Raw genomic sequence first — 72,089 nt, 5'->3', positions numbered from 1 at the left:
AACATACCAAGGACTAAGAATATTTTTTCAAAAGCATTGCCACCATGTCAACACTAAAAAGTTAAATCCAAAGCAGCTATATTTCCAGTATTTTACTTGGGGATGCAAAAAAGAATGTAAGGAAAATATATGTAAACATTTACATAATTAATGTAATTGAACTGCAATTTAAACAACGATTTCATATCTCTACCACTATGGGAGGTTTATGACACAAGCGACATTTCATTGCAGGTGAATCCTCAAGCTACTAATCTATAAGCTTGATAATAATTTTTATTTTGATATTTATTCCTCCCTCCCTTTGCAACAGCTAATGAGCATACAGTACCTTATTTATTTAGCTTCATGTCCTATTTTTCTTTGGAATAAACAAAGAAAAAAAAAAAAAAAAAATGGCAGAATTAAAGCGCCACCTTTTTTCATCCCGATAGAGCAGATGTTGTCCTCGCAAATATATTTATTTACTCTATAAATCATCACAATTAAACATCATAAGTAGGCCATCATAATTAATTGGTCTAGTGAGAGTTGGCGTGACAGGCAGGCACCGGCAGTTGGGGAAACTGAAGCGGCTTCATGGCTCCATCCATCTCCACACACTGTGCCGCAGCTAAAGACAATGACACAGAAAGCAGCCAGCGAGTGGAGGAAACGGACCGCCTGCCACCACAAGTACTGAACCGCTTTCAGGAACCATCATCTCTAAAACAGCACAATCCATATTGTCACATTGAAATGTCTAGTGACATAGCATAGGGAAAATAGAAATGGAAAGCAATGAATCTTTCCTTTTGATTAGCCTGGGAAATTAGTGCATTCACCAACGGGCATGACTGCTCTGGAATGTGATGATTATGCAAAAATACTCCGGCATTACAATAGGTTTAATCACTTGCTAATAGCTTGCCAATAGCTTTACGCCATTTACTGTTGTTATTCAGACTATATATATATATATTCTGTAAAACCAAATGTTCAGAATGTAAAAAAATTGTTGTGCTCATATCAAATACAGAGGAAATATAAATAAAAAAAAAAAATAAAAAAAAAATAAGATGCTGCATAACAGATATTTACATATATTCAAAGACAAAAAAAAAAATCTGTTCAAACATTTACATACCATTGGTTATTAATAATGTTTTGCCTCCTTGAACATCAATAAAATACATAACTACACTACCTTTCAAAAGTTTGGGGTCAATAAGAATGCATTAAATTGATTACAGTGCATTAAAGTGACTATTTTAAAACTAAAGTGATTATTTTAAATAAATACTATTCTTTTGATAATTTGGCAACACTTTACAATAAAGTTTCATTAGTTAAAATTAACTAAGAATTAACAATACTTCTACAGCATTTATTAATCTTAGGTGATGTTAATTTCAACATTTACTAATGCATTAATAAAATCGAAAGTTGTATTTGTTAACATTAGTTAATACACTGTGTACTAACATGAACAAACAATGATTTAGTTTTAGTTTTATTAACTAACATGAACAAAGATAAATACTGTAATAAATGTTTTGTTCATAGTTCATGCTAGTTAATACATTAAGACTTAAGTATTAACTAAAAAAGTTAACTTTAGTATTATTATTAGTTCTACTAGTATTATTAGTTATAAAAACTTAATTTAGACTTCAAATTCATGTTTTGCTGTATCCTCTGCGCTTCAGTGTTCGTCATTACGTCATGCATCTGGTCTGAGGTTACTCTTCCACCGCAAATTAATGCATACGGCCGTCTGCCGGAAGCTAGTTATTTTAGTTAATTAAGTTTTAAAAATGGATATTTTTCTTACAAAAACCCATCACTTCACTCTAGAAGGCCTTTACTAACCCCCTGGAGCCATATGGATTACTTTTATGATGGATGGATGCATTTATTTTGGCTTCAAACTTTTGAATGGTAGTGTATATAGAAATTAGATGGCAAAGCTGAATCATAAAGTAACTGTGGTAAACAACTCAAATGTGCAGAGCAAGCTGGGAAACCAAAGAAGTCACAGGACCTGGAGGTGTCACTATTAAGACAAACCAGGACCTCATGCACAACTATCACAAAAGACTACAAACAGACCCTGATGCTCATAGAAGCCAACATATTAAGAGGTGTCTTTATAGGAGCTTTTCTTAAGTTCACACACAAACAGATGGATCGCAGCTGTCCTTCAAAGGCTCCTATCTTGCCTTTCCATGTTAATGAATTCTCCGTGCTCGGTCTGTGTGTCACACGTACACACGTACACACATACACACACACACACACACACACACACACTCCAGAATACTCCATGCTACTTTCAATCTCTGGCATCTCATTGTGCCCTTATCCCTTAGATGTCCTCTCCTTCTTTCTGTCCCCTCATTGTGTCTCTGATTAAATCCTATACCTCGACACCCGCACACACACACACACCTTCCACACACTCCTCCTTTTCTCTTTTTCCTAATGATACGGGCAGCACATTGTTTCCCCATGCTTAGAAGAAGTTGCGTTTCAAGCAATAAATTTCCCGCACAGTTAGGAGAAGGTCACCAGGGCCTGGATGCAAAACATAATGAGAGTACAAGGTAAAAAGTTGTCTTTTCCTAAGAGCAAAGGTGCTTTCGGAAAAAAGCCTAACTGAGACGGTCTTTTAAAGGGAGAAAGGAGAGGTCACCTTTATCTGGAAGAATGGATGACCTGTGATATCCATCTTTTGATCGAGGGGAAACAGGTGTGATTGTGTTGTGAATTATTTAAAAGACATTCTGAGAAGCGGTGGGAAGGATCTGTTCCAGCACGAGCACTAAAGCAAACAAGACAAGAGCTTTAGAAAGCCATTTTCATTCCGCTTTGATCAAAAAACTGTTTGTACTGCATGTGCAGAACACCATTTTGCCTGCACACATGGACTATGCATGAACGATGTCCTCGAAAATGACACCAAAGTACAGCTATGGAATGACATGCTTAAAAGTTAACGTAACGTTTCACGCGAACATTCAGGAAACTCCGGCTGCATTTACATTTAGACAAGAGTCAAAATTTGCAAACGTCCTGTTTTAATGTAAGTGATGTCTACAGCCGTGGAGAGGCTGAGAGATTTATTGGCTTAATTTGCTGACCTCTAGCACATGGATCTTGAGGGCAGCGCGAGTGCGAATCGGCAGCCGCCGGTGCAAGTGGGTCTGCGAGGAGCGACGGAAGGGGGAGGGGGGTTCAAGGTCAGCTCGTTTTAGCTGGGTCAAGTTCAGCCTACTTCCACTGCCTCCCTTATGCATTCAATTACAGTCACCTGACACTAAATTAGCATGACAACCTAATTTACCTTTTCACCCCGTTCCAGTATACGCTCTTCCCTCGCTCTTCTTCTTCTATATCTTCTGGTCGAGATATACTGGAAGAGACAAACAGACAGACTAACAGACGGAAGGGGGAAAAAACGGAGAAAGGGATCGCTTGGTCAGCACAAGTTCCTCCTTAAGCCCACTGACTCAAGACCAATAATATTTTCAAAATGTCTGACTATATTAATTATTGAGGAATTGGAAAATGGCCTCAATCAGGTCCTTAAGTCCATACTCAGTCCCATTAAGCTCCATCAGCGCAGGGGCGCTGGAGGTACGGTGTTCAGTAATGAGTGGAACCTTCACGCCTGCAGGCTGACCTAATGAAGTGCTGCCTACTTAGAACAGCTCCGCACCGCCAGAGCACATGAAACAAAAGACAGGCAACCATAAAAAGCAACTGTAAAAAGGGAAATTAATCCCAGTCTGTGAAGCCTGTTCTCATCACTGACCTTGTTACCATACATGGTTGGATGTGGCCTTGTGTTGAGGTGGTGGGCCCGTGCGGGGAGTAGATGTATCATAATATGAGATGAAGGCAGCTGAACATGGAGGTTTGAGGTGCTAGACATGTAAATTCAGGGAAAGAAAATGGTAAAATATTTCAGAGCTGCAAGTAGTGTGGAACTCCACAAATGAGATCTCTCAATTATTTCTCCTAGATTAAGGGTTTTCAATTTTTCACTGCCAAAGACACTCAAATATGATGATGAAATATCAAGTGATCTATACATTTCATTAATAAAGACCTTTTAATATTGCAAAAAAATAAATTAAAAATAAAAAAAAAATAAACATTCTAATTTAAAATAAAATTAATCCATTTTAAAAAATGGTTAAAAAAAAAGAATCTGTAAAATCTTTCTAATTTCTAATTCGAAAAATATACTTTTTTTTTCATTTAAAAATAAAATTGATGATTTCTGATCAGTGTTTAGAAAAACATAATGGTAAATGTTGGTTCCGAGACCATAGTTTTAAAACTTCTGTTCAGATGACAATAAGTTTGTTTGATTATTACCTTTTTAACATCAGGATTGCATCAAGGCTATTTACAGGACACTTTGCAAACACAAGGTAAACAACACAATTCATACAATTTAAAACAAATCCATAAAATTAAAAAAAAAAAACAAAAAAAAAAAAAAAAAACAACATGCAGATGTTAGAATATGAAATATTTTGGTCACACTTTAGATTAGGGTCCAATTCTCACTATTAACCAACTATTAACTATGACTTTTGCCTCTAAATTATGACTTTTTGCTGCTTTTAATAGCAAGGTACAGTAGTTGTCATGTTCAGGTAATGGGTAGGAGTAAGGGATGTAGAATAAGATTATTCAGAATAAGGCATTAATATGTGCTTTATAAGTACTAATAAACAGACAAAATCCTAGTGATATCAGACTGTCCTCCAAAAAAAAAAAACACAACCTGATAGGTCGTTTTTTTCAAGCACCTTATTACGACCCATATTTATGTTTTAAAGCCACGGACCCTCTAGCTGGTGTAAAAATAATGAGTGTCGTGTTACGTCTGTCGTCATGAAATGAATGAAACGTCACAACGTCTATCGTTACCAATTAAAATGTGTGTTCATTTAAATGCGATGTGTGGACTTTTTACTCGGCCCCTTACCCACCATTAGTCCCATTTCCATTTAGCAAAACTCTTTTTTTTCTTTATTATTATTAACGACTACACCTACCCCAACCCTAAACCTACCCTTAGTGATTTATAGTGCATATACACTTTATGAGCACGTGTTTCCTGAGATCGAACCCACGATCGCATGATTGCATATTGTTGTATTGCAATGCTCTACCATTTGAGCTACGCAAAACCCAAAATATGACGCAAATGTAAGGGTACAATGCATTAAAATGAAAGTATCCTGTTGTCGATAGGGGCACAACTTTAGTAAACGCTCTTATGGGTCATATTTCATGCATTAAAATTAAAGTGTCCTGTTGTCGACATGGGTGCAACTTTAGTAAACGCTCCTATGGATCATATTTCAGGGACGAGACAAACGACCTAAATAGGGGCGTATTGGTTGGAGGACATGTTGAGTAATATGGATGCTAATAAGCAACTAGTTAATAGTTATAAATGGACCCTAAACTAAAGTGTTAGCAATATTTCAAAAAACAGTTTTCTGGTAGCATCATAAAAATTATGATCCAACGCCAATGAGAGTAAATGGAGAGCAAATGGAGACTTTTGCTGAAGTCTCCTGCTTCATACATTTTACTCATGAGATAAAGACTCTCAATAACTTCACACAAGTCTCTTCTAGAGTTGATACTTAAATTAAGCAGTTTTGAGAAAATAAATCTTCAAAGTTAGGAATAAGCAACCTTAGAGCAATAAAATTTTCATTTGGGCACTTACTAGAAACAAGTGACAAATTAAAAAAAAAAAAACAAATAAAAAAAAAGTGATGTCAAACCTCTGTTGAATAACTACGACACCTACTGTAGAAATGATAAACATGGGAGTAAATATGTACCAAAAGAGCTGAACAAATATGTAACGTTTAGGTCATTTGTTAAAATACACTTATTCTGTTGAGAAATATGAAATCTGCTTCCCAGAGGACAGTGTTTTTAGTACACAATGTGAACTATTTCCAGTCACAAACAGACGGCCTCTTGCCCTTCACAGTCCTTACAAGGTAACTGCACTCTCATGAGCCTAGCCGTGGCTCAGCTATATCGGGACGGTACAGTGTACATCATCCTCCGAAACCCAGCCCCACACGAAGACACAATCAATTGTGTGTTCCTCTGAGTTCTCTCCTGCGCTCTTTGTTTCAGTTGAAACTTAGTGTGCGAGCACAAACCGTCCTCCCTCATTGATCAGAAATTCAATTCAAAAGTCTATAAATAAAAATAAATGAGCAGTAGTCACCCGGTCCCTCCCAGAAGATGCCAGCTGTATGGAAATCAAATCTATAATCCTTCAACTGCCGACAGGAACGCATCCAATAATGGCCCAGGCCAAATAATTCACATGCAAGAATTGAATGTCGCAGAATTAAATGAATTCTGTAATAATGGAACGAGTGCCTTAGCTTCAAAAAGAGCTGCTCACAATTTCTCATACATGACTAGTTTAAGAAGAAAGATTTTATGAGAGAGGAATAGTCGAGAGAGCACTGGGGGGTGGGGATGTCTAAATCTAAATTAAGATGTTAGATGTGTAGTTTCCAATAGGACCTTGACATAACTGTTGACCTACTCATGACACGATCACAGTGGCGAGGATTTGGAATTCTATTAGTATTACCAATGGAAAAAAAGTCAAGGAGTCATCAGGAAAGCAAATCTATAGCCTCTACTCTACCAGACAATTACTGTTGTTAAAGTAGAATTAGATGGGTATTGACAATGAGAGGAGGAATAGGATTAGGCTGACAGGGCCACTGCACTGAGGTGAGAGAGAGATGAAGGATGTGTCATAAACTTCATCTTGCTGGTTCATGTTTTACTTTTATTATGTTTGGTTAAATTCATGGAACAACTTGTAGATTTTGCTTTCTGCATATAATGAGATCATTTCTGATTTTTACAAGGAGATACTATTTTGTAAATAGTCTGTTAAGAGTTATGCAAACCTTGTTGAGCATATATAAAGTTGTTTACTCCATGAACTACATGGGTTCCTTTGGGAATCTCTAATGGATCTGACATAGGGTCAAAATTGAAATAAATTGTATTATGTGGTTGATAAGAAAATTTTTATTGAGCATTATTCAACATATTAGAATCATTTCTGAAGGATCATGTGACACTGAAGACTAGAGTAATGGCTGCTAAAAATTCAGCTTTGCCATCATTGGAATAAATTACTTTTTTAAAATTGAGAATTTAATTGAGAATTTGTTTTTTTAAATTTCAGGAATACAAACTAAAGTAGTTCCATAAGGTTTCTTGTCAAGCAGTTTGTTATTAAACAGTTGATGTATAGTGTGCATATAGATAGTCAAATGTCCACTGAGAAAGAATAAAAAAGTTCAAGGATTATAGATGTGCAAATGTTGCAACACAGTAAAAAATAAAGACAAAAAGCAAGTGCACAGACATTATTGCACACTCTGATATTTAAATATGTTCAAACACGCATATTCAGTGACTTCAGCTGCTGATGTATTGTAAATGTTGTGTTAAAACTTGAGACAAGTTAACTCAGATTTAATAGAGAGAGAGTGAACAAGAGCAAGAGGGAGAGAGACCCACTCTGCTCATCCCGTAGATCTTTACTTCTTATTGAAAAACTAGCTGCAGTTAATATTGACACAGCAAGGTGTGAATCAATACATTGAGAATGAGCAATACATTTTAATTTCAAACTGCTCAAACTTCAGCAGCAAATCCATGCAGTTAAGCTGTTGTGGGAGTGGGTGAGAAGGGGCAAGGGAGGGGGTGGATGAGATAGAAATTTGCTGTAGATCAGATCCAGGATCAGCCTCCTCCAGCATGACATTTCCTGTCAGATGATATAGACTAGCTGAAGTGACTTTTTAACCTGCTGTTCAGCACAGAGTCACACAGTCCTGTTTAGCACCTCACTTTGTGCTGGCTGACTGCAAAAAGTCCATTATATTTAATACATATTCATAGCTAAAACTAAGCTTCTCGACTAAGATCTAGCTAAGAAAAAAAAAAAACAGTCTCAGTCTCAAGACCATTTTTTGAAGAACTTTGTCTCATCTCGGTCTCTACCACATTTGCACTCGGTCACAGACTATGAGGACTTTGGATTTTAATTCAAAACAGGTCAAGACCACAACTGCAGGGATATTACTGAATTGCCGATGCATTATCTGATTTATTTGTCAACATCATTAATGTAATTGGATGTAAAACTTACTGCTTCAAATGCAATCAATAACTTATATCCAATTTGATTTCTTTTGTTAATTTTGTGCCAGGTTTGAAATCAATGAGGGATTGTGTCAAAAATGTCACAAAATTAATACAAATTCCCACAAAATTCAAGATATGATTGCAAAAAAAGTACTTGTATGAGACCTTGTTTGTATATATTATAGCATATTATATACTTAAGCAATATCTCAAGAGATAAAGAGCTGGTTTCACAACTGGTTTGGTAAGATTTTTAAAATATTTTGAAAGACGTCTCTTATGCTCACCAGTAGACTTGTAGACAATACCACCTAAACCGAGACCAATTCAAGACCTAGACTTAGACCAGTGTGTGTTGAGACCAAGAAAAGACCAAGACTTTGAGGGGTGGAGACTAAGACAAGTCAAAGACTAAGACAAGGCAAGGCCAAGACCAAACCAGCACTCCTTAAAATCATCTGAAAGATCCACATTTACTGCCAGATAAATGTCTTATATTTAATCAATAATTACAATTAGAAGAACAAGACACTATACATCTTTAAAATTTCTAAATTGGAAATCCTTACATTGCTAAATGTACAAATATGCCCTGATTATCACATGCATTAAGCGTAAATGCCAAAACAGTAAACATCTTGTTGAAGTCATTGCCTGTAGCCACACCTCTCTGCCATTGAAGCTAAATGACATTGAGGCTGAGCGATGTGAGAAACGGCCTCACACTCACAGAATGTACACGGGCATGCGCAAAAATACACTCCAGAATGATCTATGTCTCCTCCTTGCTATCGATAACAGTTTAACTACATCACAGCAGACAGCTTGTGTCTCTTTATCAGCAGCTCCTCTCTCGCGCTCTGCATGCAGGACGTCACTGCCTCTGAGTTTCAGAATCAACCTCTATATCATTAAATTTCATTATGACGTTAAACTGTTATAGGCCTCCATGCCTGGATAAAAAACAAAACAAAAAAACAGCTGTATTGCTGAAGTTATAATATACAAAAAGGTATTTTCTTTCATTATGAATTTTACTTATAATACAACCAAATGCAGGCTGACTTAAAACATCCTCTGCTTTTATGTATCATACTAATAGCCGTACTAACACACAGAGTTGGATAATGAAATGCAGTCATTATGTGCATTATTCACAAGCAATTAGTTATGTTTATGTATCATTTATGAGCCTGTCATAAGCAACACGAAAGCGATTAAGACTTATTAGGAACTTGTGTATTGCAATTTGTTTGAAGCTCTTCTAAATTATATATTAAAGGCAGATATGCAGATGTGTATGCAAGAAAGGGCTGCAGCCCACCATGACCATGAAATCAAATATATTTCATAAGATTATATAAACTGAATATAAATAAAGAAGCAAATGTTCAAGTCTGCTGCAACAAGGCTAATTCTGTGATACGTTCAAGTTGAGTGTGCTAATGTGGTCGTGGGACTGACAGCAGGGGCCTCCAGGCAGTCACACAAGGGTCAGTGTGGCTCTCTCTGGTTTAGTAGGGCCAGGCAGAAGAGCTATGCACTTAATCACACCCAGAAGACTGGTCATTATTGCAGTCAGTCAGGGTGAATTACCATTTCAAAGGCTGACAGACAAGAGAACAGAATGATTGGCACGTTATGATGACAGCTCCTGCTGAAGGAAGTGGACAGCCCTATCAACACCAAAGAAATGGGAGAATCCACAAACGTGTTTGCCATTTGTGTAGGTATAGTAGACCTGTTGATTACAGGAAGAATACTTTTATTGTTTGATTTACTCTAAATGTATGCAGAATATAGCCATCTTTTTAACATTCTAGATGATACTGATGAGCTGATAATTGTTTTTTAAAAGTTTTTACGCCATGTTAGCATCATGGCTATTTACATGGCAAAAGAGGTCAGTATCATCCATAAAATTTACATTATATAAAGCATTTCAACTTAACATAAGACAGAAAATCTAAAATACTTTCAGGTGGTACATTTTCAAATATTCCATGCAAACATGTTTCTGAGTAAAAGCGTTTTCTAGCACCATCATAAAAATTACAATTTAACAGAATATGCTTGATAGTCAAAGGAACTTTACATGAAAGACATAGAGGAGGAACTTCGCCTATTAATAAAAACCCATGGGTAAGTCTTGAGTGCCCCAGTCTACACCTAGTAAAGACAACTTGATCATGTCTTGATTTGAAGTTATGGAAGATACTTCTTTTTATACTAGGGTTTATTTCATACAGCTTGTTATTTTTATTTTCATCCCATTCTTTCTGCCACGTATTAGTTATATATAAATTAATAACTGGTTTAAAATCAGAAGGTGGTATTTGACAGTCAGATATTTCCAGGTATGAGCTGATAATTATTTTAATTTTATGGCCAATGAGCAATAATATGGCCACTATTAAAATTCTATAGCATATTGTTGAAATAAATTGAAAATAAAACAGTAAAACGAATTAACTGTTTCAACTGCTACAAGTGTATTTCAGCATTACAACATTATAATGTACAGTTTGAAAAAATGATATTCAATTTTGAAATTTGCTAAAGATTACATTTAACAACCAGACATCAGATCTTTTGAGCTCTCCAAACATCCAGAGTCCCATCTGGGAACATTTCTGGGTTTCTCAGAAGCAGAAGTCATCATAGTTCGGTAAACTTCTATAGTGGTGAATGAGAGACTACATTAAATATATTTATTGTGTTCCTATTTGTTCAAATAGCAATAGAAAAACTTTCCAGTCGTGGAGGCGGTGTGAACATGGGACTTTACATGTTACAGTGCAAGCTGGAGGTGAGTCTTCCATCAGCTCACTTTCTGATTGGGTATTGTTTAGTTTCATCCATAATCTCCAGAGTGTGTGCGGCTGCGCACATTTGTCCTTGGGGTTCCCCCAACACAACAGAAATTCTAATTGTAGATATTCAACATGTTGAATATTTACGATTCGAGATTGGGGCGGCTCCAACGTTCTTCTGAGCAGATTCAGTCACTTTTAACACACCTCACACCACAGGAAAATCTGATAAGATATTCAGTGGAACCATCTAGATAATTGGGACTTTACCTAGGAATGTCGAAAGGGGAGAAGGCAGTCCGAAATCGGTCCAGAATCACCCCGAATATCTTGTAGTGTGTGGCAGGCTTAAGCAATGCAAATCATCATGCAGCATTAATTCTTAAATAAGGTGTTTACTTAGACAGCTTAAAAGATTTTAAAACTGAACTAAACTACTTTAAATGTTGTTTTCTGGGTAAAGCAAGAGTATGTAATTAAAGTCTTGGAAGGGGAAACATCTGTTTTCGTCCCATATAATTAGCATAATTAATTAATCCTAACAAATTATTTTTTAACACCTAAAATAAATCACAAAGCCCTGCTTCTCTCGACTGACCCTGTCTGTGTAGTATGGGTAATTGATCAAGAGTAAATTGGACAATGTGCAGCAATGAGGCGTATTGTATCCTCGTATTTGAAACACACCCAAATCATTAGTCTGAGAGCACAGATGGATTAAGGACCATCTTTTTGTAATATAAAATCTTGGCTTGAGATAGCAACTACCAAAGTCTTAGCTGGTTGTTGACAGCATCAGATGAGGTTTGCATCATATTTAAAATGACACTGCTGTGCAACATAACGCGGCCAATCAATTCATAGCCTCAGGTAAAGATCTGATGACATGGAATGGTGTAAATGATTTCTAAATATACTGAATGCAGTTATTAGGCCAGAAAAATAGTCTCTCTAGCCCACCTTTGTTAGACAAAAAGAAAACTACAATCAGAAAAGCATGTACAGGCTCACATGTGCGCACACACACAGGCCAATAAAAACTCTTTCAAAAATGTCTAGAACGGTTTATGAAAAGACAAAAAGAGGGCCTCAGGGAATACCTCCCGTGAGCAGCAACGGTATATTGCTGTCAGGTTCACTGTCGGATGGGTTAATCAAAAACTCAAGGGGAAAGGTGCTATCTTCACCGCACACTGCCATCTTTATCGATTCTATTTACAGCACCTCACCGGGATCGCACTTCTTTAACTATTCAATTGGTCCAAAATAGATTTTTCCATTTTACGCAAGAGCGACAGGGAAAACATTAGACCAGAACAAACGTGATAGAAATGTATCACAAAAGCAGATGAACAAACATTGTGGAAGATTTATGGCTGGGATTTTAATAAATTCGAGAGAGATGAATTGATTTTGGTTAGGGGTGTAAGCAGCAATTTATTGGGTGGGAAAATGCATTATTTTCCAATTGTTATCAAGCTACAGTAAAACTGATTTGTGTCCTATTGCGTTTTATGGATAAAAGGAGGAGGAACCTTCACATGATTTAGATTAAATGTATTAATCAAAACCACCCAGTGTGAACAATATATCTACAACTTGAGAAGATTTTTGACATTTAATTCTGTCGCAACATTTTGGCTCTGTACCTCTGCCTCCAAATTCAATGGCTGCCACAGCTGAGGGAACGCTCTGTTTTAATTTTATGAGGCTTAAAGTAGCTTTTAACCAGCCAAGCGGCAAATAACATAGGATTAGAAATATTTAGTGTTTTCCGACTCCTTAACAAGGATAATCCTTTAGAAACAAGTCTGACCTTTGCGGCTTAATAACTTGGCAGTAGTTAACTCTTTAAATGATAGCTGGGTAATTTAAAGAATGATTTCGTAGCAATAATGATTGGGAAAGAGATCAAGTGAGACCGGGAGAGAGAGAGAGAGAACGAAAGAGAGCGAGAGAGAGGGAGAAAGAGTTAGATATGCAGAGATAAGCAGTCAAAGAAAATTTCATGAAATTTATCTGGTGTGTCGTCGTCAATTAATTTAATATTACTGACAAGCAACTAGACTGGAGATGCACACATTAATTCAATAAAAATGCATTAACACAAAGTCAACTGTTATCCATTAATGCCACTGCAAATAGAATGTTGCATGTGGCAGAATTGCAAATTCTGATGTTCAAACCAGGTCTACAAAATGTACTAAAAGGAAACCCAATTTACAATATAAGCTAATATTCAATTATCTAAATATACAAAGACTCATTTGGGCTTTAAATAAACCACTATTCCTAAAACTGACCACAACAAACCACTCTATTATTCCAGTCCATAATAATGATAAAATGCCCACCAAGGTCTCTGAACAGAAATCCATTTTGTTCCAAGAGTGCCTGTGTCCAGCCACTGTGCTCCACTTACTCTCTTGATTTGATAGTGAAAGCAGAAAACTTTTCAGTGTCAAATAGTATTTTAAACCAACAACTTACTAAAGTCCCATGTCATCAGGCCCATGAAAACTAATCTTTCAGTAGTAATAGCTCCTATAAAAGCGGACAGAGCCATATAGAGGCAAGTAAACAGGCAACAAATCCTTTGCTTGGCTCAGGTGGGCAATGAAGCAAACAAAAAGCTAGAAATGGGATCGGGCCCTGGATGGAGCACACTGGACCATGACTAAAATAGGCCAGAGTTCATAGGTCAAGGTCTTTACGAGAGCTGCCCCCCTCCCATCCACAAGATGGATAGCTTTGTATACTACTCAGTTTAAGATTGGATTCAATTCAATTCCCAGCAATTACAAATAAGCCTGTAACAAACAATATATATATATATATATATATATTTTTTTTTTTTGAAAAAATATAAATGTATCAATTCTTATAAATGTATATAAATACACCTAAAATATATAAACTAATTGTTCTTTCTCCTTAACCCTTAACTTTATAGATACATTAGATTTTAGAATAGATTTTATGACTGTACAAAATGCAAGGTATAATCTAATATAAATCTACACAATTACAAACATTTTGAATAATTTTGCATACACTACTTTTTTTTCCTCTCACATGCTTTATTTTACAGATCTATTAGATTTGTTTTTTTTATATGATTATCTAATATCCATCTCTCTATTGACTGGGTGAGTCTTGGATCTGGATGAAACTGCTCCTCTATAGTCAGGTAGATTGAACTACGTTGCCTCAGACAGTCTCAGCCCTACAGAATTTGAAATAATCAAAACCAAAGTCACAAACAAAGTCGTCACATTTGATTACCGATCACACTACACAGACATGTTTGAATAAATGCACTGTCATGTTTTTATCATCAGAAAGATGCTCCCTGCAGGAAAGAAATGTCATTTTATGTTTCAGTGAGTGTAAGTACAGTCAGTACACTACAGACAAAAGAAAAGTGCGTACAAGGGGATTTGTATGACAATAAAATTCACAAACCCAAACAACACTGTGACAAGCAAATCACAGGAGACTTGTAGTCTTATTCACTCTCAAACCGCCGTTATTAACAACAGCACAGTAATTCTGGCACTGGTGAGCTCCAGAAATCAAAGTCTTACTTAATCTTGCCAACACAGAGCCATTCTACTTTTTGCAAATGTTTCAAGTCCTACGTTCCTCTCCTGCAAAAGGATTTTAGAGTGGAAGTAAACACCTCAGAAATACAACTACGATGTAACATTGCCCAGGAGGATTTAAATTGGGTTTTTTTTTTTCATGGCCTCTAGGCAATACCTATATGACAACAACACAACTGCCGCAAAACAAAAACAGTCTGACTCAATAGAAAGATGAAGGGGTAACCGACAGATGAATGGTAAAACGATAAAAAGAAGCAAGTTTGTGCTTACGGTGGACGTTCTCAGCCAAAGTGAGATAACAGAGAACAACATGGCTTGATTTATTTTCTCTTCAGCTCTTTTCAAAATTGGATGGCAAACACTCCCTATTCCATTAACTACAGTCCATATGATTTTTGGCAAATAAAACTGTGCGGTAGCATCTGTGCGCCTGATACAGTGGAGGAGAAACTGCAAACGCAAATGATACGTTTTATTATTTGCCGCCATCAAATAGACCCTTGCATCTGCTTCTCTGGCACCATATCCGCAAACACAGCGCCCGTGTGAGATGGGAGAGACCTCAATCAAACGTAAGCTAAGCCTTTCTTCAGGACATGAAACAGAGCACTCCTCTAGCTGATATTATGTCTGCCAGAGAAAACAGGAGAAGATGAAGAGGGAAGAAAGGAAATGCAAAACAGAAGGAGGATGGAAAATAACATGAATTACCTGATTATGAATAATAAGCAGCAGGCGTACACGCTGTACTTATAGCTTGCATGATAATCCCATCATGCATGGTAGTGTAAGTTTCTAATGAAGTCATATGGAGTTGAAGCATAATCACATTTTTAAGCTTTGTATACATGCAATGTATAAAAGATTCTTCTCAATTATATTTTGAGGGGACAAAAAAAAAAAAAAAAAAAGAGTTTGCCTTTCCATTGGTCACCCAGTCAGAAGCACTGCAGATTGTTTGGAGAGTAGAGGAACGGAGAGCTATGATGAAACTGTGAGTACGCAGGTGATATATCCTTGCACACTAGCAGTGAGGCCGGCAGCACTAAACGCCCTTCTGCATGGGGCAGAGGAGCCTCAACTTCATCAAACCCCTCGCAGGATCAGCCCCCTTCTTAATGGATTACTGCTGTCTCAGTGGAACCACACTGCAAATAATGATAGAACACCTGCAGATTAAACCATCTTACACAATACTCAATTCATTACCTTTTTCCCCAGATAAAGGCCAGCTAATAAAAATATGATTTTCTCTTGCACCGGAACAGTCACACCTTTATCCTTTAAGGGAAACAAAAGGAGAGGGGGAAGGTGATATCATCCAAAAGCAATAACGGCTATCATTGCAATTACATGGTCGCTCCATTGCAAGGAAAAAGAAAAATGTGTGGCGGTTTAGAGTGAAAATTTCAACAAAACTTTGCTACTTGAATAAAGTGTTTCACTATTTTTCTAAACTGACATTTTTTGGATTATTTAGGAATGTTACATTTCAAATATAGCATATTAATTAGCACTTTTTTTCCTCCTTTTTTTTTGTGTGTGTTCATATATTTGTACCAGCACAGAATCTTTCATGAGTCAACAGATATGAAAAATCTAACATTAAACTATTTTCATTAAACTATTGAAGCTTCTCACTATTTTGAGAAGCTTCAATACGGACTATGAAAAACCCCCCTCAACCTTGATGCCTTTGGCACTGACAACCAATTCAAAGTGATTCACATAATCAGTAAAGTGTGATCTAGAGAAGTGAAACCAATGTGAAGAATGCAGAGGTGGTCGGATGCAGGGCAAAACTGGGTCACCTGGCTGCATGTAAACATGTGGGCTCTCAACAGCTCTCTCCAGGTGACACCTCATCACCGTGCTGCTAGAATGATGGCTTACACCCGTCTGGCTTGTCAAAACACTGTTTCGCAGGCAATTACCACGGTGGCCAGCCCACCACCGGGTTCGGATGGATGGGCGACACAGCCAAAGGGTCACTCCTCTGCCCATATTTCTAATGCTTTGCTCTGGTGCGGCGGGACAGCAAATTGGCTGGCGTCTGTCAGTGGTTATCTGTATTGCCGGGAACTCACAAGACATCTTGTATCTTGCTTGTATCACATCCAGACGTATCTGAAAACAGAGAGAAGGGTTTTGCGAACAGATGAATTTGTCAGTTATCTCAAAAGATCTGTTCCAAATCATGTTATGCTGAAAAACAGGATGTTCTCTTGCCATAAGAACTTATTAAGTGTGTATATTTACTATGAACCAATGATTTAAATAATCAAATATATGGCCTTCAATGTGAGAGAAAAAAAATTGATTGGTTTCTACTAGTTCAGAGACTAAATAAATAACGTTACACATTAATATACAGTTTATGGTAAATCCTGCAAAATTAAAATCCTTTGTGATATACTTATTTACATATTAAATACATATTATACATTTGACTATAGTTGCATTAATTAACTGTCGGTAATGGGCTGTCCAACAGGAAATAACCTAAAATCACGAGTGAATAAATAATTGCATGCATACATTCGTTTGCCATATGTATAACGTTTAGTTGTTTGAGGCGAAAATGTGAACGTTTTTTGAGAATTCATTAAGAATAAATATCTTTACCAACTTCAAACAGAGCTGTCTTCCACCCACTCAAATAACTTCCCGCTCATTTGAATGGACGCGTGAACTTCACTTCCTTCACTGCGCGTGACTGGCGACGAGCACACTACCCGCGCGCACGTGGACCTTTCCGTTGTCATGGACACCTATAAACTTCCGGAACCATGGCGAGACTTGTGAAACTTTACAGTCAAGTTGATCACATTAAACAGCAATATTTTATCAGAAACAGGTAATTAAATAATATTCAGTTCTTTACATTTGAGAACGGTCTTGTTGTGTTGTATCAGTCGATGTAGGCGGGAAATAATGCGAATTTCAAAACGTTTATGTCAACAACCTTCTTCAGGGCTGTTTTTAGATAAGAATAACAAAAGACACATTGGTAAAGTTGATAAGTCATTAATTCGGTGAACTCATGCCTCTTATGTTACTCTCACATGTTAGGATTGCAGAGGAAAACAGACAGAAAGAGAATGAGGCTGCAGTCAGAATTCAGAGCTGGTTCAGGGGCTGTCAGGTGAGGGCATACCTCAGGTAAGACAGCCTTTGTGATCTGATTTTCATCTGATAACATGCTTGAATTATATGATCAGTTTGTCAGTGTGTGCAAACAAAGAATTAACCCTTTGATCAAAGATTTATTTGTTTGTTTAGAGGGGAAATAAGTGGCAGTCCTGTTTCAGTTCATTCCCTAGCCTAGATAAGACATGACAAAAAAAAAAAAAAAATAGTTCTCAGCATTTTTATAAACTTGTGTATAATAATCATGTACTTTTATTTTCATTCATTCTAATTTATTTATTTAAAAGTTACAATAACTTTGAGAGAAAAGAATTCACTAATTATAGGCCGTTGTCTTTACTATCTCAGTTCTCCAAAATATTAGAAAAACTTTATGTTAATAGATTGGATCATTTTATTGAGAAGAATAAATTATTGGTTAATAGTCAATATGGATTTAGGTCTAATAGATCTACATCCATGGCATTAATGGAGTTAATTGAAGATATTACCAGATCTATAGATAACAAGAAATATGCATTGGGTGTATTTATTGATCTAAAAAAAGCTTTTGATACAATTGATCATCATCTTTTAATTATTAAACTGGAGAAGTATGGTATAAGAGGGGTTGTACTTGATTGGATGAAAAGTTACATAAGTAACAGACTTCAATTTGTGCAAATAGGAGAGTATAGATCAGAGTGCTTGGATATCATATGTGGAGTCCCACAGGGGTCAATTTTGGGTCCCAAATTATTTATTTTGTATATAAATGATATATGTAGGGTGACAAATTTTGTAAAATTTGTGATTTTTGCTGATGACACTAATATTTTTTGTACTGGGGCAAATTTGCAGCAGCTGTTGGAGATGGTCACAGCAGAAATGAATAAATTAAAAACATGGTTTGACTTAAATAAATTATCAATAAATTTAGATAAAACCAAATTTATGCTGTTTGGAAATCGTAAAATTGATACACAATTAAAAATAATTATTAATAATGTTGAAATAGATAGAGTATATGAAAATAAATTTTTGGGTGTGATTCTGGATCACAAAATCTGCTGGAAACCCCACATTAAATATGTCAGAGCAAAAGTAGCACGGAGTATTGGAGTAATGGGGAAAGCAAGGCATGTGTTGAATGTGAAAGCACTTTATATTTTGTATTGCTCACTTGTCTTGCCGTACTTGAATTATTGTGTTGAAGTGTGGGGCAACACCTACAAAACCACCTTACAAACATTAAGCACAATACAGAAAAGAGCAATTAGGATAGTAAATAAGGTAGGATATTATGAACATACCAATTTACTGTTTTTAAAATTACATACTTTTAAGTTTAAAGATATTGTGGAATTTAAGACCGCACAAGTAATCTATAAAGCAAAAAATAAACAGCTGCCTGAAAACTTACAACAACTGTTTATGGAGAGAGAGGGGGTTATAATTTGAGAGGGGCTTTAAATTTGAAACAGCATAATGCTCGAACAAAGCTCAAAAGTATGTGCATTTCAATTTGTGGGGTGATCTTGTGGAATAGTTTGAATAATTATATCAAGGAAAGTGTAAATATCTTGCAATTTAAAAAAAGGTATAAGACATTTATTTTTGATAAGTACAGTGAGATAACTTAGCTGTTGTCAATGTTGCATGAATTTTGTTTTGGTTTGTTCTTCCTTATATTAATTGTTACATGTGGTAGGTTGGTATTTTTGTGTTAGTTAAAATGATATGTTGGATTTATCTGGTTTAATTGGGATTTAGATTTGAAGTACTGGGGTAGGATTTAATAAGCCTATGGCTTCTACCTATCCCTTTTCGAACAGGTTGAGTACTATGTTGAAAAATTGTGTTTATTACGTTATTGATTATTTACTTATTATTTTTTTTTCTTTTTCTTTTTTCTTTTAAAAAACTTGAGTTCGAAATAAAGAAAGATTACAGAAAAAACCTTTAAAGACAAAACTAGTGTGAGCTACAAGGTTTTGGAAAGGTTTTTTTGAGTGTGTCCTGTATGACGTCAAAAGAGAGCGGAATTCCTTGTATGGGCACTTCTCCCTGATAATGGTGCGCACACACATCACCCAGAGCAAGAGCACGCCCATCAACACATTTTGTTCAGGGATACGGAAGGCGAGATATTTTTTCAACAATGGCTGTGTCCCAATTCAGGGGCTGCACCCTTTGAAGGCTGCATACATCATCAAGGCAGTCTAATTTAAGAAAAACAACCATTAGATTGCAAAGTAAGAAAGAAATTACAGTATTTTACACCTCACAATGAATATCAGTCAATTTTATTACTGTTACCTTTCTTAAATATGACATCCTTGATGCCTTCAAATGCTACCTCTGGAGGACACAACCTCCGAAATAAGACGCAGCTCCTGTCACCGAAGGAGTGTGTTTTTGGTTGTGAGGGAAAGATTACCTTTTTCAGCTTCCCAAAGAACCCAGCATTAAGGGAACAGAGGATGAAGTTTGTTTTTCCGAGGCAGCAACGAAGTTATGCACGTATGTTTGTTCGTTCCCGGGATTTCGGTGATGAATACTTTGTAAACAAGTCCCAGTTCGGCACTGGATTTGCAGATCGGGGGTGGTGAGTAAAGCTGCATCAGATGTCTGTGTTTTGTTGGCAATCGCGCGCAAATGCATATAATGTAAACAACACAAACGTTTTTGTTCCCTTTTTATTTATTATGATGTCGCAGCTAGCAGACGATCTCTACGCAAAAGCTGCACGCGCTTGTGACTCTTTAGCTCCGCCCACAGCACTGACGGCAGACACGCCTCCAGGATCTCTGCTTTTTTCGGAAAGACTTGGTACAGCGTATCTATATTTAATAAATATAAATATAAGATTAACATGAGATTGGCAGAAACTGTGTGTGACCCCCCCCCCCCCCTTAAAATAATCACGTTTAACAGTGCAATTCTTGGTGAAAATTTACCAATCATTCTGCTAAAAAAATCTCCACGCACTGATCAGGGAATCAAAACAAACAAATTGCACCTCTTCTTCTAGTTCGAGAAGCTGTTTCCCTTGGATATACATCACAATAGGAAAGAAAAGACTATTGCAATATTGGAACTTCCATTTCGTGCTGACTTTAAATCTTTGAGTGTGTGTAAAACATATTTCTCATATTTCATATTTTCTCATTTTAATATCAACATATTTAAATCAACAGTTTTATATCCATTGTTTTTATTTTATGTAATTGTCAGTGGTTTATGGGATTGTAGTTCTTTCCCTAATTGAAGCCTCTTTCTTTATTTCTGATTTTAAATACAATTAAAAACATTTTTTGCTTCAAATAAAAGGTTGTAATGTTGTGATTCACCTTGTAGCTGGTTGGTTTGGTTGATGGCTAATAGCTCTTTAGTGAAGACTTTTTTTTTTAAAATGCCTATGGGAAAAATGTTTCCCGAACCAAGGCCACTGAAAAAGTGGGCGGGCACTGTTGCACTCTATAGGCGTGACACTTTTGGAATCCTTATTGTATAGGGTAGACATATGTGTTAATGAGGACAGCCGTATGATTCTATATTTTCAGCATATACCTGTAAGTGGTCGCTGAAGACTAAATCTAACGCATTTGGTCTTTAGAAGCAAGAATTAGCCAGTACACAGGGCGCTACAGTGTGTAACCTCAACATATTTCTGTGCAGTGAGCAGACAAACTCCCAGACAGTAGGTTAATTTAGATTACTTTAGTTAATTGATCAATGTGTTAAGTGCCTAATTAAGCGCAATCTAGGCTTCTTGAGTGCAGCTCCAGGGTTGCCACCGTCCCTATACGCATTGATTTTTTTGAGTTATAAATGGCCTTTTGGAAATTGATGGCCATGTTGAGTTCAGAGTTGCCATAGACATACATTTAGAGGGTGGTTAATGATGAATGCAAATGTACAGTTGTCCAAGAAAGACTTACCGCAGGCAGGCATAATGAAAAAAGGGGACTTTGAGGAAGGAAGTTTTGATTTAATCAGTTTGAAATTACAGAAGTATGATTACACCTTGTCGAGTGTTGTTTTGTTTTTCAGTCATCTGCATAAAAACGCAACATTAATACAAAAAACATGGCGTGGTTTTACTGCTCGGGTGCTTTTCAGACAAAGGGTAAAGGTAAGTTGTGGAGACATGTAATATTGATTATGTTATGATAACCCTCATTAACATTTAGCAGTTAACATATATATATCTGGCTTAAGTTTGTAATTTGACAATTCATATTGATTTTCAATGGAATGCTTTTATCTCATACATGTTTTAAAGGTACTGACAAATTAGTGCTCATTTTTCCTATCTTCATTTTTTAAATAAAACTTAATGGTTTTGTTGTAATAGATTTTACTTTAGACTTAATTGTTCATAAAAATGTTGTTGTCTCTGTTTTTTGCATGTGCAATCATGACCTGCAGTTGGTTGCCTAATATGTTATATCTTTCTAAAATGTACAGTTACAGTATTGTTTTTTTTAAGAACTTCCAGGAATTTCAGTAAGTGTAATATGGAAAATTAATCATGGCCTCTTATTATTATTTTATTTTTAATTTTTTTAAAAGGAAGAACATTTTACATGGTCTTATTTTTTGTCTGATTTCTTTTATTTGTGAAAAAAAAAATATGTATGCTTTTCCTCTACCATCATATAGAGCAGTTCATATCATTTTTTATTTTTTTGATTGTGTCACCATTGAGTGAATCATTTCTGCCTTGTGTGTCTTGTGAATATTCCTCACTGTGTTTAGTCGGCCCATCCTCAGCAGCATTCCATTGATTATCAAACTCAGCAAAGAGTATTTTACCTTCATACATCTCCATTAGTTACCAGCCTGACTTTCATAGATTTTCCCAGCCATGTCTGCATTATGTATTAAGAACAGGCACTTCCCTTCGATACAAAGTATGACTTGCCACTCCACCCTCTTATCTGCTGCTGCTGCTGCTGCTTTTCCATGACTTTTATGTATTATGTATAAAGAGGATTTTATTCCTCGCATGTTGGGAAAACATCAGAGGGCCCAGTCACAATGTAATGTTATCTCCCTCTCTTCACAGACAGCATATTTTATCATGAAGATGAATTTCTACAATAAGATGGCTGTCAAGGTAAATATTTCTCTTGCTGTTTAGTGAGTGAAAAGTCAGTGGGTCACACATTTGATTTGGATGAAACCTGTAAACAGATTTTACTGGTGTGTGATAACTGCATTGAAATTGTAAAGTGAAAGTGGTGCATAAAATCAAAATATGCTTAAAAAAAAAAAAAAAATATATATATATATATATATATATAATATATATTATATTTACATATGTGACATGTTTTCATAACTATTATAAATATATAAACATAATCTACAGAGATGTTTACTTGCAGTGGGCTTTCGATGTTGTAACAGAAAGGCCGAAGCTGATCGGTTGGTTCTTGTCACATGACCTGCACCGCGATAGCAACATTCTAAAAAGTTGAAAACTTTTCATCCTGCTGCGCCTGGAAAAAGCAAGCGTTGCACAGTATGTGCATCGTGACCGTGTCATTTCTATTTAGAGCACGTTTGCCACGCGCCTACGTTTGAAATAACTTGAGCACGCAAAAGACGCAACAGGTGAACTTCTAGACTTCTAATTGGTGACTGGTGTTTTGTTTTGCTCTATCCTCTGCGCTTCCGCGTTCGTCAGTGCGTCATGTGTCAGGTCAGAGATTACTCTTTTGGCGTAAGTTGATTTGCATAGGCCATCTACCGAAAGCTAGTTATTTTAGTTTATAAAGATTTAATTATGGATATTTTCTTACAAAAACCTATCGCTTCGCTTCAGAAAGCCTTTATTAACCCACTGGAGCCATGTGGATATCTTTTATGATGGATGGACGCACTTTTTTAGATTCCAAAATTGTGAGCTCCATTCACTACCATTTATAAAGCTTGGAAGAGCCGGGATATTTTATAATATAACTCCAATTGTGTTTGTCTGAAAGAAGTCATATCTACCTGGCTTGAGGGTGAGTAAATCATGGGATAATTTTTCATTTTTGGGTAAACTATCCCTTTAAGCAGCACAACTGTTCTCAACATAATAAGACATTTTCTTGAGCGACAAATTAGCATGTTAGAGGGACACTGACATAATATTACACAATATTTTTTATAGTATATATAGTATGACAGCATATTTTATTATTTATTTGAATTATTGTCCTTATCCATATTGACAAGGTAACTGAAGTCAAATCCAAATATGAAAGAATTTGCTATCATATTTTCTCATCTTTTATAAGACCCACAGTTGTAAAAAGGTAGCAAATGTTGCATGTTCTGTTTCACAGCCTATAAATCAATCACATTTATATTTGAGTGAGACTTTGGCACGTTTATAGAGCTATTGGAATGTATAGAAGCTTTAGTTTTACAATTGATTTTCCCTGAGGTGAAACTTTTAAAGAATTTTATAAGTCTTACAAAATTTCATAGCTTATTGAAGAATGTTTCATTTCTACGGAGGATTGCATATTTCTACTGTGATGATTGGACATCACAAGAAATGTGAACTGAGGAAGTGATTTATACGCAAATCTTTTGCGTTAAATCTAGGGCCCACCCTGAATTCTTCACTGCTGCTTCTGTTATGTGAGTCTAATTTGAAACATGAAGCTTGACCTCTTCTCAGAGGTCACAGAATATGAGACTAAAGGTCCTGTCACCACTTAGACACAAACAGAAGTCGCTTAACAGGACAGACAGCTTTTATAGCCCTTGTAAAATACAGAGTGCTATGTCCGGGAAGCACTGGTAATGTAAAAATCTGATGAAGGAAAAATGAAAAGGCGACTGTGAAAACAGTCACTGAAGGATCAGTTTCAAGCACAGACTGGGTGTGTTGGATGGAAAAAACGGACTGTCAGTTCTGTTAGAGTTTTGGAAAGCTTCATGGGAACGTATGCATAATGTTTACTAATGAATGTCACTTCATACAGTTGTGGTTATAAGTTTACACACCCCCCAATCAGTTGTCCTCAGTGTGTAAAGTTGGATCTCAAAATCATAGTCACTGCTGGAAAAGTTCAAAGATGCAGAAAATATTGGAAAACCAAAGAATGTGCAGGACCTGGAGGATTTTTCTGAAGAACATTGAAAAGTTTAGCTCAGGACAAACAATGGACTCATGAACAATATAAGAAAAACATGAAAACAGTCTTTGATCATCCAGGTATCATCACATAGTATTAATAATTAAGTGTATGTAAACTTTTGAATGGGGTCTTTTTTTTGTAAATTCAGCTATTATTTTGTCTTGTGGACTCTAGGTAAACATGTGTGTGATCTTTTAAAATTGATTATTCAAATGTATATATAAAAAAATAATATGAGATGCACAGATAAGTATATATGATGACAGAAAGCATTAAAGCAGAAAGCTGCTTCCATTAAAGCTGAAAACAATAACCAGTGTTCAGTGTTGAACTTCTTTTTAGTCATTTCCTTTATCCAATAAAATGTTTATCATGCTTTTTATCAAAAGCCAATGTGTTAGCCTTTTAATAGAAATCAGTGTTTACAAGGGAGGCCTGATTTGTATTAGATCTAATTGAGCAATATGCATCATTGATTTTACTAGTCTTAAGAGGTCACAAAGAACTCAGAATCCAAGCCTGCAATTACTTTATTTAAAATTATCTATTGACTACTGATCAATGGCAATTCTTGTTTTGTTTAGTTTTTGCCTTTATTATTCTTTTTTTTTCTCATTTACCTGCTATTGTTTAAGTACCTAATTAGCCTGAAGGACATCTGTCCTTTTTGTTTTGGGTCCTCAGTGGTGCTGTCATGGTGGTACTAGCTAGCACTCTCATTCTTCATGGAGTGACAATGACTCCAAGCTCAAAGGTGACAGGGAAATTCTTTAATTTGCTCTGACTTTGATTTGTCTTTCAAATACTTTTTGCAATTCCAAATAAAGCTCAACTTCCTACTTTTTAACAGCCATACAGTGGAACAGTAAAGACAACAAAATAATAATCGGGTATATTCATAACCAGAACTCGTCCTTCTTTTGCAGATACAGCAGAGATGGCGGGGCTATTATGTGAGGAAGTATGTACACAGTTATTATGCACGCAAGAGATATTTGGAGGGATTGACAAGGACGAATGCACACATCAGGTGAGAAGAATTAAAATTATTTCATTTTTATATATACTGCTCCAAATAAAGTATTATTTGTATATAGCATTACGTTAAACTAGTGTTCATAGATGACCATTGTCTGAAATTATTGCAAAGACAAAGGAATGTCATGCCTTTAACGGCATGTTTGAGACATATACATTAGCAGCATGTCATGCATAAATCGCCTCTGGTTACTTGAAAATGAATAACTTTATGAAATTTAAAATTAGCCTCTGATTTGCGTGTACCCCCACATTTATATAAAAAAAAAAATAAAAAAAAAAAACCTGCTTCGGGGGCTGAAGGAAGATGCCATCTTTTACTTTTGATAAAAACGAAGTCACTTTTTTAATGTGACCAATATATTTTGTTGGAAAATATCTTAAGGGTTTAGCTAAAATTAAATGTAAATCTGTTAAGTGCTCCTTGGATCACTGACTCCCATACCCTGCTCCCTCCCTCCATCTCCCTCCCTACTCCAGCCTCTCTTTAAGTGGGAATGTTCTCTTTTAATGGGGTTTCTCACCTATGAATCACGTTAACACATTGCATTTCTCTATAAAAACACTGGGCCATCATGTATTACACTGTCTTAAATGTTGGAAACTTTTAAAAATTTAGTGTGGGATTGTCACATATTGTCATTGTGAGTTTTTTAGGATGCCAATATCTTCTGAGCAGAGTGGAAAAAGGACAATAAAATGCGAGATCTACCAGTAACTGATTAACAGAAGTCTAAAATTCAGACTGTAAATTTCCTGTTTATATATATATATATATATATATATATATATATATATATATATATATATATATATATATATATATATATATATGAAGAGTTTATTTGCAAAAACAGATAACTCCATTTTTATGAATTCTCACAAATCATGTTTTTTTTATTGTGCATTCCAATTAATAACAATCAAACTGCAGTTGGGCTGTTTTGATTAAGTAATGATAACTCTAAAAAATATAGGTAAATTAAAAAATTAAAATTCATTGAAAGTATGTTATATATATATATTAAAAGTTTGTTTTTTAGCAAAAGCAGATAACTCCAACAGTCGTTTTTTGGCAAAAGCAGATAACTCCACATTTCATGTTTCATAGTTAAACAAAACCCAAGTAATTGCATTTAAAACACTCTCAAACACACATGTGCACACACACACACACACACACACACACAAACAGATCGGCACACACATACACACACACACACACACACGCGCGCGCGCAAGCACGCTCTCTCTCTCTCAAACAAACACACACACACACACACACACACAGATCGGCACACAAGTACACACACACGCACTAATCCACACACGCACGTGCGCGCGCGCGCACACACACACACAAGCAAAAGGACAACCAATTTTTCAGCATGTAAGTCGTGTATGGTGTACAAGGACTTACAGGAGTCGAAATCATAAATCCTCGATCACTTTTAGTGAGCTTTGATAAAACTTCCCTCAGCTAGCGCGTCTTTTTGAAGTGACTAGAAGCCTTGTCACCTGACCTGAATACTGCGCGCTGATTCGCTAAAACGGACTTATTAGTTTCTGTCTGTACACAAACAAGGGCGCTTGTCGGCTTCTGCTGTAAAACGTGAACTTGCGATGCCTGAAAGTGGGCAAAACCGGCTCTTCTGACAAAATGGATTTAGGGTACAGAACGTGCTATATATGGAGAATAATGCACAGCACTTAGTTCATTTTTTTTTAAAAATGGCGTTTATCGGTTTTTGCAAATGAACTCTTCATACATATATATATATATATATATATATATATATATATATATATATATATATATATATATATATATATATATACTGTATATGGACAGATAAAAATGTTAATTATTATATATCAATTACTGGCTCAAGCTCACTCAGAAATTCCCAAATATTGTCTGATTAATCCACCTGGTCAGTAATAAAGTATTTTAAGTCAAAGTTGCTTGATGTGTAAAAAACATAGGAATAGTCAGTCATGTCTCAGTGAGTTTTGGATATCTGTCCCGCTGTGTTTTACAAACAACATTTTTTGATTGTCTGTTCTATCTCTCTCATTCTCTTCCTCTCTTTCTATGCGTTGGTAGACCCTGTCTGTTGGCGCATTAATTAGTTGTTTATGTAACGCTTCTGAGGTCATGATGAATCAGTCATAGATGTGAAGTGAAAGATCACTGCGCTGATTCTGACAATCTGTTCCACGTTGGGCTCAGGATCACCCACTGACTGATTAGTCACCCCTCAAAGGTCTCAGTGCCAGGATTTTAATCCGTACAGCTCCGGTGCTTGAATAAATTATTCAAAATTTTCCTAATGGTTCCCATTTAGCGCAAGCAGACCAGCCCGGCATGCCAATGATAGGAGGCCAGCGACTGCCCATGTCAGGGCGGCCCCTCTCTCTCATTCTCTTTCCCTGCCAGCAGTGAAGGATCCCCCTCCTCCCCATGCAAAACGATCTGTGTCGTTTCATTAGCTCTAGCCTGACGACAAGGCCCGCTATGTTCTAGTGTCCATCTTCATTCAGTTGTCCTTCTCTGCATACCTTAATGAAGTCAAGACCCGAGTTCACCGCGGCAATTCCACAGCAAGAGTTTGTGCAATGTAACAATTTATCACTTGTCAAGAAGACACTTAAAGTTCCAGCACTTAATAAGGGCTTCCTCTGGGCTTGAGTAATTAGAACTGAGCGGCTTGCATATTTACTAAATGTGGAGTGTCATTGCCACCATGGCCTATTGCCTGCATGAATTATTTCTCTATCTGTAATAAACAGCTGGGTAATTATTACTGCCATAATCAGATAAATTTCTCTCTGTAATGTTTGAGCATGGCAAATCTTTAACTCTTTGGAAGCACAGGGGGAATTTATGGACTCCCATTGCTCAGGCTACTTTTTCTGCTCTCGTGTCCCTTTCAAGGACATCTGTGAAACTCACTCCTTAACTGCAGGCCTTATTAAATGTTTTTTTTTTTTTCTTTATAAACATTTCATAGTATTTAGGGCAGGTCTTTTATCAAAGAAAGACTCCAAAATACACAGGCCACGCTATGCATATGCTTAATCACACAAATTACTGCATTCATTACAGAGAAGTATACCAAATCCCATTTTATGGGCAAATTGATCTTGATGTTTTCCACCTTAAAAGCTGTTAAATTCTTCTAATTAATCATATTTTGTTTTTTGTGTGTGTTTTCATTAAAAAACACTACTCATAGTAGGTGGCTTTTGCTGGTTTTTGCAAAGAATTTTAATTCAATTACAGTAAGTGGAAATCTGAGAATTTATAGATAATACTGAAATTCCATTATGACAAATGTCAAAAAGCACTCTGGTAATTATACTTCATATGACACACACACACACACACACACACACACACACACACACACATACATACATATATATATATATATATATATATATATATATATATGCATTATATCAGCACAACTGTGATTCAGCCGTAGGTAATCACAGCCTGCTGATGTACAGTCATATCGCATGGCTACGAGTGTGATATTGCATTTATACAACAGTTCAACGGCACAAGTTTGTAAATAAATAAGAACAACAATGGAGTGTCTTTAAAAACCATCTTTTGTGAGGAACTACTTCCTTCCGCCACAGATTCAAATCTCAAGTTGACAGTTTAACAGTTGAGCCCAAGCCTAATTAGTTACTAGTTACTTATTCTAAAATGTCAGTTCAGAACTAGTAATGAAGGAACATTGAGTCGCTTCATTTCATTTCAATATAAAAGTCTTTGTGACTGACTGACTCAAGTCGAAATCATTAACGGACTCTTTCTCAGTACCAAAAAATACGGCATGTTATTTATATAAAATATTATTTATTGAACAATATAATTTAAATTAACAACAATAGCCATTATAACAGTATAAGAAGTAAAATAGGAAATAAACACAAGCAAACAGTTTAGTCAATCATACAAAAGCAGCTCTCTAGTTAGTACAGAATTTAATTTCAGTGTAAATATAAAGTTATGAAACTTAATATAGCCCTTAAGCCGAATCTATTAGCTCTGGAACAAGAAATATATTAATAAGACCGAAGATTGCCCATCTGATATACCCAAAACGAATACCTCATGTTTAAACACTATCTACATAAGAGCCAGTGGCAAATTCCCGAAGGACTGGCTGAGATGAAGCTGTTCTCTGCAGGTACATGAGCACTAAACGGCTGCTGACTACCTGAAGCTTGCATCTCTGATATATAATATACAAAGGTTAAGAAAAGAGTGAAGTCTGCTGTAAACGACCTGTATTTTTGACTGAATACTACATGCCTATCTGTTGATATGTAAGGGTGATTAGCACCTGGTGGATTCTACAGTAAGTGGATGCAATTCAATGGGCCCAGGGTGCTTATTGCGGTGTGTTGTGTAAGGACACACAAAGGTCATCTGTGTTAGCTGCTCCCATGTCTCCCTACTGGCCCATCAACACTAATGAGGTTTATGTGTTACCCCAGCCTTCTCTTAGACACAGATCGAGATCCCCTTCCACGGTTACAAATCTATTTGGCTTTTGTCCACTGCAGTGCAATTAATAATAAGCAGGAGATATAGGTTGACAAAGGTCACACAGACAGCGTGATGCCAAACGAAAGAAACTGAGGCTGGTCAGAAAGCGTTTGAACATTGTGACCTCAGACCACAATAGAAAACACGCTCACAGCCCAAACTACTCTGCGTATTTGATTTATTTGGCGGAGAGAAAATGGGAGAGAAAAATGCATCATAGGAAAAGTAAGGTGAGTTTTAAAGGTCAGTGTACAGAGCAAAATAACTAACAGGAAGTATTTTGTGCATGTTATGTTTATTATTTTATTTTAAAAAAAAATATATATATATATATTTTTTTTTTCTTTTTCTTTTTCTTTTTTTTGCTACATAGGCTTTCACGGCCTTGCAATATTTCAAAACGTATGCATACCATGCCAGCTGGGGGCAGTTGAGCCTAATAGTTAGAGAGTCTGACTTTTAAACCAAAAGTTGCGGGTTCGAGTCTCCGTTCCGGCAGAAAATGTAGGTGGGGGTAGTGAATGAACAGAGCTCTCTTCCACTCATTACCCACAACTGAGGTTTCCTTGAGCAAGGCACCTAATCACTCCCCGGGCGCCAGAGCAAAAATGGCTTCTCACTGCTCTGTGTATGTGTTCAGTACTCACTGCTGTGTGTGCACTTGGATGGGTGAAATGCAGAGCACACCATACTTGGCTACACGTCATGTTACTTTCACTAACAACACCCTTTGGTCATTTTATCATACATACATACAAGTTTGTCAAACTATTATTTTGTCAGTAAAGCTGCTCTCTTGAACAGTCCACAAGTGTATTGAACATCATCTGATATCTTGGGACTAAGACAAGAGTTTACAGAAGTGTGAGTTGGAAAAACTGGGTTTATTTGTACTGTTCTCTGCTTCCCAGGAGAGACCTGGAGGAATTTGCAGAGCTCCAGAGAAAAGAGAGAGAACGGATCACTTTGGAAAAAGAGGAACAAGAGAAAAACATCCAGGCTCAGAGATTCCACTTCCTTTTGAGCACTAAACAGGTCAGTGCGGAATCAATGAGATGGACATGCACGTATATCCAGCATACATACAAGTGCATTTATTTAAGGTCACGGAATCAAAAGGAACTGTGCCGGTATGGAGTATGAAGACCTGCTGTAGTTTATTCTTACAGCAAGCTCCTAACCGCTGAGATCATTTGCTGATATATATATTCTTTTCAGAAATCCCTCTGGCTATAATGTGTCTTGATAATTATGATGAAGTGCTCTGGCCGTTGTTGATTCAGCAGCAGTGTGGGGTGAGCAGATACTTCATTTTGTGGCCTCTCCTTCATGCTTTTATGGTCATCACAGCCTCCTGTGGCCACACCGCTCATGCCATGTTCCTGCTCTGGTCACTGGACGCTTAGTGCCAGCCACACTGTGAACAGGGCATGAGGACATTGCTGCCTGCAGTCTGAGGCAGGAAATCAAGAAATAATACACATCAGCTAATGGACAACAGATGCGAGGGACCACATGCTAGTTAAAAGATGCTTCAGAGGGAGATAAGGATAAAATATGTGTGTGTGGGCTGGGGTTACTGGGATTGACTAGTTTACCAGTCAGTTTTCTTTCTTTCTTTTTTTAACTGTGTACTTTTTTTCCTGTGTCCCATTGATTGAAAATATTTATAAAAGTCTGATTAATAAAAGTACTACTATATTGATAAAGTATTTGTAAATTTATATAGCGACAAGGATTTTCAACCACGGAAAAGCCCTAGAAAAATGAAAAAAAAAAAAAAATAATAATAATCATTTATTATTATTATTTTGAAATGAACTGATGATTGGATAAGCATGATGATTTTTTTTTTATGTTTTTGAGAGAAGTCTCTTATGCTCACCAGGGCTGCATTTATTTGATCAAAAATTCAGTAGAAACAGTAATGTTGTCTAAAAAACTATTTAATATAATTTATTAATGTAATTTATTCTTGTGATGGCAAAGCTGAATTTTCAGAAGACATTACTCCAGTCTTCAGTGTCACATGATCCATCAGAAATCATTCTAATATACTGATTTGGTGCTATTTCTCATCAACGTTAAAAGCAATTGTGCCGCTTAATATTTTTTGTGGAAACCATGATACATTATTTTCAGAAGACCAGCATTTATTTGAACCATCATTTTTTATCAGTTTAATGCATCTTTGCTGAATAGAAGTATTTAAAAAAAAAAAAATCTTCTTGACCCCAAACTTTTGATCGATAGTTATATTATAAATTATATTATATTATAGGAGGGCCTCTGCGTTTGTAAATGTAAAAAATATTGCACATATGACCATGCACATAATTCATGACGCCTCCTAATAAGGACGTCATTTAAACCACAAACCTCAATCTAAGACTTGTCAGTTGCAGGAAAGGTTTAACTCTCTTCTTAGTTTTCTCACTCTCTCTCAGTCTCTCTCAAGTCTAACTCTGCTCTCCCCCTCCCTGATTTTCTCATTCTCACTCTGTGTCTCTACACTGGGCAACTTATGTTCCCACAGTCTGACCTTGTCTCCGTGAAATGGATGGGTCTCCCATGGTTCATCGTTAACCAGAGAAAATTCCGCTGGACAAAAGTGGCTGTGCTGACATAGATGTAGTTCCTCGGTACGAGGGTCAACATCATTGCTCTTTTCCTGTAAGTCCGAGGCAAGTTGGGAGTTTGTGGTATACCCCCCACCATGTAACACCCAAAGCTACACAATCCAAACCGGCGCAGGAGCCTTACTGAGGCGTATTACCTGTGAAAGCTATTAGCATATATAGTAACAAAGCTTTAAAAAACTTTGGCTGCTAATTAAGCACATATGAGGAAGCATCTGATTAGAGACTAATTATTCTAGCTGTTATTCCTCAGGCCAAACTAAGAACCACTGAAGTGCTACAGTAAGATCAGACAGCTCATAGTTAGCTAGCAGACATTTACGCTAGCAGACATGACACATGCCAGAGTGATGGATGTGTGTCCATTCAGGGGAGGTGACAAGTATAATTGTTTTGCTGTGGTCGACCGAATAAAGTGGGTTCCTTTTCCTGAAAGCTAAATGTGTTTTGCTGTGGGTTTTGCATGGATACATATGATGAGAGGTACAATGGAAGCTGTTAGCAGTCCATTGCTAGCAAATGAGTTATTAAAGGGGGCATGAGGATGTGTTTGGTTTGCAAGGTTTAAGGACAATCATCAAGAGAAAAAGACTTTCTCTTCATTATGCTAACAGAAGCATAACATTTAGTTCACCTTGCTTATCTAAACAACACCCTTTTTTTGTGTTTGTGTGTTCATCTTAGCGTCCGGGTGTTTTCAATTCACCGTTCAGAGCAGAGCCTGATGAGATGGAGCTGAGACTGAGAAAAGTAAAACCGCTTCTGGTTCGATCAGCTCCCAAAGAGAGGAAGACCCCTGATATTGTCCCTGATCTGTCCAACCTGATGCCAAACAGAGAGCGTCTACCACCCATTCACAAAAAGCCACAGGTGAGATGATGACCAAGATTTTCTTCATCATTTTCTCACCTTTTTGTCATTTCAAAAATGTGTAACTTTCTTTCTTCACTGTAAGATCACTGGAAGACAAAAGGATTTTCAAGCTTTCAAGCAGTCCATATGACTTGTGTCCTTTATAAAAAAAAAACTTCTAAAGACATAAAATAAGTGAGGAACAGACAAAAATTGTTTCTGTCCTAGCTGACCTTGCTGTTTTCATGAGTGGCGACGTCTCATTGGTGAACAAATAGTTCTTTTGAGTTAGATCTCTTCAATGAATCAGAAGGTGAAGTTTATAAAACCATTCTGAATGATTAGTTCATGAACCATACTAAACTGAACTCTCATATGACCTCATAAGACTTGGAATAAAGTGCACAAGTTGTATGAACCACTTTTATGATACTTTTATGATGCTTTTGTCTTGGTTTGAAACTTAAAAGCTGAAACCAGTCCCCATTTATTGTAACTGCATGGAAAAGAGTGAGGGCATTCTTTAAAATCGTTCTTTAGTCATATGGCTTTGGATCATCGTATGGGTAAGTAAATGATGACAGAATTATTATTTTTGGTGAACTATTGCCACATTGTGGTTGAATTCAGGGAAAGATAAATGTTTTTTTATACATGTAGTTTGTCTAATGTAGTGTTGTTATAAGAACTTGTATTTGTCTTTAAGCAAACTCACACTAAAACTTTCATTTATATTCATAACAAATGTTTCACTAGGATATTATATAAACTTTTGCATTTGTAGATGTCCCTAGACTATTCCAATGAAATGGCCTCAAAAAGATGACAGAGTGTGGTGACAATTAACAAAAAAGATCCTGAGATAACTATGATTCAAGCTAGGATTTATTGCCACCGTGAGATCATTTAGAAAAACTTGCTGTAAAAATGGAATAATATCATTAAATGTGCCTCCCTTCTCGCCTGGATACCGCCAAAGCATTTAGACAGCCAGATAACCGGTGATAAGCACGCCTGTCAACCCAAGCCCCTTTATTCCATGGATCCCATTAAGGGAATCTCAGCAAGGGAATACCGCAACATGTAAAGGTGCCCTGATAAAGAATATCTTTAAGTACTTCCAAATCTAGCATGTCATCTTGTCCAGCTGTGAGGGAGATTTGATGATACGTATTTGCCATTTGTGTTATTTACGGTCCATGACTTTTATGGTAACTGGTTCTTATTATTGGTTTCTATTAATGTAAAACATAAGTGAGCAGAAATGAAGCGTGAGTCATTTCTTTTTATTAGAGCCCGAGTTCTTCTCCCTGGGCTGGCTTTTCACTCCAGCTGGGCCCAGTTAGTCGGAATTCATTAAAAAAAAAAAACTGCCACGTCTTTCACACAATGTGCAATAGATGAAGATGCATTATTTATCTACATTTTGCCCTTACAAAGACCCCAGAATAAGCACCGACCCTCAAACCTCTCCTCCCCTTCCCTCATGCCATCTCTCACTCTCTCTCTCTCTCTCTCTCTCAATTATTTGTGGTCTGAGGTGGAGCCCCCTCCCTAGGCATCTCTCCCTGTGTGATAAGCATCTGCGAGTGATAGATTGATTATGTGTATTGTTAGGGGAAGTAAGGGGATTGGTCAGTGCCAGGTGCTGATCTGGTCTTGATAGTATCAAGGGCAGAGAATGTTGCGCCAGCATGAATTAAAAACAGCAATGTCTGAAGGTCACATTTAAACTAACAACAACCAAAACAATAAGTTATGCATGTGGAGCCATGCCAAAAGTTTGTGCACGCTAGTTCAAAACCTCGCTTCGGTTCAAAAAGTATAGAGCATAACTTTCTATTTGGGCAACTAAACACAATCTGAAAACTTGTGTATCAACATGTCAGTTATTTGTGTTTAAAATGTTTGTGGTACAATACCATACCTGTCCAAAATGAATGCCATACCACGATAAGTCTAATCATTTTGGACAGGTAACATGGTATTGTTTGCTTACCATATTCATATGCCATGGTGTTTACTTTATACTACAAGGTATAGTGGTATTTTTTTATTAGCATTGTTAAATAATATATTTAACATATATATATAATAGTGATTAAAGTGGTTTGGTGACACAGGTAAGAAGTCAAGTCAAACTTTATTTTTAGAGCATGTGTAAGCCAACAGAGGTTGACCCAAAGTGCTTTACAATAAAAAATATAGTACCTGCAAACACTCTTGACAGCCTGCAATACACTGCGCAGTACCTGCAATACCTTGACAGCCTGCAAGTACCTGCAATACACTCTTGACAGCTCCAAAACTTCAGATTTCATAAAAATTTAATGTGACATTAAGCAATAAAAATATAAAAATGTACCTGATTATACGGGTATAATTTATTTTCTTAATAAAAAATTTGACATGGCTATTCTTTTTGCATGTATATTTGGTAGTGAAATCTAGTGCGTTTACTTGAAGTCTCTACCACCTCGACCTCTTTAAGGCCTTCATTGTGTGGTCAACGTATCATTATCAGCACTGGTCAGGTGTGTTAATGTCTTAGATGAAAAGACTGGGGCTTTCGAGGGTCCAGCTGGCCGTCCACAGGGGCCTCATCAATAATGAGGCGGGCGGGTCTGGGCAATAAAACATTTACCTTATCCCCCGTACCTGTCAGGGGCCCTTTCGCCCAGCTCTGGAGGTGCAGCAGCAGCGGCAGCGGCCCCTGGAGCCAAGCCTGCGCGTGGCCACATCCATCACTGCCCTGGAGGAGGCCAGAGAGGAGCTCAAACGGCAGGAGTGGAGGACTCGCGTCATCGACCAGACGTAAGTTACACACACACAAGTGCTCGCATGTACACATCCCAAAAAGCTGCAGTAGAGAAATGCTTGTATGTATTGATTTGGAGCTGAATATAGTCATTGGGACATATTCTGTAGCAATATTTGATAATGAAGTGTAAATTCATTGCACAACATCTCAGTAAGATCCAAAAAGTATTTGGACACTTATGTACAGTAAGTGTGGCTTCAATTACTCACCCTTGTGGCATCTGTGAAACACGAAAGACAAACGTCTTTTCTCTCTCTCTCTGTATAAAATGAATGTCAGTGGTGTCCTAAACAATGCTGACTATTATATGGACAAAAATAGTTGAAACATTCTTCAAAATATCATCTTATGTGTTCCACAGAAGGAACATACAGATTTGGAACAACATGAAGGTCAGTAAATAATAGCAGAATTTTATTTTTTTTGGTGGACTATGTCTTTAAGTAACACTTCAAAACATATAAATGGCATTGCATACTGTAAGTGTCCAAATACTTTCTGGAGCCACGTACTCTTATCTTATACACTAAATTTACACTGCATTATCAAGTAGGGTTAGGGTTAATTTTCATATTTGGGTAAACTTAAGTGTCCAAATACTTTTTGAGGCCACTGTAGATATTAATGTGAACGTAAAATTATTTTTCCAAGTGTAATAGTCTAAATTGTTGAGTGCTCAGAGTGCTATTTGTGACAGTGTGTAGACGCACATTAATCACACAACAAGATAAACCCCACACTTTATTCTCTCAAAGTTTGAAGCAGATGGTAAAATCTCAAGTGGGGTTAGTTGCTAAATAAGTTAACAAACAACAGCAACTATTTATAGCCCTATACTGTTTCATCCTTGCTGAGACATTATTAGTCTTCTCTGTTATATAATTATTGAAGCAGATTACCATAATAAATACAGTAGTTTTTTTTTTTTTTTACATTACTTCAGTGCCATCTCTGTTTTAAAACCCTTTTTATTTTAATTACAAGCTGAATGTGCAATGTTTTTTAATCATGTTTATTTTTTTTTTCTTCTTGCTCCGACTTTAAACAGTAAATTAGCTAACCCCATTAACACAGAATACCCCAAACAGGCTGTAATAGGAGAGGTGGTTACTGTGTAAATCGTATTATACATATGGTGTCTGCAGGGCATGGCGAAGCATGATTAGAGTCTTTTTGATCCAGGATCCTACTCTCGTTTCCCGCTAATTTTCTCCAAAATGTTTCAAAGAGCCACTAAAATGTTGCTGCTCCATTTTTTTCCACCACCAGCTTAATTTCAGTCCTAGTGATGTCTCCTCAGCCTCTGATGCAGATAATGCTGGGATGGATTACCATAATTTCGAGAAAAGAAAAAAAAAAACAGTTCCATAGTGGACTAAACACATTGGCTTATAGTTTGACAAATAATTACTTGGATAAGTACTTGGACTATGAAGTGTTTATTAATTTTGAAAATATCTCTTGTTTATCTGGTTTTAAGTATCATTGAGAACTACACTGTGAAATATTTTGCCAGGTAAACTAATAATATGCTTCATGTGGTAAATAAATAAATCTAAATACTACGTTGCATAAATTACATTTAATTGACATTATACAGTATATATATATATATATATATATATATATAATGTGTGTGTATATATATATATATATATATATATATATATATATATGTATTCAATTTTTAAAAAGAATAAAGTTTAATAATTTCTAGAAATGATTTATTAAAGCTATAATTCATTCTTTTATTTTGTCTTTTTCATTGTTCAGTTTAAAAGTGTTACCCTGCATGTCGTTTTACAAATGTGCAAGGCTGAATACACACATGTATACATATTTCTCTTTTTATCTACCCCTGCTTCTTCACTGTTCCCTTCACTTCTTCTTGCACACTCCCCCTTTTCCTGTTTTTGTGGCCTCCTAGGGTGTTGTCACTGGGCATTGGTCTGCACTGCCAAAAGATCCCCTGCGAGAAGTCAAACTTTCCTTAATGGCTTTCAATGAATAAAAACTACCCTATTAAAATGCAATTCAGTGGCAATGAAAGCAGTAAGTGAAACAGCCGGCAAGCAGCAGAAGCGTTGTGTATTCTGGGACATTGGGGCCACATTAATTTTTGCTCTGTGATGTCCGTCCCATGTGCACATTAGCATGGGTTGCACTGTAATCTGTCTTGTAGGGAGGCTGGTGTCTCTAGTGGATAAGGATGTCTGTGGGAGATTGGGCCATTATTTAAAGGGCCAGTGTGGTGTTTGATGTCACCCCCCCTTTTTACCTTGCACCATCAAAGCTTTAGCAAGCATTATTGCTTATGTGGTACTTACGTGACAGGAGAAGTCCTCTAATAAATAATGATCTTGTTCAGGATGGTTCTTTAAAGAAATGACTAAAGAGAGTGTCAAACAAACTCCAGTTCTGCCAGAAAGTTTCACTTTAGTTGGCGCAGCCAGTATTATTTTATATTTTTTTCAGAAACAGATGTTTCAGAAAGCATTAATTTAAAAATACAAGACAAAGTCTTTAATCTAATGTCTGTTTAGACAATCCCATCTGTTTTTTTGTGCAATGTATTGCAAACTTGTAACTTTTCCAGGTGGAGCGATTATGTTTACATTTTCCTTATTTGTCTGGTTTGATTTCATTAAAGAGGACAGGGCTTCTTTGCACTTCAGGTTTCATCATCATAAAAGGGAACGAACACACCAAGCATCGGGAATAAAAAACCTTTCTTTGCAGATTGTGTTCACAGAAAGTGCCAAGGTTGTTGGTTGTTTGTTTGTTTTGTGACAAGCCAAGCCAATGCCCAGCGGACGTTTATCCAGCCTCGTGCAGACACCTCTTGTACCACACTGGATAAATCTTCCTCCAGGCAAAGTGTCTTGGGTACAATTTACAAAATCAACCTCGCTGTAATTAACATCTGGCATTTTTCCTAAGTAACTGCTATTTGCACTGAACGTGTGCCCAGCAAACACGCAGCATGTGCAGAAACAACCACAAGACATCACAACGATTAAGAAGCAATTTGGGTTTGGAAATGATCTGGACTAGAATGAAAAGTGCCTGCGAGGGAGGGATGAGGCAGTGTGATGATATATAAGTAACATGTGCTGTGGAAATAGCAGAGCGTTAGCTCTTAGTCACGTTAGCCAAGACGAGTGGCCAGTAATGGGGCCGACACTGAAGTTATGCTCTTTTCCATACATAAGGCTAATGCAACAAGCCGTTGTTGAAAAATATGTTCCTATTCATATACATTACCGGTCAAAAGTTTGGGGTCAGTGCAATTTTTTTTCCCTATTTTTAAATAAATGAATTCTTTCATCCAACAAGGGCATACTAAATTGATCAAAAGCACCAAAATCAGCAAAATAATGATTTCTGCAGGATCATGTGAAATTGAAGACTAAGTAATGATGCTAAAAATTCAGCTTTGCCATCACAGGAATAAATTATATTTTTAAATCAATTACAGTAGAAGACTTGCATTGTAGTTCACAATTTTACTGTTTTTAATGTATTTTGATCAAATAATACATTAACTATTTTAATTATTATGTGTTTTTTGCCACACAGTTTCCTTCCATTTTCAAACACGAGCCGAATTAAGCGGTACGAGGGCCTGATGCACACCTCCACCCCCTTTGAGCAGGTGGCATATGGGACCAAGCACTTCCGAGAGGAGCACAAGGAGTACCTCCAGGGGAAAAAGGTACACGTTTCGCTAGCATGCACATGTAGAACTGCCAACACGCATTGTGTGCTGGCATGTATCTGGAAAAGGGATATGGGGTCTGTGATGGTGATGGGAGGGGGACTGGTGAACCCACGCACCCCCACCAAAACAACCTCCATGATGAGCATCGCAAATTTGTCAAATTTGACAGCAATTTAATAAATACCCACAAGTAAATGAGGAGAAAAGGCTTTCTCCCCCCCTCAAAGTCCTCACATTAGGTAATTGACTGTGTCTCTGCTGAAGGCCGTTCATGGATGAGAGTTCTTTATTGGCTCTTACCAGCAGGCACTACCCTCTGCATCCAGCGCAATTGCCCAGAAATACCTCCTCCGGAATGAAATAAATAAGAGAGCCCCTACTGCTGACACCGCTCATGTATGCTTGGTTGATACTAGATGTGGCGCCTCGGTTCCGCTCTGTGTTTTAATTGTTATCTCTATGGCATAAAATTTTTGACTTTTTTTTTTTTTTTTAAACGGGGAACAGAATTCATCAGGTAATTCCCAGAATATATCAGACACAGGTCTAGCTTCACTATATCCATGCTATTCTGTAATATGTTACAGGTTAAAAGATGTGGTACATGATTCTCTCCGATTCTTTTGGAAAGTAGCCCAGTATATCTTGATTTATACCGTGATGGTCTGAGGCTGGTGTTCACGCCATCTGACAGTAATGAAGACTCAGCATAACGAGCGTGCCTATGATCAGCGTAATTGATGTGGCAGAGGACACCATTTTAAGGATTATCACTGATCCATAGCTAAACAGGAGGCAAACCCTCAGCCTCAGGGGTGATTCCCCACCCAGAAGAGCTTTGCCACAATAGCACGTACATCACACTGTTCAAAAGTTTGAGGTCAGTAAGATGTTTGTTCGTTTGAGGGAAAAAAAAAAAAAAGGAAAAAAAATTATATTTATATATAATCAGCTTGATCAAAAGTGACAGTAAATACGATTATATTATATATATATATATATATATATATATATGTTATACAGTCAAACCAAAATTTATTCAGACACCTTGAACATTTCATTCATTAATACAGTATATTTACTATAGTTTAAAAAAATGGTAATAAAATATGACAAGATCTCAGAGTAACTGTCAGAAAAAATTAATCAGATAATGTCAGATAACACTTAAGCAAAACATGGTCAGGTCACAGTGTCTGAAGAATTTTTGGTTCCAAATTTGTATCAATTTTACTGGTAGTCCACTGCATGCAGAATTTTGGGGTATAATATGTCATAGTTTACTTTATTTTGCTATCCTCACTTACATAAATGAACTACAGTGTCCTGCACCCACTAGTAAAAATATATCAAAAATATCTATAATTATATATATATATGTATATGTTGAAGGCATTCATCAGTGACAGACAGTTATCGTTGTACAAAGTAAAAAGTACAGCAGAGCTAACACAACCCTGGGGTACTCCAACATTCGTTTTTACCCCTATTGACAAAATTTTGTTTACTTTGACACTTTAAATCCTATTTGTAAGAAACAAAATTTATAAAACATTTATAATGTTATAAAAGATTTCTATTTTAAGTTAATGCTGTTCTTTGTGAACTTTTTTCAGTTCATCAAGATACTAAAAAAAGGTGTCACGGTTTCCACAAAAGTATTAAAGGTGCCATCGAATTGAAAATTTAATTTACCTCGGCATAGTTGAATAACAAGAGTTCAGTACATGGAAATGACATACAGTGAGTCTCAAACTCCATTGTTTCCTCCTTCTTATGTAAATCTCATTTGTTTAAAAGACCTCCGAAGAACAGGCGAATCTCAACATACTGTAACACCGACTATTACATAACAGTCGGGGTGTACTCCCCAATATTTGCATATGCCAGCCCATGATCGAGGAATTACACAAGGGCAGCCAGTATTAACGTCTGGATCTGTGCACAGGTTAATCATCAGACTAGGTAAGCAAGCAATAACAACAGCGAAAAATGGCAGATGGAGCAATAATAACTGACATGATCCATGATAACATGATATTTTTAGTAATATTTGTAAATTGTCTTTTTTAAATGTTTCGTTAGCATGTTGCTAATGTACTGTTAAATGTGGTTAAAGTTACCATCATTTATTACTGTATTCACGGAGACAAGAGCCGTCGCTATTTTAATTTTTAAACACTTGCAGTCTGTATAATGCATAAACAACTTCATTCTTTATAAATCTCTCCAACAGTGTAGCATTAGCCGTTAGCCACGGAGCACAGCCTCAAATTCATTCAGAATCAAATGTAAACATCCAAATAAATACCATACTTACGTGATTAGACATGCTGCATGACGAACACTTTGTAAAGATCCATTTTGAGGGTTATATTAGCTGTGTGAACTTTGTTTATGCAATGATAGAGTCGAGAGCTCGGGAGGGGGCGGAGAGCGCAAGCAATTAAAGGCCGCAGCCTGAATCGGCGCATTTCTAAATATGCCTCAAAATTAAAAAAATTTATTTAAAAAAAATCTATGGGGTATTTTGAGCTGCAACTTCACAGACACATTCAGGGGACACCTTAGACCTATATTACATCTTGTAAAAAAACTTTTGATGGCACCTTTAAATACATTAATATCAACTCTGATAATAATAAGAAATGTTTCAGTATATTAGAATGATTTCTTAAGTTATCATGGACACTGAAGACTGGAGTAATGATGCTGAAAATTCAGCTAGTAAATTTCATTTTCAAAATATATTACATTCAATTTTTTTTTTTTTTTTTTTTTTTTTTGTCAATATTACTATTTTACTATATTTTTCATCAAGTAAATACAGGCTTAGTGAGCATAGGAGAATTCATTCAAAAGCATTAAAAATCCCCCTTTGAATGGTAAATGCACAGTATATATACATATATCATATGACTTTATTTCTTGATATTGTGAAATATAAAGACACATGGTAAGATATTAAATCATGCATTATAAGATATCTATTCATATTTGTAGACAAATTTATTGTGATTCTTGTATAGTGTGTTGTGAGACATAAACTCACAATTACGAGATTAAAAATTCCCATTACCTTTTTGCTTTTTACTTGAGCATGAACAGGCTTGGAGAAGTAACCAGCTACAATTTTGTTCATGGCATTCTTGCATTTGATCTGTTGGCACATGCCAGGCTCATTAACCCTTAGCAAAGCTGCCTCAGTTTCTGTAATTAATGCAAAAAGCTCATGCAACATACGCACAGCATTTCTGCTTTGAATGGATTATTCTTTCCCCCTCAACACTATTTTGATAAGTTATCTGGAAGAACTCGCTCATTCTCTCCCACCTCATCATCAAGGAGCCCATCCATTCCTCTATCACTGGGGGGTGCTGGTTATGTTTTGCTTGTCTAATTATTTTGTTTTCATATTTATTTATTTACGTCTGTGACTGCAGAGCTGTTTTTGATTAATCAAAATGCATTAGACTTCTAAGAGAGTAATGTACTCCAAAAGATGCCCTCCATTTAACCCAGGTCACACCGAGACCCAGGCGCCAGAGGCACTGATGTTCCCGTGAGAATTACGTATGTTAAGATGACGGTACTCTCGATGGGTTTGATACAGATATTAGATTTATGCAATCTGCAGTTGGAATATGCATCTCTGTCTCGTATAACAAAATACTGTCTGCCATTGAGTAAATTTTCATTATAAGTTTTTTTTTGTTTGTTTGTTTGTTTACCTTTTAATATAAATAAATAAAAATAAGAATATGATATTTCCCAGTAAAAACATAATGTAAAAAAAGGCCTAAAAAAGGTCGTTTGTGCTAGGTATGTTAGGTACGTTGTGTGAAAAAGAGAATTTAAACTCTAATTTCTCACAGGAAAAGCTTTGTCCCTTGATGACGATCCCAAGCTTTGAAACATAAATTGATTCTAAAGAGGAAATTAGATGGCACTTATTACACTGTCTAACTAGTAACCCTGTGTCATTTGTCTGTGGTGTGATAAATGTTCCACGTTTGCCTACCTTTGACGGTTACCAATGAGAAATGCGTTGCAAGCAAACCATTTTTTTTTTATAAATCTCCTAAGCCCCTCACTTTTTTTCCCTTGCATTGACTCACATGAAGATAATGATGGATATGGTAATTTCCAAGTGCATCTCTGATTTAATTATAGCCATTCTCGTTTTCCTTTTCTTCTCCATTCATTTGTTCATCCCACACCTTGAGATGTGTTATTTCCCAGATTAACATGTCTTAACCTGAAAGCAGTGCTTGGTGATTTATCTCAATTGTGGAGATAAAAGGAAGTGATGCAGGAAGAATTACAGAGGCTTCAGACATGCTCAGATACATAACTAATGAACTTTGCCTCTGATATTTGAATCTAGGTCCTTTTTATAAAAACCTTTTTTTCCTTTTCTTTTTTTTCCTTTGAACAAAGAAGTCCATTAAAAACAAAAGTTTTCTTGAACTAAGTGAACTTATGGTTAGAGACGTTAAACCATTGCATTGTCTGTCCTTTTGTCTTTTTTCTCCTCTATTTAAGGCTGTTTCTTCAACTTACAGGCACTTCAAAACGAACAGTTATAAAAAGTTCTATAAAATATAAAAAGGTCACATTCTGTCTTTTATTATTATTATTATTATTATTATTATTCAACATTTTCAGTTTCTTTGAAAGGTTTATTATTATTATTAATTTAGACTTGTCCCAGACTTCCAATCTTAAAATATGAAAATCTAGCTAATAAATATATTTCATTTTTTAAGCTTTAGTAATCGAAAAAGAAGTGAAATAACTGTAAAACTTTTTAGTTTTTTATTGTGTGAAGCCCATTACTTTTTCCCTTGCATTGTCTCGCATGAAAAGTATATGTGACTGTTCCTCAGTTGCCATTTCTAACAACAGTTTATTATAATTAAGTTTTAAAATAATATTTTTAATAGTTTCAAAAGTAGTATCAAAAGTTAAGTGTACTACTACTTACAGTGGTGTCAGTGAAGAGCATGTTTGAGATGAATTGTGAGATTGTGACATGATTTGTGACATTAAAAATCAAGGTACTGCAAATATCACTTATAAGCAGAATATTTTTATTTTGCGACATCTGAATCAAGAAATAAATTTGTCAGGTTATGCAGAAAGTATGAAAATACTATTTAATTGTATTTCGGATACAATATAGCTTAAGGAGGTGAGCTATTTTATCCTTAATGCTTAAAAATGCCATTTCCACTTCAAAAATGAATGGCAGTTTGAGGTGGAAATGACATTTATTCATGATGGTTCAGGGAAAAAGAAATGACAGAAAATTTCTGTGGTGCATGTACATAAAGCAGTAAGATAAAATACACTAGTCAGTATTAAGAAAAAAAAAAGTGCTTCCAGTTTTAAGAGAGTTTAATTTATGAATGTCTACAAAATGCTTGCAGTTGAAGAAACACCCTTAAATTGAATTGGTGAAAGGCGGCATTACAATGATTTGAGCTCTTTAAGATATGAAGTGACGTCCACAGCGGTGTGTTGTCAGCCCAGTTGTGGATCAGAAGTGATGCGGACAGACAAAGAGGCACGGGTGCCGCGCTGTTCCCTCTCCTCTGTAATTAGTGCATTAGTTAATAGCCCCTTGACAAGGATGACCCTTCATCAGGCTGTACGCCGGCCGCTGACTAGCCAGCCCTGCGATCAGATTTTTGCATCATCACCACCGATTCTAACAAATTGAACCACCAGGGCTAATTACGGTGGCTAATAAAGTGCAGGCGGTGGCATTGCCTCGGCGCAAAAGCCTCTCCATCGCCTTGCATTAGACTTTCATCAATCATGTTTTCAAACTGATATATCTTAGCGCCAGAATACCAACACAGGCCTACATTTATTTTCTCTCTCTTCTATTCTAATGTTGCTTCAGTAATTGCTTTTTGCTCTGCTAGACCCCCATCTCCATTGTCCCCCCCTGAATATCGCCTCTAAGCACAACTGGAGCAACTTTTTTTTTTTTTTTTTTTTAATTATTGTTGTAGGCAACTGGAATATTTAGCCTAAAATGATTCTTTGTTAGTGGCTGCTCTTGTTAATCACTGGCAGAATAATGCATCACCATGATATGTGTGATATATGAGGTGTGTTTAAATGCGAATGATATTCATAATGAGCAATAAATAAGTGATATAAAAGTAGGACAACCTGCTTTGACTCCAGGATAGGAAATGGCATGTGAGTGTTTCTATTACGCACACACACACATATGCTCATATCCCAGACCGGACTACATTAGTGACCAAGAGCCTCTGGGTGATTCACTATATCCATTTTATAGGGATATAAAATCTGTCGGCCCCTTCATTTGCCACGTAATAAACAATTCTCTTGACATGCCTCTCACTTTTTTCTTACATATGTATCAATTAACTTTACACCTTCTTCTATTATGTCAGCATTTCCTTTTTTATCGTCATTCATATAAATAGTAAATAAATATAATGCGTTGAGACTGATTTGAAATGACCTTAAACGTTTAGAAAAATCATACCATCCTTCAGCAGCAAATAAAGGTAATTTAATGTAAATCTTGGATGACTCTAAAAGTTAAGAAATGTGCATTGTAATGATTTCATATTTTGTAATATTTGTATTTTTGTGGGGGGTTTTAATGAATTTATTTATTTACTTTGTGGAAGTCTTCCCTCCAGACAAAACAAACTAAATGAACACACGTATGGCTTTCGTTTTTTTTTTTTTTTGTAATTTTTACACTTAAACAGCAGAAATCCACACCTTCATTCAGACATGACTTTGACACTTTAGTATCTAATAAACGCACAATGCAAATAAACATTGTACTTTGGAGTAATTTTATTACAGCGTTTCTCACTCTGCCCTACAATACAATGTACTTTTCTAACCCCCAGCTCTTTTACACCGTCTCTTCCATCTGTGCTTTCCTCTGTGCATGTTTATTCAAAAATGAACTGGTTTCCTCTGTCATTCTGACAAAGAAAACAATTTCATCTGTGCTGTGGCTCATGCAGCTACTTGAAAGCTATTGGATTTTTTTGCATAACATGAATTGAAGTTATTTTTCTCTTCACAGTGCGATTGAATTAATGAAATCAGAATTACTGTACGTTAGTTTCCAAGGACAGGGATTTGTGTTCACGTGCCAATTATATGTGACAGTTGCAGGTAATAACTAAGCAGGAATCTCATTTAGATGGCATGCACTAGGTCTCTTCTGTGTCTACTGAAGGATTACTTTAGCCACACAACATTACATAACTGCACAAAAAAATGCATCATTCTGGTATTGTCAGTTAATCTTACTGAAATTGCCTGTGTGTGTTAGCTGATTGAGAGCCATATTGGGGTCATGTCACCTGAAATAGCTTGATTATATCAAGTTTATGATTTTCACTGACTTAATTGTCATATCTTCAGCATTCTGAAGAGCGTGAGAGCATAAATTACATTAGGGATTTAGATAATGCATTCTCTGTTGATAAAGCACAATGATTATTCACAAAATACAATTTAAGTTTGTACTGATCACATTTTTTGCACATTACATTAAATGCCTTAATTAGTCATCCCTTAAAAATATATATTACAATATATATGTAACTATTCATTATTAAAATAATATTAATATTGTGAGCATTAGGGATCCCAAACCATTTCACGGTAGTGTGTGTCTGATAAATATTTGCATAGTATTACTTATTGCCAGAAACAAATCTATTTTTAATGATACTCTTTTTTCATCCTACTTAATGTTGTCATTGCCGGTTCATTGTATTTTTTTTTTTTTTTTTTTTTGGCATTCTGGTGGATGTTAGGTTTATGAAATGCACATTTCATCAAGCATTTGATTAAAGTGAAATGATTATGCACTGCCATGTCAAATTGGACTGATTACAATACAGCATAAAGAGCTTTTGTTTTACCTTAGATTATTATTTTTTTTTTTTGATTGATGTTTTTAAAGACCATTTTTAGCTCTTTTAAAATCCTAGTGCAACATTTGTTTTAGTTTTTTGTACATAACTCTAATATATTAAAATCATTTCACGTCAACAAATGTTGTCAGTCCAAATACAACAACAAATATTTTACTGTGCGGTTGAGCAGTCAGAAGTGCAAAGGGTACATGCAGCTCCCCTCAGAGTGAGCCAGGAGCAGAGCAGAGCCTGTACTGGGACACACATACATAATTCTTGAGGGGGCCATGGCCATCATGTTAGAGAATCGGATCTGTCGGATTTACATCACATAAATTCATCCATTTCTCCCATTATACATAAGAGTAAGTGCTAAGCAAACTGGGAGAAGAATATACTAAACTTTAAAGTTTTTTACACAACGTGTATCTGATATGCATAAAACAATGTCAAATTATAATTGAAAGGATTATTTTCCGCCTACATAGACATCAGTGTGTATTTAACAAACTATAAATGTTTTTTTGTTTGTTTGTTTTTTGCGAATACTTAATTTAGATGTCTATTTAAATGTTCGAAACCTAAAAGAAACATTATTTAGTTGAAAACACAGAATAGGTGATATGAAAGCTCTGAACATGTTCGTCTCTGGCTCAGTGCCAGCCGAAGCACGAAAGCACATTTGAATTTAGCAGTTGATCATGTGATGCACTGAATGTTCTAAACACACCAGTGTGATCATACGCATCAAAGGGTTTTGAGGGTGGAGGGGGGACAAATTGAAACTGAGGGGACACAAATCAGATCTGAGGGGGCAATGCCTCCCCTTGCCCCCTCGTGGCATCGGGCCTGGTAAGGAGTAGCCACGTATGAAAGAGTCCTCTGCCATTTCCCTACCGGCCTGTATAGAGCTGTGCAGTGGGAATTACGCCGTCAACTTCTCACTAGCTAAAATAATGTAAACTCATTTCGGCTGAGGCCCAGCTAAGATGTCAACGTGTATGAATGCGAAAAGTGCATTGGACGCATTAGGACTTGACAGGGGCCCTTCTTGAAATAAGTGAAATTAATGGAGCTCTTTTCATGTACGACAAGGCCGCGGCACCCCTTTCAGCCTGCTTACAGTCAGAGAAAAGTCAATACTTTTTTATTACTCCAGGCTGACCTACCTTCTGCACTACAAGTGCTAGCTGTGCTAATTGGTTTCAGTTGTGAGGGGAAAAAAATAGAAAAGCTTCATTCCGAAGAACATTGGAGCAAATAAATCAATCTCATATTTTTTTATCCCTTGTCTGTTTTTATTGGGTAATGTTGGCAAGAGAGGCAACAAATGCTTGGTTAAAATATGGGTTCCATGGACTAAAAAGTGTCTAAGTGCCCTGAGTGCTTATCTGAAGTCTGTTGTTGTTCCACTGCTGTTATGTAGCTGTTAAATGAAACACACTCTGAGGTGAAAGATAACAAAGAACATGGGCTACAGCTATTTTAAGAGAACAGGTTGACGTGACAAATAAGAACATCAGCTAGAGGAGAGATTCATTTTATACATTCAAAAGGACTGAGGGCACTTTAGAAATGTGTCTTGCTGATTCCAATTAAGGCCATTTGTTAATGTTAAAAGGAATAGGTCGGTTTATAAATGGATACTAGAATTCTGAAATACCCAATACTTGATCAAAGATAAAACAACAGGCTCCTGTAAGATCCTTTTTATCTCATCACCCTGTTTTAACCTTAAAGCAGTTGTAGTTCAACTTGTACACGGCTACCTACACTGACCAACATCAATCATTAGTCATCCAATTATGCGTCTCCAAACCAAGCCTTGTTATGGGACAGAAATCAAAGTTTTTGCAATAATCTAATTTCTGAAGTTGATTTTTGTTGTGTTGTGAACGATGTAAATTAATCTATTTTCCACTTTGGAGATGGTGTCCTTTTGCGTTTCTTGTGCAGTTGTTAGAGTTAGTGTGGAGTGCTGTTTACAAGGACAGCTAGCTGCAGCATTTCCCGAGGCCAAGACACACGGATGATTGTCATGGTGGCGTACGCTGACTGACAGAGGGATCACATGCATGCCTGCCAGAGGGAAACAGTCAGCGCCCCAGTCTATGACATTACTTTGTCCTTGCTCAACTTCGGCTTTTTTTAGTCTTAAAAAATGAAATATATAATTAAATCGCCTTCCTCCCAACCTCCCTTTCCTCTTCCCATTCTTACTCCATTCCGTTATTTCCATTCCAACACGGCAGTGCTCCTCACAGGCTCTTGCATTAAGTGGTTGTGGAGATGAAGGTGGCGTGTTTTAGACCAGGTCAGCCTCCAGGGGGGGTCACTGAGAGCCAGCGTGCTCTGAGAGATGCTCCAAGACATGTGTAGCTGCTGCAGCAACTAGGCCACTAGCAAAAGCTGAATCCAGTCCAACTAAAAATATCTGACGCAGATATTTTGTGCAGTGCTGCAAAAAAAGAGGGCAGGATTTGTTGTGGCTCATGTATTTATCATTAACTGGCTGACTGGGAAAATGTATTATAGCAGTGATGAAGAGCCATTGCTAGTCACAGCAGCTACTGTGAGTTTAGTGTAGTCATCCAGGCATCAGGGAAGAGAGATTGCATATGTAGCCATATTAAACACCTGTTAACTTCATAATTTTAGATCCAAGTGGAGATACTATCATATTAGCTTTTGCTAGTCATGCTAAAATACTTGTAGTGAGAGTTAGTGCACAGTTGAACTGAATAAACTTTCACACTGTAAAACTTTATAACAGAATGCACTAACGTAGCGCAAATGTTTTTGGAAGTAAAATGACTTGCGTGCTTGTGAAGGACTGGCCACCCTACATTGGACAAACGGTTTGGAAAATGGATGGATAGATGGATGATTTGTATGAGATTTACTCACATCATTGGAGCATGAGCGCTACTCCCCAGGCCACGTCTCAAGCTAAAAGCTCAAATTTAAAATCTTATACGAGCCTATAAGAAATAAAATCAAATATGAGATCTCTTGAATATCTCTCCTAGACAGCAAAAAGATTAAATTGCGAACAAACTGAGACTATTTTCCCCATCATTTTGTTCTGGGTAAAAGAGCTTAGTAATATGACGTGTCTACTCTACAATTTCAGAATAGATCTCAATTATGTCTCAAATAGTGCTGAAACAATCTTCCATCAAAAGTCAGATTTCAATATGAACTTACCTAAATATCGTCTCGGTTACGTATGTAACCCTCGTTCCCTGAAGGAGGGAACGGAGACGTACGTCAGTAGTGACCGACGAATTGGGATATCGCTTAGAGAGCCCTATCATCTTCGTGTAAACTAAAACAAGCCAATGGAATTGGCGTGCGATATTTGCATAATGCGCACCGCCCCCGACAGGTGTATATAAATAGGAAGCAGATGCAATCGCACTCTGTTTTTCGCTGAGGAGACAACTGGTGTCCGCACTACAGCGAGGGTACAGAAACTGTGGCGACAGGACGTACGTCTCCGTTCCCTCCTTCAGGGAACGAGGGTTACATACGTAACCGAGACGTTCCCTTTCAGTCGGTCACGTTCGACGTACGTCAGTAGTGACCGACGAATTGGGATCCCAACTAAAGCGCCACAGTTACGAAACCCCTTCCAGTGCCCAGCGCAAGCTCAGCCGCCCATAGCACCGGCTGGCGGTGAAGGGGGCGAGCTTACACCGAGAGAGTCTACTGCTGTCTACCACTACCCACTAAGTAAACTAGACACACTGGGAAAGCGAACCCGAAGGGACGCTGCGGAGACCACTACCTACCCAATGGGGGAGGAGTTTACGTGGGAATACACATATGGACTGGCCCGGGGGGCAGTACGCATATGGAGTCCCTGGGATGGCTCCACCTGGTTAGGGGGAGACTCATCTGACAGGTGACAGCAGAGCTGGCTCTGCTAAGGGAAAGACACGGACTCGGCCCGTAGGGAGTTTTAAACCGTGGAAAATACACATATGGGACCGCTCACGTAGAGGGGTCACGACATATGGGCCCCAGCCAACAGACAGCGTCAGCGACGGATGTAGGCCTGGCATCAGACACTCCGCAATGTCCGAGCCGAAGGGGGAGGCGGAGGAACTCGACAGGGTTCGCCAAGCGGGGAACGCGACTGGAGTGAAAGTATGCACGTATCCGGCCAGAGGCGGGAATGGCATTGCAAGCCGACACTTAGAGTGGGTACAACACGTCTACCGACTAGTGGATGCGAGTACACGCGAGGATACCGGCTCTACACGTAGGCTATAAAACCTAGCGAACGTGTTAGGTGTCGCCCAGCCCGCAGCTCTACAGATATCTGTCAGCGAGGCGCCATGAGCCAGCGCCCAGGAAGAGGCCACCCCTCTGGTGGAGTGGGCTCTCAACCCGAGCGGGCAAGGCACGCCCTGGGATTCGTACGCCAAGGCGATGGCATCCACTATCCAGTGGGCCATCCTCTGCTTGGAGACAGCCTTTCCCTTCTGCTGGCCTCCGTAACAGATGAAGAGCTGATCTGAGGTCCTAAAGCTTCGCGTTCTGTCCACGTAAACGCGCAGAGCGCGGACGGGACAGAGCAAAGCTAGGGCTGGGTCTGCCTCCTCCGAGGGCAGCGCTTGCAGGTTCACTACCTGATCTCTGAAGGGAGTGGTAGGAACCTTGGGCACGTATCCAGGCCGGGGTCTCAGGATGACGTGAGAAGCACCGGGCCCGAATTCTAGGCACGTTTCGTCGACCGAAAATGCATGCAGATCCCCTACCCTCTTCAGGGAAGCCAATGCAACCAGAAGAACCGTCTTAAGAGACATTAGTTTCAGGTCGACTGATTGCAAAGGTTCGAAGGGATGACCCCGGAGAGCTGTGAGAACCAGGGTCAAATCCCAAGAGGGTACGGAGGAAGGGCGAGGAGGATTCAGTCTCCTGGCCCCCCTCAGGAATCTGACGATCAGATCGTGTTTCCCCAGGGACTTACCCTCAACTGCATGGTGATGTGCGGCAATGGCGGCAACATACACCTTGAGGGTGGAGGGAGACAGCCTTCGCTCCAACCCATCTTGCAGAAAGGAAAGCACGGATCCGACCGAACATGATCGGGGGTCCTCTCGGCGAGAGGCGCACCATTCGACGAACAGGTTCCACTTCAGCGCGTAGAGATTCCTAGTAGAAGGAGCTCTAGCGGAAGTGATGGTGTCTACGACCGCTTGCGGGAGATCACTCAGAACCTCCGCATCCCGTCCAGGGACCACACGTGGAGGTTCCACAGATCGGGAGGCGGGTGCCACAGGGTGCCCCGTCTCTGAGTCAGGGTGTCCTTCCTCAGAGGAATCGGCCAGGGAGGTGCTGTCACGAGGAGAATGAGGTCTGAGAATCAGGTCCGAGTGGGCCAGTACGGAGCCACTAACAGAACCTGCTCCCCGTCCTCCCTGACCTTGCACATGAATAGTGCGAGAAGGCTCACTGGGGGAAGCGCATGTTTGCGCAGACCCGGGGGCCAGCTGTGTGCCAGGGCATCCGTGCCGAGCGTGCCGCCGGTCAGGGAATAAAACCACTGGCGGAGGGCAGTTTCCGGGGAGGCAAGCAGGACTAACTGGGCCTCGCCGAACCGCTGCCAAATCAGCTGGACCGCCTGGGGGTGGAGCCGCCACTCGCCCGCAAGTAGATGCTGCCGTGACAGCTCGTCGGCTGCACGGTTGAGCACACCTGAGACACGAGTGGCCCGAAGGGACCTCAGATCCTTCTGACTCCACAACAAGAGATGGCGGGCGAGTTGCAACATGCGACGGAAGCGTAAACCACCTTGACGGTAGGTGTACGCAACGGCCGCAATGCTTAGTGAGCGGACTAGAACGTGCTTGCCTGACAACAGCTCCTTGAAGCGGGCCAGCGCAAGACGAACCGCTAGCAACTCGAGGCAATTCGTATGCCAATGCAGCTGAGGCCCCGTCCAAAGACCTGTCACTGCATGCCCGTTGTACGTGGCCCCCCATCCCATGGCAGAGACATCTGTGGAGACCACAGCGTGCCTGGACACTCGTTCGAGGGGTACTCCGGCCCACAGAAACGAAGGGTCCAACCACCGGATAAGGGTGCGACGGCAGCTCGGTGTCACGGGGACACGGAGCGTGCCGCACTGCCACGCCCATCTCGGGACCCGGCCGCGGAGCCAGTGTTGAAGCGGTCTCATATGAAGCAATCCGAGCGGCGTTACCGCGGCTGCAGATGCCATATGCCCCAGGAGCCTCTGAAAATCTTTCAGTGGAGCCGCTGTCCTGCACTTGAGCGAGCTCAGGCAGTTCAACACCGACTGGACGCGCACCTCGGTGAGACGCGCAGTCCGTGCGACCGAGTCTAGCTCGAGACCAAAACAAGAGATCCTCTACCCGGGGGCGAGTTTGCTCTTGTCCCAGTTGACCTGAAGACCCAACCGGTTGGGAGCTACAACCATGTCGGGTAGGACTTTGTACTGACATGCCCGACCCTCGAACGCAGACCGACCTAGGAAGGGTCTGCGTCGAGGCAGAATCGAGACATGAAAGTATGCGTCCTTCAGGTCTATTGCTGCAAACCAATCCTGGGGACGGTCCAGGATTGGCCGTAGCCCACCGCCCTTTTACGGTACAATGAAGTAGGGGCTGTAAAACCCCGACTTCATATCGGCTGGAGGGACCGGCTTGATTGTACCCTTCGCCAGGAGGACAGCAATCTCCACCCGGAGAACAGGAGCACTGTCCAACGACACCGGAGTGAAGTGGACAGCCCTGAAGACCGGGGGACGCCGGGCGAACTGAATCGCATAGCCGAGTCTGATAGTACGAATGAGCCAACTGGACAGGCTGGGGAGCGTGCTCCACGCTTCCAGACACTGAGCCAGCAGGACCAAAGGCACCACAGACGCACCGGGGGTGGGGCAGCAAGGCAGAGAGGGACCCGACCCGGACGGCTTGGGGGCGGCCCGGAGTGGGGTCAGACTCTGCGAGGCAGCAGTGTGCATGGGAGACCGCGCACGGGACGCGGTCTGCACCATCACACTGCCACCTGCTGGCGAATGGGGGGGAGCTGTCAGCGGCGAGGCGGAGCCTGGCACACTGACAGACACCCCTTGTTGTGACCTGGAGTTTGAGGAAACTGCTCTTTTTGTGAAAAAGTGGGTACCGCTGGACTCCGGAGAGCCAGCGGCGGTAGACAGACAAACACAAATTCCCCCCGGCCCTCCTCCGGGGGTGGGAGAGATGGTGGAAAACTCTCCCGAAGAGCAAGATCCTTCCCCTCCAGGTTGCCCGTCTCAGTGCCGTGTTTTGCTCTTACGCTTACCACCGGGCTTAGCGGAGACGGGCTGGGCACCACGCCCGCGACCGGCACCCTGCTGTCTGGCTGGTGTAGGCTGCTGCTTTGCCGTCTTAGCAGGGGCGGAGGACGATGCAGGCGGGCGCCCTCGGCGACGAGCGGGCTGAGGCTGAGCCACGGGCGGCTGGGTGGAGGCAGCAGCGGACCGCCGTGGCATAACGTGACTGATAGCCTCAGCCTGCTTCTGTGCAGCGGAGAACTGATGGGCGAAGCTCTCCACCGCGTCGCCGAATAGGCCGACCGGGGACACGGGGGAATTTAGGAACCTCTGCTTGTCGGCATCCCGCATGTCCGCCAGGGTCAGCCAGAGATGGCGTTGCTGGACTACCAAGGTAGACATCGCATGACCAACAGCGCGTGCTGTCACCTTCGTCGCTCGGAGGGCGAGGTCGGTGGCAGCGCGCAGCTCCCCCAGCAGCTGTTGGTCAGGACCTTCCTGGGGCATTTCCGACAGCGCTTTTGCCTGGTAGACCTGCAAAAGCGCCATCGCATGCAGGGCAGAGGCAGCCTGCCCACAGGAACTGTAAGCTTTCTCAGTCAGACCGGCTGAGAATTTACAGGCCCGGGACGGGAGTCGCGGCTCACCACGCCAGCCAGCGGCCGTTGGACACAGTTGCATCGCAACAGACCGCTCGACTGGCGGGATCCTCGCGTACCCCCTGGCTGCCCCGCCGTCCAGGGAGGTGAAGGCGGACGGGGGGCCAGGCCTCGAACGAACACTATACGGTGTCTGCCAAGACCTGGTCACCTCATCGTGCACCTCCGGGAAGAAAGGCATTGGGGCGGGACGCTGGGGCTGGCCAGCGCGACCCGCCCCCAAATACCAATCATCCAGCCGCGATGGGCCGGGACAGGGTGGAGGGTTCCACTCGAGCCCGACACACAAGGCGGCCCGGGAGAGCACAGCCGAGAGTTCGGGATCCAGCGCGTCCGGATCTTCCTCCCCCGAACACTCAAACTCGCCTTCCGACGCAGCGATCGACATCTGATCCTCCGCCGGCGCACCAAAGGTAACGGCTGGACAGTCCGAAGAGGGCCCAGCGGAAACCAACGGCGGCAGGATGGGTTGCGGTGCTGATGAGGGGGCAGGGGCCCGCGGAGCGTTTCCGCTCGACGGGGGAGCCCTGACCGTTATCCTCAGGTCGCCCTCCCTATACAGCGCCGTACCGTCATTCCGGTTCCCGGGGCCGGAAAAAACGGTCGTACGCGGCATAGGAGAGGGGACTCCCGCTTCCTGAGACTTCAGGAAGGAGAGCCTCGACCTCAGCACCGCGATGGTCATGTTCCCGCAATGGGAACATGAACCATCCACAAACGCTGCTTCAGCGTGCTGAACGCCCAAACACGAGATGCAGCGATTGTGCCCATCAGCAGGGACCAGGGAACGACCGCACCCAGTAACGCACAGACGAAATGACATACTGTCAGGGTTCGTCTGTAAAGCTCTTTTAGAAGGGGAAGTCAACTCACTCGTGCTGAAGCACCCAGGGAGCGACGCGATGTGTCAGGTACACCACTCCCTGACACACCGAGGAACCGGCCCAAATCGCTGCCTCACACACACTCTTTTTTGTGTTGCTGTGAAAACAGCAGTTTAGAGCTTATAGCTCGGCTCCTCAGACACTCGCGACCTCGCTGCACGTGCCCTCTTCACCAGCACCAAAGCTCGCTGCAGATCCTCTTCTGAGGCAGTGTTTTAGTAGGAAAAACACACGAAGAAAGGAGTCTTCTAAATAGGACACCAGTGAATGGCTCCGAAGCGAAAGACAGAGTGCGATTGCATCTGCTTCCTATTTATATACACCTGTCGGGGGCGGTGCGCATTATGCAAATATCGCACGCCAATTCCATTGGCTTGTTTTAGTTTACACGAAGATGATAGGGCTCTCTAAGCGATATCCCAATTCGTCGGTCACTACTGACGTACGTCGAACGTGACCGACTGAAAGGGAAACCAAATTTTCCTAACAAACCACATTTTCTCAGCTATTCTACTTTATAAAATTATAAATTGTTATCGTTATCTCTAATTTTAATATCTCTGATATATGTATATTTGTTATTTACACTTCCATTGAAAAGTTTGGACTTTGGATATGTTTTTGATAGAAGTCTCTTATGCTCACCAAGGCTAAATTTATTTGAAGAAAAATACAGTAAAAATAGTAATATTGTCAAATAAATAGAATTGGTAAATAGAACATTCAAAAGAACAGCATTTTTTTTTTTTTAATTATAAACATTTTGTAACGTTTATAACATTATAAATGTTTTACTTTCACTTTTGATCAATTTAATGCATCCTTGCTGAATTAAAGTATTGTAATCTTACTGACCCCAAAAGTTATTCCTAAAGAATTTTAGGAGACACTTCTGAGATTAAAGGGATAGTTCACCCAAAAATGAAAATTCTGTCATCATTTACCTCAAGTAGTTCTTTGATGCAGTGAATTTCTTTGTTCTGCTGTACACATAGAAAGATATTTGGAAGAATGGTGGTAACCAAACAGATCCCAAACAGAGGAAAAATAAATACTATGGTAGTCAATTGGGGGATGAGATTTTGGTCTGTTTGGTTACTGACATTCTTCCATATATATTTCTTTGTGTTCAGCACAGAACAAAGAAATTCATACAGGTTTGGAACTGCTTGAGGGTGAGTAAATGATGACGTAATTTTCATTTTTGGGTGAACTATCCCTTTAAGTTGATACCTCAACATAACTGAGAATGTGAAAAAGCAAGCTCTGAGCAATAACATTTTCCTTTGGAAGCATGTGTATTTGTTTGGGTGTATGTGTGTGAGGGAGCTAAATGGAAAAACTAATAATTGCACCATCTCTGCTGAGTGTTAAACTTTTTTTTTTTCAAACTGCTGACATCCAATCAATGTGCTTATCATTTCAGCCCTTCAAGACCGTCTTCACCACCTGCCACGTCTTTGACAAGTTTGGACGAATGTACTCCAATGCTGGTAATATTGTATGAGATAGCCGAGTGGAAAACAGACAGAATCAATAAATACATTAAATGAAATATCCAATTATGCATCATTTGTTTGTCTGGTTCAGAAAGTACGAAGGTGAGATGGGGTGAAGAAAACATTTGGTGACGCGTTCAGAGTAAAAACATCTCGTCCTCTTAGCATAATTACATGCTATTTGTATTACGCACAATTGCTTTTTGCACTTAATATCCGCTGTGTTGATGAAAAAATTCTTTAACAGCAACGATTTTGATCCTGGAAAAGAGACTAATGAAATTCCTCCATTAGTTTACACACTTACCGTTGTCACATGCGGATTCTTACATCACTTCCATCAATCAACGCATACAGGCCGAGCAGGCAGCAACCTCATCGCATTGCTCCCGGAATCAGACGTTTTGAAACATTTCCCATGCATTGTTGCCACAGAAAATAAATGTCATTTAATTTCAGTGAGTGGGAAAAGGTTAAGGCACTGATCCAGTCTTCTGCTACAGAGGTTTCATTTCCACAAATAATTCTGAGTGCTTCGTTCTATTTGTGTGTGTGTGTGTGTGTGTGTGTGTGTGTGTGTGTGTGTGTGTGTGTGTGTGTGTGTGTGTGTGTGTGTGTGTGTGTGTGTGTGTGTGTGTGTGTGTGTGTGTGTGTGTATAGACCTACAACTGTACGAAGCCTCCTGGCCGGCATAGCCACCAGCACCCTGTTGATGAATCTGAGACATGGGCAGCAGTAATTTGGAGATGCAAGGGCTATCTCTTAGATTGCTCCTGGTCTGAGGTAGTCCATCACTTCACAATAACTCACCCTGCTGCTGACTCCTGCTTCCGAAAAAACGACGCTTTTCCATCAAGGTGATTAGAAAAAGCCCTAGTTGGCTGATCTGATTACTCCCTGTTTTAACACTAAGTTTGACCCCACGATGGAAAAAGCAGCGCCCTGCTTATACTGTAGCTACCGGACATGTGGGTATGCAACAACATCCCAGAGCTAAGGCGTTTGTGGAGGGACACAAAAGATGGCCTTTGTGATGGCTTATGGAAAACCTTTCACTCAGATTATTAGTTGATGATGTAGCACCTGGCTAAAAACAACATACTAGATGTGCAATTTTTGAGAGTTTCAAAGGCATTCTTCTTTATTTTCATGATCATAGCATGACCTGTAAATACATCTAATTTGGTATTCTTTTATTAGATAATGAAATAATGAGACTTACAGTAACTTCACAGAAGCACCAGATCTCTGAGCGTGGGCTCACAGAGTGCTTTTTGATGGGCTATCTAGACAGGTCTTGGCTTCAACTCCACCGTGGAGCCCAGCCAACACGCACCAAAGAGAATGAGGCACGCTGATGGCGGGACGTCCTCTTCACAGAGAGAAGCCATATGCAAGAGAGAGGATACGCCACTGAGGAGGCAAAGAATGAAGAAGAGCGGTAAAGCTTGCTAATGAGTAGAGACAGGGAAAATATGAAAAAGCCTCGTCTTCATAACCCTGTCTCTGGGAAAACTTGTTCCCTGGCCAGAAGGGTGTAATAGATATGAAATACGATTTTTCAGTAATATTATCACAACTACATGTTTGGATCTATTTTTTTTTTTTCCTGCATACATTTTTTTTATACAAATACATTAACTGTAATATGTCTATATGTTCTATAATAAAGATTTTTAAGTTCTGAATTAAAATTAAAATTCAAACTGGTCAAAAAAAATTAAATAAAAAAATCCATCATATAGAGGACCCCTGCAGAAGTTTATTCAAGTGTGCTACTCTACTTCTTTTAAATTAAATAATTCAAACTCAAAACACATTTAAATTCAAAACATAAGAAGAAGCAGAAACAAGTGATAGAAACATTGCTTATGCATGTGTAAAATAACTAACATCAAACATTAAAGGGGACCTATAATGCCCCTTTTACAAGATGTCTGGTGTCCCCAGAATGTGTCTGTAAAGTTTCAGCTCAAAATACCCCACAGATAATTTATTACAGCTTGTCAAATTTACCCCTATTTGGTTGTAAAAACATGCCATTTTTGTGTGTCCCTTTAAATGCAAATGAGTTGCTGTTCCTGGGCCCCTTTCCAGAGGGGGCGGAGCTTTAACAGCTCATGCTAGGGTTGCACAACAACAGCAAAGCTGGAGAATTTCACACACCCAAAATGACAATTGTCAGTATCTATGTTTATCCTTATGTTGTTCAAACTGGAGTCGGACACTGATGGAGAGACTCAGGAAGAACTTACAACTTTTAGAATATGGACGTTTCTGAACGGTTAGTGGATAAATTTATATAGTTGCTGTGGAGTTGATTCAACTCATCGACTAGCATGTGTCTCATTTTAATCTTTTGTGCAAATACACCCTTGAATTAACCCACGTTTGTGAAGCAGTGCAGCGTAAAATCATGGCATAGCAACAACACTACAACAACAACTTTTCCTCTTCTCTAAAGCAGCCAAACATGGTCTCACCCCCTTTGTTGCGTTTTCTCAGGGCAGGGTTTATGTACATTTTGGGGTTTGTGGTGTCACCAACCCGGGAAAAAACTTGTTGTAGTCAAGCCGTTTGTTGTAGTCCTTAAAAAGTGATTTCTGTTAAAGAAAATATCCCCCCCTGGCATAGAACTTTGCAGATGTTGTTTATGCTCCAACAGCAACATTACACACTAAAAAAAGTTAAATCATAATCAAGGACCCCTTAAGGGTGCGTTCAGACTTGTAGTTCAGTCCGTTTGGTTAATTTGGTCCGGACCAAAGAAGAAAAAAAAACATGTAGTCCTGGTCCGGTTAGCGTTCAGATTGGCAATTTTATCACCTAACCAAAAGATACCGAACCTTAAGGCATAGGGATACATTCACAACATGATTGATTTTATGATGTATTGCCTATTTTGAGACGGAACTTACCGAACATCCAAAACTCGCGCTCGTTGAGTGTGTGTAGCGGTGCGTATAGCCTGCATGTGATGGTATTTTGGCCAGCTGGGAACTCGTGAAGAGCTTATATAATGTGTAAAGTAGTCAAAACAGCGGCGGGAATCCATCCGTCATACACACAAACGATCTGCAAACTTGCGTCTATGACGAGAAAAACCGACATGCGTGAGGATTCTGTTCTTAGGGTCTCGTCTTCCTGTTTTTGGTTCGGTTACTTTGGTCCGTGTTGCGTTCATATATCATTCGAACCGCACCAGAGTTCGATTGGAAGCGGACCGAGACCGCTGAAAATGATCGCTGATGGGTCTCGGTCCACTTCCAATCGAACTCTTGTACGCTTGTTTGGTGCGCACCAGGGTTCGGATGGCAGCGTTCACATATGTTCAAATGAACCGCACTAACCCAGCAATCGAACCAAACATGACAAGTGTGAACGCACCCTTAAACAGCATATAAACAGCATATAAATCAAAACTGCCTAACATACTTTTGAACAACTCCTTTAACCAAAAAAAAAAAAAAAAGTGTCTTGTTTATGAATTACTAGTGATATTCATCAGGACTATATGCTGTAAAACTGGCTCCAGTTCTTTTTTAAAGAACATGAGCTATCATTCATTCTATCTGGCTTTGAGAGAATGACTGTGTGAGGCTGGTGAGACTCTGGGTCGGTCCAGGGTTTAGGGTCAGAGTCATCATTCAGGCCATCACTCACAAAGAAGAGAGGGGGTCCAGGCATGGAGGGTGGGGGGTCCTTCTACTCCAACTCAAAGCCAATGGCTTGTGTGTGTGAGGGAGCTGGTGAGAGAGAGGGAGGGGGGGGGGGTCAGAGTGCTGACAGTGAAGTGATGGGCTGTCTTAGTTCACCGCTGAGCCACAGCAGGACGTGTCAGAGTTGCAGGCTCACTGCCCACACTGGCTCGCCTCCTACCTGTCTGTCCACCCTGACCAACTCACTTAAAGTACCAGCAGACCCCTCTCTCTCTCTCTCTCTCTCTCTCTCTCTGACACTCTTCTACTTTTTCTTTGTAATTAGCCTAGAGATTACACTGCATGCAAATGGGATACGATTTTAAGATATAGCATGAAACTCGTGTGTAGGTATCAAAAGTTGAGTAGAGTGCATGAGATGCATTTAGGGGTCAATCTCTGTCTGTAACATTTTTGCCCCAAAATCAAGAGTTTATACTTTCAATAAAGAAAATTAAGATGGTTTAGATTTTGTTTTTGCATTATGACATTATTTTTTATAACAATTAAGCACATTTTGCTATCAGTTAATGTAAAGAATTTTTTATTACCTTGTTAAATAAATATTAAAATTAATCAATTATAAAATTGTATTATAATAATCATTAAAAAATAAAATGATTATTATTTTTAATAGCATTACAATATTATTATTATTATTATTATTATTATTAAATATTGCTTTATTTGAAGTTTCAAAGTATTTATACATCATGGTCATATTTGTTTGTTGTACTGAATTGAATATATGCTGATTTAAATAAATTTTTTAGTATAAAAAAAAATTAACTATTTATTTTGATTTGGGGGCGAAATATGACCAGAACATTTTTTTTTTTTCAGCATTAGATTTTTAGGGATAAAAAAAAATCCTGATTCGCAGATTGAGAGAGGATGTCGTCTAATCTTTTTCTCTCCTACAAAGGCGGTGATCTTACTACCCTGAAGTTTAAACTAATGATCGGCAATTAACCAAGCTTTAATGCATTTGTGATTCAGAAGAAATTGTGTCTGCTTCAATTCACGGCTAAATGCCAAAATCTGTGTTGCCGCCTACAGTAACACATCGGCTTTCATCCATCTTTCCGAAACCTGGAAACTATTTGCAGCCTTTCATGCAAATGCATCTCATTTGAGACTAACGCACAGCAATCTGCAAAATTAAAAGACACAAATCTCCTCTATCGTCCCCTGAGCAGAGAATGAACCTTAAGTAGAGATTGAGCGCTTTGTAATCTGCGTTAATGTGCTTGTAGGCATGGAATTTGAATTGTACAGAACGGAGCGGGCGAGTCGAGATGAGAGCCCTGCCAGATGCTGTGGCAGATGTGTGGCCCAGCTCACTTGGGTGATTCCATAATTACATTTCGCATGCAGATACGAGCAGGCATTTCATGCTGCTTCAACGAAAGCCTCGGCCCCTCTGACTTCCCTCAGACTAATGCATAATATTGTGACAGTTCCGAGTGTGATTTACTGATCATCCTATTGATTTATATGTTTCAAAACATCAGCTGCAAGCAGCAACAGATGTTTGTGGTCTGCTGTCAATCCATGTTTTGATTGTGTGCTGTTTTAACTTAGATAAGATGTTTGGCTGGGTCAATTGGACCTCGAGAGTGTGGTTAAGCTTGATTTGTGTTATGGAAATGTTGAACTTTGGGTTAATGATGATTTGTAGTTGGAGCAGTGGCCTAGCAGTTAGAAACACTTTAGAATGTGTGTGATAAGTGTTTGAATCAGACTTGCATCATTTTCTGATGCTTCTTATAATGCCCTTATCTCCCTTAAAAAAAGTGATTATGGAACTTTTTGCACAAAAGTAGTTGCTCTTTTCCATACAATGAAAGTGATGGTGTTAAAATGCTGAAGAAAACACCAATAATACCATATAATATAATACTGTAAATATTTTGACTAGCATTTACTGTTATATGAAGAACTTTAAAGCTGTTAAAAGGTTTTTTTGACAGTAAGCACATTTAAGGCCCTGATATACAGTGCTCAGCATAAATGAGTATACCTCTTTTGAAAAGTAACATTTTAAACAATATCTCAATGAACACAAAAACAATTTCCAAAATGTTCACAAGACTAAGTTTAATATAACATCTGTTTAATTTATAACATGAAAGTTTTCAGTTATAAGGTGATGCAAAAATGAGTACACCCCACTGAAAGTCTCTGGAGCAAAGCTAAATTTTAGATCTAACAAGAATTCAACCACAGGTGAGTCTAATTATTCAAGTTAACACCTCGACAGGAGCGTCTTCTGATGGGAGGGGTTGAAGAAAATCAGCATGCAAGTTCACTGCAGTCATCTAAAGAAGTAGAAAACCAAACTGGGGTGACTATTTCCCGTGACACAATACGGCGTACAATGCAGAGGAATGGCATGCATGGGTGCCGTCCACGAAAGAAGCCTCTCCTAAAGCCCAGGCACAAAAAAGCCCACCTAGAGTTTGCCAGAGCCCATACTGACAAAGATGAAGATTACTGGGGACTCTATACTCTGAAGTGATGAGACCAAAATAAATGTTTTTGGAACTGATGCCTTCAAAACTGTATGGCGTTGCAAAGGTGAGGAATACAAAGAAAAATGCATGGTGCCTACAGTGAAACATGGTGGTGGCAGTGTCGTTATGTGGGGCTGCATGAGTCGGGGAGCTGCATTTCATTGATGGAATCATGAATTCACATGACGCCATCAATACTGCTCTATACTGAAAGAGAAGATGCTACCATCACTCCATGACCTTGGTCGTCGTGCACTTTTCCAACATGACAATGATCCTAAACACATATCTAAGGCCACTGTTGGATTTCTGAAGAAGAACAGGGTGAAAGTGATTCAGTGGCTCCTGATCATCAGTCTCCATCCAGCATCCAGTCTCTAAAAGAGGTAATTCTTAAAGAATGGAAAAAGATAGATGTTGCAAAATGTCACCAACTTGTTCATTCCATGCCTAGAAGACTTGGTGATGTCATTAAAAATCATGGAGGCCATTCAAAGTACTAGATGTAGTAGTTTTTGTTGTGGGGTGTACTCATTTTTGCATCACCCTAATTTCAGTAAAACTGAAAAATGTGTAATCTAAGTTATATTATTAACCTTACTTTCATTTTATTAGTTAAACAGATGTTATATTAAACTTAGTCTTGTCAACATTTTGGAAATTGTTTTTGTGTTTATTGAGATATTGTTTAAAATGTTACTTTTCAAAGAGGGTGTACTCATTTACGCTGAGCAGTGTACTTCAAGCGAAGTTCTTTATCGTTCTTCATTTAGGGGTAAAACAAAGTTTAAAATACGTGAGCAGCGCTATACTGTAATCGAACATCTGATGCCACCCACACTGCTAAGAGCAACAGTTAGTTTAATATGTAAAAATGTTGCATCTATCTGATCATGGCAACGTGGATATGTTTGCATGAGCTCTGTAATTCGGCACTCCAGTAAATTCACGTCGCGTTTATATTATAACACTTTATAAAATAGATTGCTTAAAATCAAACAGCTTTACCATATTAAACATGTCAGTCTCTCATTTAATCAGAAGTACAACTTTGTTTTCTACTATAAAGCAGCTATCCAGTGTTCATGTTTTCAATCACGGACATCTGACTTCTACAGACTCGAGAGGAGAAATGAACTAGAAAAAATTTTCAGAGTGAAAGAAGACAGAACCTCAGTGCATACATAGGTGTTTACCAGCCGCAGCGAACTTTTCCAGAAAGTTCGCTTTGGCAAGCTGTTTTGAACTTCCAAAACGAACTTCGTTTCGGCCTGATTTTGTTCGAAATGATGTCACATCAGTTCATTCTTCAATTTCATTTGAAGTATATCGGGGCCTTATGCACCAATTCTCCTTACTGTAATGCAAAAAGAAATTCATTCTTTTTACCTTAATTGAAAAAAAAGTCTTCTTTATTTTCTTATTATTATTACATTAAAGGCTTTATTATTATTAAATACATTAGGTCTTATTACATGTCCTATTTTTTATTAGTACCAAGTTAATCAGGACTGCGACTGGCACCCTCTCAAATAATACAGATCCATGACACCCCTTGGGCCAAGTGGCGTGAAAATGGTGGTTTCACAGATGGCATGTGCTCGCACACCATAGCTTTGAGCTGAATATCATGGTTCTCCAAAATACACTGAATAAGATTAACTACATAATGTAGTTATCAGTGATGTTATCATGCATGGATTAACTGGTACATTTCTGTCTCTTTAGGACACTTCCAAAAAGCTCTTTTGTTTTCACTTTGAAGTCCAAACACACAGGAATCTCCTCACACCAAATCGGGATACAAATGGAATCCAACAGCAAAGGCGATGATGAATACCAATCAGAAGAGGTATTGACAAGCATTTGTTCTGCCCGCTGCATCACAAAGAGACAGGTGTCTGTCTTAAACAGACATATTGACAGGTTTGTACCTCTGGCAATTGTCAGCCATCTGAGTGACAAGGCATTATTGATAGATAGGATGTGCTGACATGCCTTTAAGAAGAGATAGGGAGAGAAAACAAAGAAAGAAAGACTTTTGAAACCCATAAGATCACACACAAAGCACCAGACTTGAGAAACTGACCATCTATTGCATCTATTTGAGGAACTGTGTGTCTGCCTGCCTCTGTTATCCGGCCATGACAGCGGCGGATTACTAATGGTCAGGATACATGAGTTGGCTGAGGTGGTTGCCCTGACATAACAAGAAATAAAGATGATGCTAATGGGCAATGGAGGGCCGTGTCAGCTGTGGCCCACACCGAGTGACCCCAGGCCCTGACGGTGACCCTGGGCTCTGGCAGGGTGAACAGGTAGAGCTCACCGTGAGGGCTGTGCCCCTGCCTGGCTCTGCTCAGAGAATCAATCAGCCCAGCTGTCAGAGACTAACCTGAGCAGACAGCAGGGCTATGGAGAGGTAGAGAGAGATGCTCCCGCAGGGACTCCACACACTTCTACGACCAATACTGAGAACCACCCTAACAGAAAACGACTTTTCTCCTACTTTACGTAACTACAATATAATTTGGATGTCATGGAAGTGGAAATTTATTTATATTAGCTTTGCTTATGTACAACCAGTCAAGAAGAACTATATATTGAGACCAGTTCAATAAGCGAGATGTTAATGTTGAGTAATTATCATCAATATTAGCTGTTGCTTTGTCTATTTTTGCTTTGTCGATCGGAATCATGAGTCGTGTGTCTTAGGAGCAACAGACAGCTATAGTGTTTCGGTCCTGAATGAATCAGTGTTTGTGAAATGATTTGTTGAGAGAATGATTCAAAGACTCACTTTACAACAACTACTTGTTTTGTTTTTGAGTGAATCTGTGTTGTTGAACAAGCTGGTTAAATAAATAATTCAATGACTCACTCATAAGTCCAAAGTATACTTCTTTATTACACGTACGCGAGGGTCAGCATACAGTGTGTGACGCGAATTTCCTCATGAGAAGAATATGCGCATACTGTACACACCGCTGGATTTTTCAAAAAAGCATATAAACATTTTTTTATTTATTTTTTTGCAGTAATTTTTTTATCCACAAGGTGGCAACCATGCCCTGGGGGCATTAATTCACAAGGTAGTCGAAGAAAACCTGCATAAACAGAACAGGGCTGCGTTTCAGTTCGGTTTAAGACACGCACTCGCAAACTTCCCTAAACACTTCCCCTCGGGGGAATCCCTGCCACCATTTTGAAGTGCATTCCACTTCGTGAAGTGGACGAGGGAAGTTTATATGGACAGACCCTCAGTCCCTCGATTTTGACCGATTTGATTATGTACACTTCAGGCAGCTCCATAACCCACAATGCAACACGATTGTGATGTCACCGCATATCGCGTTTAATTTACCCCACCACAAACAACTCTATGATATATTAATTATTTTTTAAACATTTAAAACACACATATATACATATAGAATGCTGTATTAAACAATTTTGTAAGGGGAAAAAATAAATAATACATCAGCTCCATTGCGGATTCCAAGTGATCAAGGGTTTAGGACGTTCCAGTTCAGCCCATACAAAGGTTCCGCCAGAAGTGGGCACTCATGCAACGTAAGCAATGACGTACATCCGAGTCAACGAGACCGAGTGAAGTTAGCGAGGGAAGGGCATTTAAAAACCGAACTGGAACGCAGCCCAGACTGGAACAAATGCGAACTACAGCGACAATGGAGGCCTATGTAGACGACAGATTGTGTGAAGAGGTTAGATTTGTACAACTCTAGCATGAAAGAATACAAACATATTTACATGGGTTGTAACTTGTGGCAAGAGATTGCTCAAACTGCGCACATGTACGCATACGAGTCAAGTGAATTATACTTTGCAAGGCTATGTGTTCGACTGTGTGTGTACGCTAAAAAAAAGTATACCCAGGGCTATAAAGACAGTCACTTGAATCAGTGTTACTCAACAAAAGACAGTACTGAAAGAATGTAAATTGTCACCACCTACTGGTGTAACAATGTAACCTTCAAAAAGAGTCCCACATATAATCAGTCTTAGAACAGCAACTAACTTGCAAAATCAACTAGCTGCTGTAATAGCATTTTTATATATTTGTTATACATTAATATTGATATATGAAAAAAAAAATGAAATAAAGTATTTGTATGGTAATCAAAAGACTAATTCATTTTATGGCAGTAATCCTATGTTTTTTATCCTGTTTTTACCCAAATGTTGTTGTTTTTTTTCCTCTGGTCATGCTTATCTCTCCCAGGATTGCCATTGGTGCCCTTAAAAAAGGTTACATTTATTTTAAGGTGACATTATTAGAGTATATTATGTACTGGTGATATTAACAACTACATGTACTTACTATAGGGTTAAGGTTAAGGTTTTGTTTAGGGTTAATAACTAATTATATAGGGTTACCAAAAGTTGTTACATGGTTAGGTACTACAAAGTAGTTTAGACTGCTTAGATCAGCTGTTATATAAGGGTATTTATAAATACAAACCTGTCTTAATAAAAAAATATAGAAACAGTGATATTTTTTGATCTTTATCTTATTATAATTTTTACAGTGGATGTCAAATGTGTTAGTCTAGAACAGTGCCCAGTCATAAGCTCTTACATTTGACCACACTGGCATGTGTGCTCTCCCTCTCTGTCTTTAGCATCAGAGGCTCTATGACCTTCTCTTCTCTGGTTCCTGAAGCACACACCCGCATCTACACAAACACTGACACGTTCTGCCTAAGTCCGTGTCTTGCATCACCTCAGGAAACTTGTGGCTAATTTCATTATTTTTGGGGGGGGAGCAAAGAGAGAATGCAAATGAGTGCAGACAGCTGGTGCCTTCCTGGTGGCGAGGAGTGATGGAGGGCCCCAAGGCCTCGCTCATCAGACCCTCGTCCTGCTTCCTCTTTTCAGACAGAAGCCCACCGGGGAGAAGGCGGGGAGGCCGCTCCGACAGCGGGACCAGATGGTCCGAGAGGTAAAAAGCGCGGCTCATTCAGTTAGCGCGACGCTATCGGTCACCTGGGCGACGGTGCTAATGCCTGCACTGCCTACAGGCGTCCGATGAGCTTGAGGTGCGGTGCTTCTTTGCCGGCCCCCTTGTGAGGAGAGATAGGCCTTCCAGTCAATCACACTTTCTCACACACATGTACAGAATGCAGGAGCATCTCATGGCTGCTGCCTTCTGGTCTGTGACCTGGCTCAGTTTGTTTAAAAAGCTCAAGCAGCTGTGCAATGTTACAGTGTATTAAGATAAATGTATCTTTATGTATTTACACATCTATGAATGAATGTCCAGTACTTGCAAACTGACTAACTCAGCATTGGAGATTTTCTGATTAAACTGAAAGAATAACTAAAAATGCTTCAATATTTCAACTTTAATAAATGTCTTAAATAATGTTAAATAATGAAATGAGTTTAGTGTATTCAGACAATTATGTAAGACAATTTTAAACATGAAAATGTGTATAAAAGTTCATACTCTCTTCAAAGTTCATCATGTTCAAAGGATCATGTGTCTCTGAAGAATGGAATAATGGCTTAACCAATATATAACCAGCATATAACCTTGCTTTTTTGGACATACACCATGGTAAAACCATGATATTCATTTAAGTACCTTGGAGTAACATGTACATATCAGAACAGCAGAATATTACCATCTGATCACTGTCCATTGGTACGCACACAGAAAGTTTTGTAAGCATAGTCACTTAGCCTTATTCCTCACACAAATAGCTGTCTATGTTGTATAATTGTACCGCTCAGATTCCCACTTGATGACCTTGTCTTGAAAAGGTTTGACCCAGCAGTCTATAAATTCATACGGCGAGCCCTGAGGCATGGGCTGTGTCTTCATCTATTTGACCCTTGACCGTTGATTAATTAACATATTCCTATTTCCCACCTTATTTTAGACATGAACTTAAGTGATGTCTCCGGGCTGCGAGATGAGATAGGACTCTGCTGTCAGGTGTCACACAGCGAAGGGGTAAAAGGCCACCTCCACAGTGCCCATCTACTGGCCTGCCGCTGAGAGAGTTGTCAAGTTGTCTTGTGAGCGTGTCTCTCTTTTCCTCCACTGTTTGACATCTGCCAGCTATAGCTCCAAACTCCCCAGCCTCCCCGTCCAAACAACACTCCATTTACAAAAACAGCCACTGTCTCCATCTCCTTCTCATCAACATTTAGATATAGCCATCATTTACTGGGCCAGGCCTGTCAGGTAACATATGGGTGTCAAGGCACAGTCTGTGTGAGAGAGGGAGCTGGGAGAGAGAAATGACGAAAGGAGGGGGTATCCAAGTGAGATGTAGGGGTCAAATATATTGGAGGAGATGGCAAAGAGGAGAGGGGGCATGATATCTAGAAATCATGAGATCTAATGAAGGAATTGACGATGTTAAAAAGAAGTGGTTCTTTTCCAAGACCTAGTGAGCTGCCTCACTAGCTTGGTTTCCATCCAAACGTGAAGCGAATCTTTTCAAAATTCGCAAAAAGCAAAAAACAAAAAAGCGAATTAGGTGCGTTTCCATCAAGTTGTTAGAGCAGATGATGGTGGTATTGGTAACCTAGTAACCAACAGTAAATAAAACACCAGCCGATTAGTCACATGGGTTTAATGTTCACTACGTCAGAATTTATTTGTCAAATGTGTTTCCATTTCCCATTATTCACATTAACTCTTCTTCGCACAAGTCAAAAAACTTTTTTTTTCCGAATTAAGTGATTTTGTTTTTTTTTTTTTGCTATTTCCATCACTCGTTTCTGATGCGACTCTTCAAAATGTGCATAAAAACAGGGTGATGGAAACAGCAACTGTCGCAGATTTGCATCAATACTTAATAATATATAGTATAAATAGAAATTTGCCGGTATATGGTAATATGATATATCACGATAATAAACATGCACAATATTGTTATCGTGGGCACTTCAAATACTGTGAATAATTATTTATTACGAATTATTCTGATTTTTGGAATGCATTTTAAGAATACCCATCAACCGTTTAAAACGCACATAACCGCTGTATGCTGCGTCAAAGAGGCACACGCACTGAT

At 38.9% G+C, this 72,089-nt stretch overlaps 1 protein-coding gene across 2 annotated transcripts; it reads left to right on the top strand.

The window, feature by feature from the left end:
• Positions 1–17,417: 17,417 nt before the first annotated feature.
• Positions 17,418–58,851, top strand: spata17 (spermatogenesis associated 17). 2 transcript variants are annotated; one of them, XM_067368292.1, is made up of 10 exons: positions 17,418–17,495; positions 17,711–17,800; positions 21,824–21,905; positions 22,842–22,892; positions 25,842–25,945; positions 31,435–31,558; positions 33,847–34,032; positions 36,680–36,828; positions 40,415–40,550; positions 58,751–58,851. In XM_067368292.1, exons 1-10 carry the CDS (start codon positions 17,428–17,430, stop codon positions 58,829–58,831), a joined length of 1,071 nt encoding a protein of 356 aa, XP_067224393.1. In that variant the 5' UTR covers positions 17,418–17,427; the 3' UTR covers positions 58,832–58,851. The 2 variants fall into 2 exon arrangements, with proteins under 2 accessions (XP_067224393.1, XP_067224394.1); XM_067368293.1 differs by lacking the exon at positions 58,751–58,851 and adding an exon at positions 37,197–37,227 and having other exon boundaries at positions 40,415–40,461.
• The last annotated feature ends 13,238 nt before the right edge of the window (positions 58,852–72,089 follow it).

The sequence above is a fragment of the Chanodichthys erythropterus genome, chromosome 18 (genome assembly GCF_024489055.1).
Source record: "Chanodichthys erythropterus isolate Z2021 chromosome 18, ASM2448905v1, whole genome shotgun sequence".
NCBI lineage: Eukaryota > Metazoa > Chordata > Actinopteri > Cypriniformes > Xenocyprididae > Chanodichthys > Chanodichthys erythropterus.
Note: the sequence above shows the minus strand (reverse complement) of the source record. Positions and strands in the feature narration are given on the sequence as shown.

Excerpts from the sequence above, each read along its gene's own strand:
- spata17 (XM_067368292.1), top strand. The coding sequence starts at position 17,428 with ATGGCGAGACTTGTGAAACTTTACAGTCAAGTTGATCACATTAAACAG. Across the intron at positions 17,801-21,823 it reads CAGGTGAGGGCATACCTCAG|TCATCTGCATAAAAACGCAA; the intron begins GTAAGACAGCCT and ends TTTGTTTTTCAG. Across the intron at positions 21,906-22,841 it reads TTTTCAGACAAAGGGTAAAG|ACAGCATATTTTATCATGAA; the intron begins GTAAGTTGTGGA and ends CTCTCTTCACAG.